Here is a 72,089-nt window from a genome sequence, read left to right as displayed (position 1 = left end):
CATTTTGCTTGCTTATGAGATTTTGGAGGTGTTTAAGAGGAAACAGAATGGAATAAAGGGTAATTTTGCTCTTAAGCTTGATATGAGTAAGGCATATGATAAGATGGAATGAGATTTTTTGAGAAAGATGCTCTTGAAGATGGGTTTTGTGAAAAATGGGTTGATTTTATTTATCATTGTATGAGTTCAATAACCGATTCTGTGATTATCAATGGAGAAGCAGGTTAAAGTTTTTTACCTGGTAGGGGGCTTCGTTTAGGGGACGCACTTAGTCTATATTTTTTTCTTGATATGTAGTGAAGGTTTATCCTTGTTGATACACATGGCAAGCTAGAGTTGATTAATAAAGGGTGCAAGAATTGGTAGAGGGGGACCAATAATTTCTCATCTTCTATTTGCTGACGATTTTATTCTCTTCGAGGGGCTTCCATGAGGGAAGCAATGATTCTTAAATAGATTCTTGAAGAGTATGTGAGGGTGTCAGGTCAATGTGTAAATTATGAAAAATCTGCTCTTTATTTTAGTTCAAATGTGAGGGATGATTTTCGACTTAGGATATCAAGGTGCTTGGGGATTCATATTTCAACTGATTCTGATAGATATTTGGGCTTACTGAATGAGGTGGCACATTAATAATTGGTGTGTGAAATCGTTGTCCCAAGGGGGTAAAGAAATTTTTAGAAAAGTGTTCTACAAGTAATTCCCACTTTTACGATGTCTTTTTTTTTTAATTTCCAAGCTCGTTATGTCAGGAATTAGAGCATATCATTTTGCGCTTTTGGTGGCAAAAATTTGGGGGAAAACGAGGTATTCATTAGTGTGCATGGTCTATGTTGTGCTCATCGAATGACCGTAGTGGGATGTGTTTCCGTGATCTTGGGCAATTTAATTTGCTCTTTTGGCCAAGCAGGGTTGGCGTTTAATTAACGAATAAAGTTCGTTATTGGAACGATCGCTTAAAGGTAGATATTACCTGAATTTAGATTTTTTGAAATCTAGCTTAGGAGCTTACTCATCTTATACCTGGAAAAGTAAATGGTCTGCAAAGAGTCTGTTGTTGGAGGGGCTGGGCTGGCAAGTGGGTACGGGAACAGATATTGACATATGGGAGGATAGATGGATTCTTGGCCTGCCTACACGAAAAATTTAGGGTGAAAATGAGAATGTGTCTTATAAAGCAGTCTCTGATTTGATTGTACATTAGGATCAAAGGTGGGATGCAGAAAAAATTACCAGTAGTTTTTATCATGACGTGGCAAATAGGATTCAATGTATTCCTCTAGCTTTAAACCCGTAGTCGGATATGGTGGTTGGCAGGTTGATCCCTCAGGTGAGTTTATCGTTCGAAGTGGTTACAAATTATTACAAGGAAATAGGGATTTAAATAAAAATACAGTGGAATGTTACAATCTTTTTTACAAGAAGCTATGGAAATTGGAATTTCCTGAAAAGGTTAAAATCATAGTCTAACATATTTTCAAGAACCTAATATCTAATTTACACAATCTGTATAACAGTCGTTTGGTGGGATCTGTTGTTTGCCCAAAGTGCGCAAGGGGGTGCAGAATCTAGAACATGGATTTCGAGATTGTCCTTTTGTTGTTGTTGTCTGGGACTTGTTGAACATTAAATAAAATAATGAGGAATGAAGGAAAATGTAATACCCTTAACTCGTATCCATTGCTGAAATAGAGTTACGGAGTATTATCGAAATTTACAGAACAATTACACATAATTCTTGTCATTTATTATTTATAATCAAGACTAATCATGTTGTCCCTTAAATGAACTCTCGAGGCCCAATTTAAGTATTATAAGCAAGTCGGGACTAAATCGAGAATTTAGAAAATTTTTCGCAAAATTTAAAACTTTTCCTAGGTATAGAGGTCACACGCTCGTGTGGCCAAAGGATACGCCCGCGTGGTCCCATGACATGCCCGTGCTTCAGGCCGTATTTTACCCGATGTAACTCCCTGACTTAGGTCACACGGTCTAGATCAACCACATGCCCGTGTGCTAGACCGTGTTGCCAATTTATTTTCTTAAAGTTAAGTCCAATTTTCACACGGCAAAGTCACACACCAGTGTGCTATGCCATGTGCCCCACACGGTTGAGACACACGCCCATGTCTCTGACCGTGTGCTTAATTCTGAGCATTCTATTTCTAAATTTTAAGATGCAAGGGACACATGGCCAGACTACACGCCAATGTGCTTGGTCGTGTGTCGCACACGGCTGAGACACACTCCTATGTCTCTGCCCGTGTGGACGAGAATAGGTCATTTAAAGGATACTTTTCTCACTCTTTTCACAATCAACCTGCATACAACACTACATACAACACTCTCGTATACCAATATAAACCAATCAAGTAACTAATACAAATCAAAAATAAAGTTTTAGACCTAATATATCATCACACAACTCATTTGCATAAACTTACCACATTAACTCCATTCATTGATTATTATAAGCTATTACTAAGTACAGGCATACAAACATACATATATGTATATGTACTACTCTCAACCATATTACAAGTTTATTTCTTCTTAATTAAACCCTATAAATGCCATATAAACCTTAAGTTGCATAACAAAATCTACCGGAGTTATCTGGATAGTATGAACCGATGTATTGATTTGACCCTCCGAACTTCTTCAAAATCTACAAAGAATATTGAAAAATTAAAGTAAGCTTAATGAAGTTTAGTAAGTTCGTTGGCTTTAAACATAAATCTTACCAAACATACTATAACAATTCATTTAAGTAAATCATTCAATATACTATTCCTGCTAAACACAACTTCAATTAATGAATTCACTTATTTCAAATCGATATCAAAATAACTTTAAATCTTCAAACATTAATTTCATATATCACTTACCAACCTTGTTAAATCAGAGAACATCTTACGAATATGAGTACATCGTATACAGAAGCCTGAAGGCTGCACAAAAGCACATAAGTGCTAAACGGAAACCCGTAAGGGTTAAACTGAAACTCGAAAAAGTTAAACTGAAACTCGAAAGAGTTAAACGGAAACCCAATAAGGTTAAATTGAAACTCATACGAGTTTACTGAAGCTTATGTGAGCTAAACGGAAAGCAAACACAGAAGTTCGCAACAAATGCTGAACCTCGGTTTACTTGGGTAGTTTACCGTCAATTCTTTTTTTACACTGAACGAATATATTCAATCCTGCGTTCTGATCGCTTTGTACTTTCACTTTAATATACATAGTTTAACAATAATTTTATTTTCCAACAATAAATATAAATATCAATCGTCAATTAAATAAATAACATTAAAATTTAACTATATGAACTTACCTGGACTAATTTGTAAAATTCGTTGTAGCTCAGGAACTATTCGAATAATTTCTCCTTTCCTCGATTTTCTTTGGAATCTTAATCTATAATATAAAATTATTAATTCATTAGCACATATATTTCAGCCTCATTCCACTTCACAATTTATACCTTTTAATTTTTAAAATTGCACATTACCCCAAAATTTTATAGTTTTTACACTTTAGTCGCTAATCAATTAACCAATCAATTGAACTAATTTTTCTCAATTAACAATTTATTCCATCATTATAAACTACTACACAACCTTTGATATTCAAAATTTCAGCACCAAACCCTAATTCTTAACTTTTTCACAATTAGGTCCTAAAATCAATTTCTATCAAAATCACTTAATAAAATCATCATATAATAAAATTAGAGTTTCAAATACATGTTAATTCATCATAAAATTTTAGAACTTATCTATGGAAACTTTCAAAATCATTTATAGAATCAAAAACTAATAAATTCAATAGTTGGACCTAGTTGTAAAAGTATCAAAATCACAAAATTCACAAGAAATAATCAAAAATTGAACTTACTTGTAATAAAAATATGAAAAACCAGCTTAGAAAGTCTCTTTAATGGCTGTTTTAGCTGAGAATTTTGAAGAAATCTCTAGATTTTCATTTACATCCTTTTTAACTATTAAATTTTGTCATTTTTCAATTTTACCCCTTTTCACACTAGGTTTGTTATTTCTTATGCACACATGTCATCCAAGCCATTGCCTATGTATCTAACCGCCTATTTGGTCCTCCCTTAATTACTTCTTAAGTTATTTAATCCCTATTTCTTTAATTAGTAAGTTTTGCACCTTTTTCACTTTAGTTCTTTTTAATTAATTAACGATCAAAACGCTAAAATTTTTTAACGAAACTTTAATACTAATTCACTAACACTCTATAAATATTTATAAAAATATTTATGATTCGGTTTATAAATTCGAGGTCTCGATACCTCATTTTCAACCCAATTTATCTAATAAATTCTTTTAATTCACAAAATTTACTATTTTTAAAAATATTTCTAAAATCACATTTCACTCGTAAATATTAAATTTATTAAATTTCAAACTTACTCATCGAATTTAATAATCTCGAATCACTGTATTTGACACCATTGAAAATTAGGCTGTTACTTGAAAAATTTTCAAAATTAACTATTTGGACTGTTTTTTAACTTGTCGGAATATACCTGTAGGCAGATTGCATGTACGATTTGGATCCTTTAGTTAGAGCGGAACAAATGGGTGCATGACAGAGTGTTTGCCTCATCACAACATATTGTAAGTATGATTTCGTCCTATGTGGCTGAACTAAATAAAATCGTGAAGAAATTACCTGTTGTGAATGTGGGTTTTGAGATGTGGAGACCACCGGATGAACCTTTTGTCAGGATAAATTTTGACGTCGCGTTTCATGTCTTTTCTTCAAATTCCTATTCAGGGATAATCATTAAAGATGGTAGATCTAAAACTATCGCTGAAAAGGTAATTGTAAATGGAAATATAGTGTCGGTTTTTGCAGCTGAGGCCCTTGCATGCCTTCAAGCACTCAGCCTGGGGGTGGATCTCAGTTTCTAAAGGTGGTGGAAGGGGATTCTCTCTCTTTGATAAAGAAAGCGAACTCGAGTGGTGATGATAGATCGACCATCGGGGCTTATATTCAAGACATTAGAATTGTCAGACAAGGATTGAAAAAGTGTGAGATTGTTTATGCCCCCCATGAAGCGAATAGACCGGTTCATTTCCTAGCACAAGAGGGATTGCGAAGGGGAGAGGGTCTAAATCTAGAGTATGATTACCTGGTAGAGATGGTGGCTCTGAATTGTGGTGGGGATGGTGAAGATGATGCGGGTGGTGCGATGGCTTTTGGATAACCAAAGGCTTTTCCTCAAACTTTTTTGGTGAAGGGGATTTTTTGAGGGTGAGAAGTACGATTTTCGTGTGGAGATTAAATAAGATTTTGGTTTCCAATATCTTTTGAGAACCTGCCCTTGTTGTTGGAAGTCACCCATGGTCTACACGTGTATTTTACAAGTGGGAGTGGCGGGTTTTTTACTAAAAAAATATACAAAAAATAAAAAAATTCGAAAATAATACAGTAAAAAAAGTAAATACGAAAATGGTATAGTCGGGTGGTCACGCCACTCGACAAAGCAAGACCTACGACAAATAGTACCAAAACAAGAAAAAAAACTCGAAAAAAAAGCTGAAAAACGAAAAAAAATAAAATATTGGACATGTGGGTGCGAGGCGGCACAGTGTTGCCTCTGGCGAGCGGCACCAGCTAGTGTGGGTCCCACAAAGGCACCTAAGCACTATAAAACCAAGCGTAACCAAAGAACCCTAGGAGCAAGATTCAGACAAAGGAGAAGAAAATAAAAGGAAAGAAAGGAGAAGAGAAGGAAGAAAAGAAGGAGAAGAAAAAAGAAGGTATAATTTTTTTAAATAATAAATTTTATATTGTTAATGTGCTTTTCTGGTATTATTATTGTTGATTTTATTATTTTTGTTGTCGATTATGAATATTGTTATTATTGTTAGTAAAAACCATAATTATTGTTAGTTATTATTATTGTTAAAAAACCTAAAAAAGCCTATTTATGTAATGTAAAGAATATATTATTTTCTTATATGTGTTTTAGGTAGATTTTTACCCATATTATATAAAAATAAAAAAATAGCGAAATAAGTTGTTTGAAAGATTAAGTACCATTTTGGCACTTTTGGCACTTAATCTTTCAAACAACCTATTTTAGTATTTTATTTTATTTTTATATTATTAGGTAAACAACTCGTTTTAGGTTGATTTTAAATGATTAAATGTAAAGATAAATGTTATTTATGTATAAAATGAGAACCGAAAAACTATGAGCTTATGAATGACAAAATTGCATATTGAGTAATTAAATTTTTTATTTAAGTAGTTTATTTGGTGTTCGAAATTATTTTGAGAAAGTTTATTTATTTTTTATCAGATTGAGCATTGAAGATGGATAATCAGTTTTTCGTATGCGTTTATTTCGATGGAATTATCTTGACAACAACCGTTGGATGTATATTTGAATGTCGGCAACAAATAGCAATGAGATTTAATAGATATGTCTCGTTGGATGATATGAAGGGAAGAATTAATGTAAAAATTGTCAGACGTTGTGGGAGAAGGATCTCGAAACTTTTCTCCAAGTTTCCAGTTTCGACAGATCCAATCAAATTCACTGAAATGGAACTTGTAGACAACGAAGACGTGGAGACAATGATCGCTCTTTACTGTGGGAATGGGAGTGATAAAAATGCACCGATTCACTTATTTGCTGAGTTAGCCGGTATGGAGGAAAATGAAAATCTCACTGCATATGGTGAAGAACATAGAGCTCAAGAACCGTGCATGGTGGCTCCAATATCGTACGTTGATAGTGAATCGACTATAGGTGGGATTGATATCGATCTTAATGTTACACCCGATATGGATGTGGTTGGTGATGATGGTTACGATAGTAGTGATCCTTGTTATTAAGAAGTCGATAGTGATAGTGATCCCGATGTGGACGATGTCCCCGATGATATTGATGATGAAGACGTGAATGACGATAAAAACATTAACTCGTCTTCGGTCGGGAACCAGATGCGACGTGTTGTGATTCACAATATTCCTGGGCCACACATGTCGCTCATAGACCCCGACGCAGCGCATGTAGCCGAGTTTTCAAAGTACCCTGAAATACTTCCTACTCACCGACTGGCCGTAAATTCTGATCCTGAGGAGTTATTTGTCGGCCAGAGATTCGAAAGTAAAGAAGAGTGCGTATTTGCTATTAAGCGGTATAGCATGAATATATCAATAGATTATAAAGTTGCACTGTCGAAACCGACATTATATATTGGGGAGTGTTGGAAGTCGGGGGAAGGCTGCAATTGGCGGGTACGAGCTGCATTTATTCAAAATTCGCAGATGTGGGAGATACGCAAATTTGTTGGGCCTCACACATGCACATCAACACGTATGACAGAAGATCATCGAAAACTTGATTCTAAAACTATCTGTACGTGTATCATACCAATGGTGAAGGACATGCCGACCATTAAAGTTTGATCGATTGTTGAAATACAAGCACGATTTCGATGTCGAGTGTCATATCGAAAGGCATGGATAGCAAAACAGATGGCAATGGAGCAATTGTATGGGGATTTCGATGCGTCGTATAACGAGCTACAGGGATGGATAACCGCTATACGGAGTATGCGTGCGAGGACCGTTATTGAGTTACTGATACCGACCTTATTACGGCCGGATGACCAACTACGCTTGGGAAAACGAATTTTCCATCGATATTTTGGACGTTTGATCCATGTGTGCGCGCATTTCCCCACCGCAAGCCATTTGTGCAAGTGGATGGGACTCGCTATATGGAAAATATACACGATCTTACTTATTGCGGTTGCTCAAGACGGCAATAGAAACGCGTTCTCGATAGCATTTGCCATTGTAAATAAAGAGAACATGGAATCGTGGAATTCTTCCTTACCAACTGCGGAGGTATGTTATTAGCAACGATAATATTTGTATTATCTCCGATAGAGGAAAGGATTAATTGCCGCCATTAGACGTTCCGTTGTACCATGGAGATCCGTTCTTGCATCCGTCACATCGCAGCCTAACTTCATTAGAGATTATAAAATGCAGATGGAAAAGACAATTTGTGAAAATAGGTAAACGATTGCCTTATCCTTTCAATATAAGTTTTAGGCAATCTCAGTAACTTATCTATTCTTAATACATATACAGCGTACGAGCTAGAGCCACACATTTTTCGCCAAATGATGACTCGACTTGAGAGTGACATAAAGGGTCAAACAAATACATCTTTCTGACAGTGGTTGGGTACTATGGAGCTGTGGCAATGGGCTCAAAGTTTTGACGAGGGCTTTTGTTATGGTCAAATGACCACAAACTTAGTTGAGGGGGTCAACGCTGTATTGTTGAAAACACGACACCTTCCGATTTCAACAGTCTTCTTGGCTACATTCTACAGGTTGGCTACCTTGATGCCAAGAATGGGTCAGCAACAAGTTAACCAGATTGAGGCGGGACACATATTTGTCGAAGATATTAGGGATGCAATGGTTGCAAACCGTCGGATGGCGAGGTCGATGAATGTAGAAATATATTCACGACGCCTTGAAACGTTTCGAGTTACGGAGACCATTGGTCGTCGACCCGGTCTACCACCTAGGTCCTACAGAGTTGATCTCCGGTATAGACAATGCGATTGTAGGAGATTCCAAACACTTCATTACCCGTGTGCGCATGTCGTTGCAGCGTGTGCTAAAGTGAACCTTAATGTTGAACAATTTGTCGAAGATGTGTACACACTCAATCGCACGTTACGTGTATGGGAAAATGAATTCCTGTCTGCGCCTGACTGCCTACATGGAAAGTGCCTCCGATAACTTTCGAACTTGTCCCAGACAGAGGGCTACGCAGGAATCCAAGAGGTCGTCCGCAATCAACTAGAATCAATAATGAAATGGACATTAGGGAGAAATCCGACCAGCACGCGTTGTGGATTATGCAGTTAGCTGGTCATAATCGGAGGAAATGCCCAGCAATGAAACTATCATGTCGGACAATCGTCACGATCGGTAGGAATTGAACTTATGTTGTAATGTATTTATTTTATATGAAAAAATTATATTGTAAATATTCCTCTATTTGTTAAAAATCTATCAAGCTATTTTTGGAGTTGCGATTCTTAATTTATTTATATCCGAGCTACGAACTCCAAATTAAGATCCGTTAATTTTTCTAGAAACTAAGCTAACATATCTTTTACCATAAAATTTTTAGAATTTTTATTTAGCCAATTAGTACAATTTATTCTTTAAAGTTACCCTTGCTTTGCTGTTCCATAGCTCCGACCCTTATTAACTAAAAACAAATTATATTATAGTACAGGATTTGGATAATGATATTTATCATAATATCATTTACAACTAATCATGAACTCACCATTTCATGGATCCCATGGTCAATTACACAATAAAACTTAATATAATCATCATTTAATTCTCATGAAGCACACATAACCAAACATTTTTACCAATTACCTACACTCAATCAACAAATTGACATATTCAAACAAGGTACTAGTTGAGTTTACATTTACTCAACTTGCATATATAACCAAACCGAAGAAACCCCTAAAATTGATGGTTCGATGGTGTGGTCCTAGGGGTATATTTCTGCGGAGGTCGACGTTCACGTTGTGGGTGATCGCGACGACCAACATCCTCTTCAATCGCAGGTGAGGGTTTCTGATACATAGAAGAAAAATCATATGGCTCGAATGGTATCGATGAACTTGAGCCGGGAGGAGTGCCATGCTGCGGTGGATACAACCCAGTAGGAGTGGAGTCTGCAGTGGATACGGTAGGGGCGATCTATAATGCGGTGGATATGGGCTGGGAGAGGTGCTATGCTGCGATGTGTACGACCCAAACATATCAAATCTGTAATGGTATCCGCCCCCCGATGAGCCCGAGAAATTGTCATTGCCCGTAAAATCCGGATGATAAGAGGTATCAGCCGAAAGTGAATGCGATGACGAGCCCAGGAAATAGTCATTACCTGCCAAATCCGGATGATAAGAAGTATCAGTCGAATGTGAATGCGATCGCTCGGACTCGGCCTCCGTTGCATACCTGCTCGCTCTAGGTCATGCTCGGCATCCGGTCAGGATCGGGCTCTATATCGGCCACTGGCTCGTATGCCCCAGATCGCTGCACGTGCGGGGGGACTATAGTCGACTGCCCACCAAGTAAATATGGCTTCCCCATACTAAAGTACCATTGTATGTACTCTAACGATGGGCGCAAATCGGAAGACATATCCATCTGAGGTCTTCGAGCCATCCGACTCTCCCACACCGCAATATATCTCTGGTGCGTAACCCCCCAATGCTGTCCATGTCTCCCTCTCTTGTTATTACCGTGAACCTCCTCCCCCACCTGCATTGGCGGATCCGGATGTCTTGGATGCAACCAAACCGTCAGTAGTACTCGATCTCCGTGGTACCACTCGACTACATTGAAACTAATAATTGGTGCGTTTGTGCACCACAACCGTGAATCAACGTGGCGCACGAGGTATAATAACCGCAATTTCGGTCTACGGTATGGCATCCATATAAACCGCACGATTAATACCATGATTAAAATTTAACACGGTTGGAGTAAGATATAAAAAGCAATTACATGTCACGAATATTTGAATAGCTTACCCTTCCCGGCATGTTGTTCAATCATCGACGATATATCGGACGAAGGTACGACCTCCGATACCCGGATAAATACTCCATCTACGAAAACAATTTTCAAGTAAATATAGTTTCATTAGAATAGTATTATTATAAAGAAATTGCCAATTACTAACAAGTTAAATTTTATCACCGTTAACTAGCGGATATACGTATGGTTGGTGACTAACCGATGCCAAGAATGGCATCGATAAAGAGCCCATGATTGCAACAATATAAGGCATCCGCCCATGTTCATGACATTAGGCTTTGTCGTCCGGCAAAGCTCACGATACAACATTGCGAATCTGCGAACCCCAACTATAGGAGCGAACACTACGCAGATCAGTTAACAGAGGTAAATACTGGATATGAACCTTGTTGTTGTTCGAATTGGGCATCAATACACCCCCTATGATATGCATAATGTACGCTCGAGCTGCGCACACCAACTGTTCTTCGGTGGCATTATCTGATAAATGTTGAAAATTGGCTTTAGCCATGTAAATTTCAACTCAAAAAAGTAGACTCAGCATCGCCGGGCGAGGATCCTAGTAGGCTGTAACAAAGTGCAGCCGGCTCATCTATCGCACTTACGCCCGTGACGGCATCCCCGTCGATTGGGAGCCCAAACTGCAATGCAACATCCTCCAGAGTAACTGTGCACTCCCCACACGGTAAATGAAAAGTGTGGGTCTCGGCATCGCCAACGCCGACCAATGCGGATATTAAATCGTACCGCAAATCGAACGTCCGGGTCAATGCTGCTAATCCGAATCCAACTAGCTCTAAGTACGGCATCAGTCGTGCATCCGGGGAATATCCTACACCATTCACCTTGCCCCTTAATATGCGGTACGAGTCCTGACAGTGTTAAATTACAAAAAATAGTTATAATAACATAATTTATTTTCTTAAATTACGTAAATTTTTTTTAATGAAACCCTTGCGTAACAAATAACAATATATTACCGTATTATTAATCGTGTCACATATGTGAGAAAGTTTCTTATTGATCAATGAAACCATTGCGATGCTGCAATTTCAAAATAAATTTCGGTTATTAATTTTATTGTTTGATAGATTTTAAATATTTATTAGAATAACTTAATAAAAAATAGCAAACAATTTTTCTACAACATTTTCTTTTGCTATACTACATTAAAAATTAAATATATCCAATTTAAATACAAATATTATTATTATTTTAAAATGATAATAAGTAAAATATTTTCAGATATTATTTTTATATTATTTTAGCAAAAATGTTTTAAATGTATTATGTAAGTATTTTTTATATTAATTTAATAAATAACACCGATTTTGACACTTTTTCGTATTTTTTTCTCGTAATGAACCGAAAGTTACGGTATCGGAAATTGAGTCTTGAGTCTTGTTTCCATGAAATTTATTCATGAATATTTATTAGAAATATTTATGAATTATAGTTGAATGGTTATTTAGTGTTTAATTAAGTGAAGTAGCTTGAATTTAGTTTAAAGGATTAAATTGCATAAGGAATAAAAGTTTAATTATAGATTAAAGAAGTAAAAGGGACTAATCTAGCAATTAGACCCTAAGTGCCATGTGTGTGAATGTATGATATAACATGTGTAATAGTTGGTATATATGTGTAATAGCTATAAGATATTTTATGTTATAGCTATTACACATGTTAATTTATATTTTTATAGGTTAATAATAATATAATATAGTATAATGAATAAATAATAATGAGTAAAGAAACATAGAAAGAGTTACAGAGAGCAAACGTGAGAAAGAAAGAAGGAAAGAAAGAGAGAAAAGAAAAGGAAATTTGAGGATTAAGGCCCTAAAGTTTAATTGGTAAGTTGTTTTAGCTCATTTTCTTATGATTTTTATGTTTATGGATGCCTAATTCAAAGTTCTACATGTATGAGGTTAAAATGAAGAAAAATAGAAAATTTTTAGATATTGATTTAGTTGAATAAATTGAGGTTTTATGGGTTAAATTGATAGGAATTGAAGTTAGAAGTGAAAATTGAGTGATTTATTAAAAGAATTCTAAGTTAGGTTTAAATAGGGATTAAGTTGAATAGAGCTCAAAATTTATGTTTTATAATGAATTTTATGAGTTAGAAATTGTTAATGAGTTGATTAAAAGAGAATATGAAGCTTAAGTTAAAGAAAAAGATTAGTAATGGAAAAAGGACGAAATTGGAATTTTTGTAAAAGTTTGATAGAAAGTGAAAATGTGTTTTATGAATTAGTATATTGATGAATTTTAATTGTATGATTGTTAGTAGCAAACGTAGCACGGATACGTCATCAAAGAAGGAAAAGAGAAAGTGAACGAAGATATCGATTAAATTCGATAAATAGTGGTTTGTATTTCTATAAACCGAGCTTAATCGTTATTGCTATATTTGATATTTATATTGTATGAAAATGTGAATGAGGTAAGTATTTTTACCATATTGAAATGAATGTGATTTTGAATACCCTATTAACATTAGTCGGGCTAGTCGGATATAGTTGACATGTCATAGGAATTGGAAGTATTGGGATATTCCGACATTGAGTCGATGAGACACTATGTGTCGACTCTTGTTAAAGTTCGGATTTGTTCGATGAAGTACTTTGTGTACTATAATGTTAAAGTTCGGATTTATTCCAATGAAGCCCTATGTGCTTATCCCGGAGTGTGGGTTGGATCCGTGTATCCGTCGATGTCCGAGTTATGTTAATAAGGGTAAATAAAGTAAAGGTTATTAAAGTCTTGATTGATATTGAATAATAGCAATAATGTGTTTGAATTACCATGTTTTAAAGTTGATTAAGCTATTGTTTATAGAAATACCACTGAGAGTATTCTCAGCGACGGTTTGTTTCCGTGCGCGAGGCTAGGTACTGAAAGTATAAGGACTCAAAGATACAAGCCGATCCCCAAACTCAAATTGGTGAAGTTTCTATCTTTTGGAAAATGGCATTGTACCTAGGATGTCTTTTGGTTATATTGAAAGTATCTAAGTTGTTAAATGATATTTTGGTATGTTTTGTAAATGTTACCAAAACCTTAAGAATGGTATGTTTTGATATGTTAGTGAAGAGTAATAAGAGGAATTGTTGGTAAATGTTGTAGAAAGAAGAAATGAAGATGTTATAAACTTAGTTATCAACATTTTATACTAAAACAGATTTGGACAGTAACAGTAGTCCAACTTTGAAAATATACCAAAAATAGTATAAAGTGAATTAGATGATGAATAAAATATGTAATTGAAGCTTAATGAATCTATTTTTATATGGAAGAAACAAAATTGGTAAAAGAGTTGTATTTTATGAGATATTTACGTTTTTGTGAAACAGGGTTAGAACAATTTCTGGATTCCCTATTCTGACTTTAGAAATTCACCATAAATTGTGTATTAAGAATTAGGACTCAAACTTTATTTGTATGGATTCCTTATTGAGTCTATTTTTAATTGAAACAAATGGAATGGTCATTGGATTTCTGTACAGGAAGAAATTTGATTCGTAGTGCACAAGGGTCAGAGTAGCTGAACCCTGAAACAGGGAGACTTCTTATAATAAACTGTACTAATTGGCCTGACCAAAATTCTAGAAAACAATTAGTAAGTAGATATATGAGTCTAGTTTCAGGAAAATTTACGAATTGGATTTCGAGTTTCGTAACTCGAGATATGATTTTTTAGCGACTGTGACGCAGATGGATAGTTTACTACGAAAACTGTTTAAGTGCTAAGATAAGTTTTGTAATGTCTCCTGCTTGACTCCGGCAACGGTCTCGGGTAGGGGGGACGTTACATTTTCGTATCTTTTTTTTAAATATATTACTTTCGTATTATTTAATTTTAAAACCCTTATTTTAGTACATAATGTTTTAAATATATTATTTAAGTGTTTTAAATATTATTTTAATAAATAACCCCGATTTTAGCACTTTATTCATATTTTTTCGTATATTATTTTTTAAAATATATTATTTTCCTATTTTATTTTTTATATTATTTTAGAAAAATGTTTTAAATGTATTATGTAAGTATTTTTTATATTAATTTAATAAATAACACTGATTTTGACACTTTTTCGTATTTTTTTTCGTATCTTTTTTAAATATATTACTTTCAGATTATTTAATTTTAAAACCCTTATTTTAGTACATAATGTTTTAAATATATTATTTAAGTGTTTTAAATATTTTTTAATAAATAACCCTGATTTTAGCACTTTATTCATATTTTTTCGTATATTATTTTTAAAATATATTATTTTCCTATTTTATTTTTTATATTATTTTAGCAAAAATGTTTCAAATGTATTATGTATATTATGTAAGTGTTTTTATACTAATTTAATAAATAACCTTGATTTTGACACTTTTTTCGTATTTTTTGTATCTTATTTTTAAAATATATTATTTTCGTATTTTATTTCTTCATATTATTTTAGTACATAATGTTTCAAATGTATTATTTCAATATTTTTATATTTTTCAATAAATATCCCTGATTTTAGCACTTTATTCGTATTTTTTCAGTATATTATTTTTAAAATATATTATTTTCTTATTTTATTTTTATATTATTTTAGCAAAAAAAATTCAAATGTATTAATTAACTGTTTTTTATATTAAGGGTTTTTACTAAATAACCCTGATTTTGATACTTTCTTCGTAATTTTTTATTTTCAGTATATTATTTTTAATATATATTATTTTCGTATTTTATTTCTTTATATTATTTTAGTACATAATGCTTCAAATGTATTATTTAAGTATTATTTATATTTTTTAATAAATAACCCTAATTTTAGCACTTTATTAGTATTTTTTCAGTATATTATTTTTAAAATATATTATTTTGGTATTTTATTTTACCATAAAATCATTCAAATGTATTATTTAAGTTTTTTATATTAATTTAATAAGTAACTGACTTTGGCACCTTGTTCATATTTTTTTATTTTCAGATTTTATTTTTTAATTATACTATTTTCATATTTTATTTTTTATATTATTTTAACAAAAACTCGTCACCACCACTTTCCCCAATAAAGTTTTTTTCAGATTTTATTTCTTCTCGTATTTTTTCATTAATATATTTTTAATTTTTAAATTTTTACTATTTCTTGTAAAAAGTTTAAAACCCGATCACATAAAAATAAAAAATAAAAAATTTCTATAATAAATCAAATAAATTAAAAAATCTTTTAAACAACCTAAAACACACACTTAACAAATAAATTACATAAAATAATAACAAAAATATTCTTTACACATAAATGCTTAATACTTCAATGAAAATATAAAATAAATACGAACATACCTTAATATCTCTTCTTAACCAAATAACACCTTAGAAAAAATAAAATAAAATTATATCGATTTAAATCTAAAACGTTATTAAACTAAACGTTATTAAACTAACATTAATTACTCAAATTTATAAAAAAAATTACCTTTTTCTTTCCTTCTTTTTCCTTCTCTCTTCTTCTTCTCCTTCTCTTTTTTTTTTTCTTTTTTCTTCTCTCAGCCGCAGGCCTCATTCTCCTCCTCTCCTTTTTCTTTCTTCTTCTTCTCTTCTTCCCTTCTTCCCTTCTTCCCTTCTTCTCTCTTTTTCTTCTTCTTCTTTGCCGAAAATGAAGCTTGGGGACCATATATTATGGTCCCCCAAATAAAATAACAAAACCCCTCTGCATGAGGGGTCAAATTGGCACCAAAAGCAGACACCGGCGCCGCCTCTGCCAGAGGCAACACTGGTGCCGCCTCTGGCACCAACATGTCCCCTTTTTTTTTTTTTTTTCGTTTTTTGTTTTGGTTTGTTTGTCGGTGGTGCACTTTGTCAGATTAGCGTGACCACCTGACATACCATTTTCGTAATTACATTTTTTATGTATTATTTTGAATTTTTTATTTTTTATATTTTTTAGTAAAAACCCTGAGAGTGGCTCTTCTAACTAGGCTGGAATTTGTTTGCTTTGTTTGTTTCTCATTTCTTTTATTTTTTATTTTATTTTATTTATTTTGATAGGTTTGGGTGTTTCTATACTTGTTTTTAACTTATTTTGTTTAATAAATTCTCGGTCGGATTTTATTCAAAAAGAAAGAATATATATATAATATTTGTTAAATTAAAATATTTTAATTATAAATTCAAAAAGAATGTATTTATTAAATTAAAATATTTAAAAAATTAATTTTAATTATAAATTAATAAATATATGTATGACTCAAATTTAGATTTAATATGACATATTTTGTGTAATAAATTTAAAAATATATTGCTATGTTTTATCATATTTTATGCAGAGAGCTTAATAAAAATAATTGATTATATATTAATAAAAATATCAATATTTTCATTTATATTAAGTATTTTAACATAAAATATATATAAATATTAAAATATTTTTATTGTTGTATCCTACCATATCCGTCTCCTTATTTTTTTAAAATTATTGTGTTACTACATCTGCATCTATCATATCCGTATTGTGTGTCTATATCTATGCTTTATAGGCTGACATCAACATGCACCATAAAAAAAAAAAGTCATTTTTATATAAAATTTTGTATCTGAATTATTTTTCGTAAATAAATAATTTATTTGGTTAAGTTTTGAAAAAAAACATAAAAAGCCTTTTTTTTTTTTTTTTATTGGAGTGGAAGAGGATCAGATTGGGGGTTCCACCAATGAATGTTATCTCTGTATCTCCCCTTTGAAGTTGCTTCCTTTTTCATGTCTTCTTCAATCGCACCCTCTTTATTCTTTGCTCATTCAGGGTCTAATCAAGCACTAGGCTTTCATCTTTGCTCTATACCTTTCCTGTACTCTCAATCTTCTCCATGTCTTAAGTCTTAACCAAAACATGTTTAGTTTCCGAGTTGTGGTGCTTATCTTGGGATGCCTTTGGTTAACTGAAGCTGAGAGAGGTACCCTAAACCCAGGTGATAAGCTCAGTTCCAATTCATCTGATAATCTTGTATGGCTTCTTCAGACAAGAGTACCATCAGACTTGGGATGACAAAAGCTATGGATATTATTTGGCTATGTGGTACGCCCAAGGCACGTTGACGTCAAACAACCATTCCATTTGGTTGGCTAATCGAGACAATCTCATCGCAGACGACTCGGGAGTTCTTGTCCTAGATGATACTGGACTGAAAATTACACGCACCGGTGGGAATCCTATCCAAGTTTTCTCACTTCAATCTACCTCTATCACCATCAACACTTCCGATATGAAGGTGGTCTTACAAGATTCGGGAAATCTTGTTTTGCAAGGTACAAATGAGGAAAATAGGGAAAACGTAGTATTGTGGCAAAGCTTTGACCATCCAACTGATAGTTTTCTACCTGTGATGAAATTGGGGGTTAGCCATGGGAGAAACTTCTCACTTACTTCTTGGTTCAGTGATTCAATCCCTGCGTCTAGGTCGTTTACAATGGAATGGGATCCTGCACGAAATCGATTAGTAGTTCGGCTTAGAGAGAGGATTTTGTGGACAAATGGTGAAGATTTTGAAAATATTGGCCCTTCGGATCCATTTAATATGAATTATGATTTCACTAATGTTTCTAATCCAAATTGGAAGTACGTTTATTATACTCTTGTAATTTAGTCAATACACTCTTGAAGAGCGAAGGAAAAACTGTAGGTTAGTGTTGCAGGACGATCGGGATTTACAACTTAGAGATATCTATACAATCAATTTACAAATCTGTGATAGTAATACCACAAAGAATGGTTGCGAGAGATGGGAAGGACCAAAGTGCCGAAAGAAAGGTGATAAGTATGAATTAAGAACCATATGATATACACATAAAGATTCTTTAAATGACACACTATATGGAAACACCAATCTTTCCTTGAACGATTGTAAGGACATATGTTGGAAAGACTGCAAATGTTTGGGAGTTGAAGCGGAGAAGGACCTTGGTTGTCGATTTATTTTAGGGCATTATGAAGAAGGTGTGTTGGATGGACTTTCATTTCAACTTATAATTCGCAACTGTCCAAGTTTAATATCGCATGCTGATGTTCCAATCTTTGAACTTGTTTTGATTCGGTAGTATAGTATAAAGACAATCAAATTCATGAATACCTCTCCTGTTGTGTACATTGCTTGCAGAGTCGAAAACTTGGATATGGATTTTAATCTCTCTAGCAATCGCTCTAATGATCATAGTACTGCTTTCCACTCTGTTTTATTTGAGAAGGCGAAGGCAAATTAGAAAGGAAGGTACTAAAATGGAGGGGAATCTCAAATTCTTAATCAATTGATGTTTCAGTAGTATTCTTTTTTTTTAATGTATAATTCAACTTTGCTTTGAACAGAAGAGTACCTACTTGACTTAATGACTTCAGAAGATGCAAGTGACGTATCAGAACTTCAAACTGGAAACAATGGTCGTAATCTAATCATATATACAGCAGGTTTAATCATGTCTGCTAAAAATGGCTTCTCACCAGATAATTTGCTTGGAAAAGGTGGCTTTGGAGGTGTTTGCCAACCGCCCCATAAGTGAATTAGTGATAATGATTTCATCAATCTGCCTCTAACACTTGAAAACATGTTAAATCATTAGGGAACATTGGGTGATGGACAAGAAGTTGCAATAAAGAGATTATCAAGCGGATCAAGCCAAGGGCTAGTGGAGTTCAAAAATGAGCTTATACTTATAGCCAAACCGCAACACACAAACCTTGGCTCTTAGGCTTTTGCGTTCAAGGAGAAGAGAAAATGCTTGTCTATGACTACATGCCTAATAAAAGCTTGGACACTTTTATCTTTGGTCGGTAGTACCAACTCTTTAGTTATTTCTTCAACTGTCGATGCTAATTTCTATGTTTACATTGTCTTTTTTTTTTTTTTTTTCCTTTCTAACAGATGACTCCAAAATGAAGCTATTGAAGGGATAACTCGAGGGCTACTTTATCTTCATAAATACTCGAGATTGAGAATAATTCACAGAGATCTGAAGTTGAGTAACATATTGCTTGATGAAAACATGAACCCCAAGATATCAGATTTTGGGTTGGCCAAGATAGACATAACGAATGCAGCTGGATCAAATACGAAACAGGTTGTCGGCAGATAGTAAGTACACACTTCCTGTTTCCATGTCTTGTCTAATGAAAGAATATGGTTATTAACTGTACTGTTGATGAATTCATGCAATAGTTACATGTCTCCTGAATATGCAATGGAAGGCATATTCTCTGAAAAATCTGATGATTACAGTTTCAGAGTTATGGTTTTGGAAGTTGTCAGTGGTCAGAAAAATAGCAACCATTTTGAGTTTGATCGTCCACTTAACCTGGTTGGATACGTAAGTTCATATCATTTTCTTGCAGTAGTTAGCATAGACTAAGCTTTACCGATATAAAACAAACACCATTTTTTTTTTAACCCCATGATTGATGTCTGCAGGCATAGGAACTATGGAAACATGGTGGAGCATTACAATTAATGGATCCGGCTTTAAGTGATTCATGTTTTAAACGATACCAAGTTTTAAGATGCATTACATTGAGTCTGCTATGCGTGGAAGATAATCCATTGGATAGGACAACGATGTCTGATGTTATCTCTGTGCTAATTGGAAAGATGCAATTGGCATTGCCAAAACAGCCTGCAATAAGGATTGTAGAAACATATATAGAGAGCAAAGAGGTGGAAATTTACTCATTGAACGGCCTAACCATGTCTACCATGGATGCAAGATGACCAAAAGACTTGTACTCATGTTAATTTTTATGTTTTCCAGCCAAGATTATTTTTTTTTATATTACACCAGTGTAAAAATTAAAGTAGACTTATATATTTTCATAACTATTTATATAATTAATCCGGTCTATTTATATTGATCATACATATAAAATTTAATGTAAATTTAACTATTTATTTTATATAAAATATTAATATGTTTAATAGACTACATGCACATAACATATAATTGCTTATTGACAATTCTTTCTTTTATGGTTATAGGTAGGGGAATAAATTTACGACGTCGTATTGCTTTTTGTACTTTGTTTTCTAAAAAAGTTTAGATTTTTCTTTATCGACCTAATTGATTATTCTAAAAATGGTTTGCAGCCATCTGATGAGCATCAAGACAGGACCACTTGTTCAAACTTTTGAAAGTAATATCCTCAGCTGGACGACTTTTTTTTCCTGATGAAATCCTTTTCTGTAAGACTTATGATTGGTTAAACGAGCAGTGGTGGTGCCTTTTCTGAAAGTACATCTGTTACATGTGCGGCAACTAAAGCAAAGGTGAACGCTGTTTTAGGACAAATTCCCTAAACTGCTCGGCTCATGAATTCCTTTCTCAGTTTCCCCAAACCCTAAGTTTCTGCTCACACTTTCCTCATATTTCAGGTGATCAGGTCAGTCTTCCCTAAACGTTCTTAATATTCCTGTTAGGGTTTATTTTCCCAGTATATACATGTATACTTATCTGCTGTTTTTCCCTTGAATGAAAGAAAATGGGAAACTTTCTGGGTGTTCTTCTTACATCTGGAAACCCTTGCGATGCTAAAGAATAAATTTTGATAGAAAAAGATGAAGGTCTCGATTTTAGATTTTATGATGTGGGTCAACTTCTGTTTATCAAAATAATGACCTGTTAGTGATTTTTGATGTTTTCGTATCTTCTTGGCTAGCATAGTAATTGGTTCAGCTTTGAATATTCCATGCTTCCCCTTTTGTTTTGCTACAATTTAGGGTTAGTAACTGCAAAATAATAGATTAGGTTGTGTTCCTTTGGTTTTCAATTCAATTTTAGAATTACACTTCAACAGCTTTGTTCATTTGACATTCATGAAAATCTTTTGTTTTTGTTTATCAAGCTTTGAAGATTCCTTAACTTTCCCTTTGTTTTGCTACAATTTTAGTAATAGTACCTGCTGAATAATAGATCAGATTGTATGATTTTTGGTTTTCGATTCTATTCTAGAATTACACTTTAAGAGTTATTGCGAATGAACTTGTCTCAATCTGCATAGTTCTGGAATTTGATTGAGAGTTTGATTTTGATATTAGAATGGCTTCAAGTGATAATGGGAATCTGAAAGAGCAAATTGAAGAATCCAATGATACTAAAACAACAGGGCAAATTTCTCTTCACGTTTCATCGTCACAAAAGATGCTTCTAAACAGTGAAAACCCTCAAAGAAAGCCATTTATGAACTTTATGTCTCCACCAAGTAGATTCAAGTTTCTCAACTTTAGCTCTGCATCTGCTAGTTTCAAGCGTTTAGCCGAAGAAAGAGATGAGGTTTCTCGGTTGGTGGCTTCTTCAAGTGGTCATAGGATACGAGAACGTCTGACTGGGGTTTTTGCTAAAAAGATTGATTGGGTTTCTCTCATGAAAATGTGTAAGGAATGGATTAGGGACCCTATGAATATGGCCCTTTTTGCATGGATCCTGGCTGTTGCTATCTCGGGTGCTATTCTGTTCCTTGTCATGACTGGAATGTTGAATAAAGCGCTCCCTAAGAAGTCCCAGAGAGATGCCTGGTTCGAAGTCAACAATCAAATTCTCAATGCTCTGTTTACTCTCATGTGTTTGTACCATCACCCTAAGCGTTTTTACCATCTTGTACTTCTTTGTAGATGGAAACCAGAAGATGTTTCCCGACTCAGAAAGGTATACTGTAAGAATGGGACCTATAAGCCCCATGAGTGGGCACATATGATGTTGGTTGTTGTGCTACTTCATATCAACTGTTTTGCTCAGTATGCTCTTTGTGGTCTGAACTGGGGATACAAGAGATCTGAGCGACCTCCTATTGGTGTTGGGATATGTATGTCATTTGCAATAGGTGCACCAGCATTGGCTGGTCTTTACACCATTGTTAGCCCTCTTGGGAAGGATTATGTTTCTGAAGAGGACGAGGAAGCACAGGGGGGAATTGATGCTGGTGAAATTAGATCAGAGCATTCAAGACGAAAATCATTCGAGAGGAGATATTCATTTGCATCCGGCGAGGGAGAAAGAATTGTTGAAAGCAGACCGCTCTGGAGTGGAGGGATACTAGACATCTGGGATGACATTTCTCTAGCATATCTTTCTGTTTTTTGTACCTGTTGTGTGTTTGGGTGGAACATGGAGAGGCTCGGTTTCGGGAACATGTATGTACATATTGCTACTTTTCTCCTGTTTTGTATGGCTCCATTCTGGATTTTCAATTTGGCTGCTGTGAATATCGATAATGAGACTGTCAGAGAGGCTCTTGGTTTTACCGGAATTGTTCTTTGTCTGTTTGGTTTATTATATGGTGGCTTCTGGAGGATTCAAATGAGGAAGAGATTTAATTTGCCAGCTTACAAGTTTTGTTTCGGACATCCAGCAGTAGGTGATTGCACGCTATGGCTATGCTGTTGTTGGTGTGCCCTTGCTCAGGAAGCACGCACCGGGAATTCTTATGATATTGTAGAAGATAAGTTCTTAAGAAAGCAAACAAACAATGGTAACGAGGTGCGAATGTCACCTTTACCTCGTGAACAAGGGATTGTACGATTTAGTTCTGACCCTAGTTCTTTGCTCGGGTATGGTTCTAGCCCAACCACGAGATTTACAACCAATTCTCCAAGTCCCAGAATGATTTCAAAGGAATATTATAGCCCTGACCGACAGCTTTCTACAGTGAAAGAAGAGTTTTCCATAGCAGTTAAAGATGAAACTATGATTCCACCTAGTCCGTCATCGATGACACAGAGAGAAGAAACATAATCGTGGAAATTGACCAATGAATTGAAATACATTATATAAATTTCACATTTTCTCATACTTCCTCATTTCTTTTCCATTTTTGGGGTGAATATGTAAGTAAATTTTGGACTACAATGATGTTGTGGAGATATCTTTTTCTTAGCAGCATTAGTTTTCAAATGATACTGCAAATTTAGTTTATGAGTGTAAATTGTAACTTTGATTCCTATCCTTGGCATTAGCTTTACGAAGCAATCTAAAGCTCAAGGGCATTTTCCAAACTCTTTGAAACTTCGTATTGTTGCATGTACCTTTTTTTTTTTTTGGTCGAAACCAAGGTATCAACTGTCGGCTGCTGTGACTAATCCTTTCGCCACGATTGCTTTCCAAAGAGATAAATAGTTGATTATGAAATGTGCTTCATTCCCACGAGGGGGGACTATCACATCACACCTTGTGGTATGGTTCCATGTACCTTATTCTTCTGTTTTGCCCTTCTTTTTTTACTCATCCTCACTATCAACCTTTTTAGTTATGTTATTTGGACTCAGCTGGATACAGGTATGTTCCTATTAAGCATGTTCGATTTCTTTTCATATATTTAGAGGATCGTAATTTCATACATGTTTAGATATAGCTTATTAGTTTGTAAAGTTTTCCCCTAATTAAGTTCCGAAAGAAACTCTAAGTCTCAAAATCTCGAGAAACGTTTGATGATCCTTTCTCATCTTCAAGCCAATAATGTGCAGGAGACATTCATTGTAAAATCTAACATAGAGCTTGTATCATTGTTCAAAATACTAACAAATTTTATTTTATAGCAATATTTAATAAAAATATTTTTTCTTGCAAGTCTAGTGTCAACAAAAGCAATGGTGGTTCTTTCACAACAAAAGCAATTTAAAAAAAAAAAAAAGCATTGATGATGATGGCTTTAATCATTAATCAGATATGTAGGTGACAATGTTTCACATCAAAATTATAATGTGCATTACACGTATGAAATTAAATAATTTAGTAGAGAAAGATGATGACTTTGTGGAGGTAATGGAGGGTGACAATAGCCACTTTTAGTCTTCTGTTAATTAAGGTAGGTGGTGTTGCCATTTGGCTACTTATTACAACAGTTAAATAGCGCAGGTCATTATCATGGCCAGCCATATACAAGCTGTCTGGTTATTGTTGGTGTTTCATCATTGCTGCGGACGTTAATTGTTAGTGAATATAAACGATAAAATGAAAAAACCCGCATTATAGTTACTATGGTGAGTGCTACGAGATATGCCATGCCATTGCGAGTAGGGATGACAATGGACCGCTATCTGTCTAACTTTATCCCATGCCCTTCACCATTGATAAACCCTTAACCAACTTGGCTGACTATTGATCATTTATATAATTGATTCCTTTAAAAAAAAATCATATTTTATTTTTCTATCTTTCTTTTCACAGTTCAATCACAATGATTGACTGGGTGGAATGGAATCTTCTCTTTTAATTTAATAAAATTTTATATATTTTTAAAATTTTCATATTGAATTTATATATTTTTGAATTTTTATAGTTCATATAATGTTTTTATAAATCTTATTTCATATAATTTAAAATTTTTATATTTTTTATATATTTATTGAATTTTATATATGATTAGATATTATTCATATTTTGGAAATTTGAATTTTTAAGGAACACTACATGACGTGTTCTTATTGGTTGGGTGTCCCATTTTCTTTTTAAATAATTAACTTTTGGACAAAAACAATACAAAATGATAATTCGAGGACCAAAAATTAGGTATTAGGTATCAAATTGAGAAAACATATATAATTCAAGGCTAAATCATAACATAAGCCTTTTAAGAATAATTATTATAAAATCCTTTAAATTGTTTTAATTCAAAATGAGTCCAAAAAACTCAAGGGAAAAAAAATAATAGTATTATTCACTCATAATTAAGAGCTCTCTTCATATTTAAATAATATCTTTCAATTTCTTTTTATATTATATTATTTTTGTGTATATATAAAATTTATATTAACTTATTTATTTAAAAATATTTTATATATTGCAGACTTTATTTATTTAAAAATATTTTATATATTGCAGACTGAGTCTTAAATTAGTTAATATCAATATTATTGCAATAAAAAAATATGTAGATTTTAAGCGTATTTATTTTTTTTATTTAAAAGTGGAAAAGGTTTATTGAAAATATACCAATGGGTTGGCGGAGGAAATGGGTGGTTGGCAAGATAGGCTGCTCAACATTATATCACCGTAGTTTGAAGTGTATTTAATTTTCTATTTCAGTAATTAGTCGGCTGAGTTGAGAAAATTGGTATAGCTACTTAAAAAAGAGATAAGTGGCTATGAATCATTAATGGTTAGAAAATGGTGCAACTTATCAAGTGGGAATAAAAGAGGATAAATGTATCATTAATAGTATGCTTATCAATATGTGGAATCAACTATTAACTAAGATATAATTGATTAGTGTCTAATCTAGTAGCACCTCATTGCTTGCTCCAGGTGCACGTTATTTTGTTGTGTTTATCTCTTTTTTTTTTCTTTTTTTTTTCAATTTTTATGCATTAAAATGAAAGAGAATATGACAATGCTGATCATCAAAATAATAAGGAAGAATCGTGAAAAGTTAACATAAGGAATGAAGTGTATAAATCGTCTTCTAAGAATCGTCATGTTGGTTGCTTTCTCACGGAAAATGTAGTCCATTTCCAATCTATGCAAAATACATTAGCTATCATATGGCATTTTATTTGGGAGTAACAATATCAAATATGGGTGAGAAGAGATTTATGTTTAAGTTTTATTATGAAGTTGACATTAGTAGGGTGGTTGAAGATGATATCAATTTTTTTTTTTATGAGTTTTTGAGTTAAAGTGCACAATTTATCGAAAGGCCTAATGTCGAAGGCATTGATAATTCATTTCAAAAATTCTTAAATGATTGAATTTTTTAATCTTAATTTCTCAAATAGATGAATCATATTATTTATCGAGTCGAGATTTATGTTGGATTGAAAATTAATTAGATCATATAATTATAAAATATATCTATTTTCTTTTGAGTTTTGACATAAATTAAAAATCAATAAATAAATTTATACATTATAGATTATATTATTGATATATTGATAGGTTAACCTCACACATTTATTTTTTATTAATTATAAAAAATTAGTTTTAACATTGTTAGTTAGTATCATATTTAAAATAAAATCGTTTATATAAAATTATATATTTTAATTAAAACTTGGATTTTATTATTTTTAATTTATGCAATTATATTAAATGATTTTATATATTTATAATTTTATTAATTAATAATATATTATGTTATTTTTAAGTACAACTTTTAAAAGATATGATCAAACTAAATAATTTCACATAAATATACAATCATATTTAATCTAATATTAATTTAGTAATATGATTATTGTTACTTTCAAACATATAATAGATAGATTTTAAATAATATAAAAAAATCTTTAAATAAGGGTGAATAAAATTGACTTGATTCAAAAATTCAATAAAAATTTAAATTTTGAATTAAATAGTTCAAGATAATCGAGTTATTCAATCAAGTTGAATAAAAAATAAAAATTTCGATTTAACTTGAATATGAATCACATAATTCGAGATATCCAAAAATCCGAATAAGAAAAGACAAAACTACGTTGTTTTGATAAATGTTTACCTTTTTAAAATTAAAAGTTAACACCATTAAGTTAAAAGATAAAACTACGTTATTTTAATAAATGTTTACCTATTAAGTCAAATGACAAAACTATTATATTGTTTATATAGTTAAATAATCTTGTACTTTGTCTCTTGATTAAATAATCGGTCCATATAAATGCAACATTAAGTATAAATAATAGGAGTCGTTAACTCGACTTGACTCGAAATTTTTTTACTTAATTTAAAAAAAATTAAATTAAATTTAATTATTAAAATAAAATTCGTCAACTTAATTAACTTAAAAATTTTTATTCGATCTGATTGAATGTTGAATCCTAACTTTAAATGCAGATATCATTTTCAACCCATTAATTTATTGCAAGCATTGATGTAGCGATTACCAAAAGTGAAATCCACATGTACGCCAATTTCATGGTTTTCTGACTAACTCTTACATGATGATGTGGTTAAAGATATTTACAGAGTTCACCAATTGGGTGTTCCAGAAAAACGTCACACAACTTGCAAAATTAGGGTCGCTGTCATTTTAATTTCGGCCTTCCGAAGCATTGCCGCCTTCCAGTGATAGGTTGATAGGGAAGCAGTGCCTGCATTTTACGAGTTTGTCCAACCCTATTGTGATTGTAGCAAGGGTCACACAATTGGACAAGTTGTGCGAGGGGTTTCATCTTTGACCCCAAAACTATTAAATTAATCGAATACGAACAAAAATTTGTTTCGTTCATGAACAAACTCATTTAAGACTTCTAAAGAATCTCTTAATTGTTCCAAAGTAATTAAAAGAGATTCTTTATTTAGAGAGAATTCAGTTTAGATATAAGATACCTATTCAGAAGTTTTCACAATTCAATCATATATGATGGAATCATCAAATATTTGACCTTTTCGAACTCTGTCTGTAATTCACTATAGTTTCAGGAAACAAAAAGAAGATGTATACGAATGAGATATCCAATAATAAGAAGGAAACGGATTAAAGATGTAATGATATGAGTGATGACTTATTATTTTGATGAATCATTTCTCGTTTATTATTCCATTATTTTATAATTATTATTTATGTGCTTATTTTATGTATTTATTTATTTATAATACAATTATTAAACTTTACGTTTAAACTATTTTTACATCTAATAAAAAGAAATAATGTTTATGAATAAATGAATATACATAAAATTAAAAAATAAATGGTTTAAACTGGGTTGATATACCAAAGAGAAGAGGAAGGTTTGTCCCCAAAGCAGGAGTAGCAAGTATAATAATCTAGCAATGGCCCATTTTTATTCTCCATTTGCTGTTTATTGTAGGAGACAAGCTGCGTTTGTCTTTATCTTACCTAATGTTGATTCCTACACATTACTTTTCAAATGTAGCATTCACTTGGAATAACCCATTCTAAATTAACCATGCTTCCTTCCAATTTAAGAGGAAAACTGAAAATTTTAAGTATTTTTTATAAAAATGTTAAAATATTAGTTTTCAAATAAATTGTTTTATAAAAATATAATTGAAATTTTTGTTAGAATCAATTTTTTCATTTACTTTCTTTTGATTTAATCCTTTAAAATTATATTTTTTATCGTAAAAATTACAATTTAATTTCGACTCTAAAAATATCATTTGACTTCGCTCATGCTTTCTTTGTCTTTATTAATTTTAACTATCCAAATAAAATATACTTATATAATTTATTTTATTTCTTTATTTTATATTTTATATTTTTTTATAATCACTCACCCATATTTATTGTTTTGGATGTTTCTTAAGGGTAATTTACTAAAAAACACCTATTTTTAAAATTATTTACGAAAATGAGCTAATTTTTTTATTATTTACCTGAAAGGTCTGAATTCTCCGAAAGCGAGTCCACGTCAGAGTGAAATCAGGGGATGTGTCAGCAAAACTGTGCACCCCCTACCCGTATCCGTCGCTGAAATAGAGTACGAGGCATTACCGAGGAGTACGAAACACTTACAGATAATTTAAATATATTTTCATAACAACTTGTCTCGATTTCATACTATTTCATATTTAAGCTTTATTCACCAAAGTATTTGAAATATCATCTTTATGCAAATAGCACACATGAGGTACATAATTCTATAATTATGAATGAACACATTTATCAAACATATTCCACATTCATATATCAATGTCTCATGTCTCCATATATCAATAACCATCATTTTTCTTATTTTTCAGATAATTATGTGTAACCATTCATAAGCATGCAATTCATTGTTTCTTCCTGTCAATCACAATTTCAAATGACAAATTTATGTGAATGAGCTCAATCTCATTAGGTGTTTAAATTCTGTCACTTTGATTCACATACTCATAATTTACTAACATATCCTGTCAAACACAATCTCTGAATAATGAAATCACATAATTGTGCTCAATAATAATAATGATAACATTACTTACATTTCTTTTTCCACACATTACATTTACGACTTACCAACTTGTCCATTCAAGGAACGGCTTACGGATTTGAATACATCGTGATCTGAAGGCCGAAGTCTAGCTGAAGCACATAAGTGTTAAACGGAAGCCCGAAGGCTAACTGAAGCTCATCAGAGCTGAACTGAAACCCCAAAAGGGTTAATTGAAACTCATATGAGTTAACAAAAGCTCGTAAGAGCTAAACGGAAAGCAAACATGAGAATTCGCAACAAATGCTGAATCTCGGTTTACTTGGGTAATTTACCGTCAATTCATATTTTTCACTGAAAGATCGTACTCATTTCCTGCGTTCCGTTCCTCTGAAATACTCAGTTCAATTTCATAACTTTTGTATATAATTTACTTATTTTCAACAATTAACATACATAAATATTAATCACAATTCATAAAATAATATTGAAATTTAATAATATTAACAAATAGCCACTAAAATTTAGTTATATAAACTCACAAGTTTGATTTTTGTATTATAGCGATAATCATAATTTCATAATAAATGTTCCAAATAAAACATTATATCATTTCTAATTCAACATTTATCGATTATAATCGGGCATGTGATCAATTTATACACAAGTCATTCATATATACATGTTTATTTTCCTCCTCCTCCTCTCCATCCACATCCTTAGTATAAATAACACACTTGTAAGTAATATTATCCATAATTTTCACTATTTACTTATGTGAATATTTAAGCTATCCATCTGTGTCATAGTCACTAATTTATTTTTATCTTGAGCTATAGAACTCCAAATTAAGATCCGCTAATTTTCCCTGAAACTAGACTCACGTATCTTCTTACCATAAAATTTTCATAATTTTTAGTTTAACCAATAAGTACAGTTTATTCTTTAAATTCACCTCTGTTCTACTATCTGACAGTTTCGACCCTTCTTCACTGAAAATTAATTATCTCCTCGTACAGGAATTGAATGATATTCCCGTTTGTTTCTCTTGAAAATAGACTCATTCAGAATTCTAAAAATATAAAATTAAGCCCCTAATTATTTTATTAAATTTTTTATGATTTTTCAAAGTCAAAACAGGGCACCCGAATTCATTCTGACCTTGTCTTACAAAATTTATTATATCTCATGATTTACAATTCCATTGCTTACACCATTTCTTCTATGAGAAACTAAACAATAAGCTTTAATTCCATATTTTGTTCATCTTCTAATTCGATTTATACAATTTATAGTGATTTTTCAAAGTTAGCTTCCTGCCGCTGTCCAAAATTGCTTTAGTGCAATATGTTTATTACCATTTTTCTCCTAAGCTTTTAATAAATAATAATTTCGTCCCTACTCAATTAGCCTCTCAATTGAGCTGGTTTTTCTTAATTACCACTTTATTCTATCACTTTAAATTACTTTATAACCTTTGGGAATCAGAATTTCAGTACTAGACTTTAATTCCAAACATTTTCACAATTAGGTCCTAAAAATCAATTTCTATTGAAATTACCTAATAAAATCATCTCATAAACAAAGTAAAGCTTCAATTTCATGCTATTTCATCATAAACTTACAGCACTCAACCATGATGACTTTCAATTTCATCCATGAAATCAAAAACTAATGAATTTAATAGTAGGACCTAGTTGTAAAAGTCTAAAAAACACAAAAATTATAAGAAAAAGGCAAGGATGAACTCACTTGGTGCAAAAATTATGGAATACCAGCTTATAGAACCCCTCCTATGGCGTTTTGGCTGATGAGAATGAAGAAAAAATGAAGAGAATTCTAGATATTCGAATTTGGTCCTATTTTTATTTAGCTAAGTTTGGTAATTTTCCAATTTTGCCCTTCTTTCACCCTTTTCCTGATTTTTTCTCAGCTATTGACACCCAAAATATCTCTTTTGGGCTTATTTGCACTTTAGGTCCTTCCTCATTTGATAATTGAGCTATTTAATCCTTTTAGCAACTTTTACACCTTTTTCAATTTAGTCCTTTTTATTTAGTTAACCGCTCAAACGTCAAAATTTTCTGACGAAATTTTAATACTACCTCACTAAAACTCAATAAGTATTTCTAAAAATATTTATCGCTCGGTTTATGAAGTTGAGGCCTCGATACCTCATTCTCGACCTAATTTACCTAATTAATTCTTTTAAATCACCAAATTCACTAATTCAAAAATACTTCTATATTCACATTTGACTCATAGGTATTGATTTATTAAATTTTTGACTCACTCGTCAGATTTAGTGATCTCAAATCTCTATTTTTGACACCACTGAAAATTAGGCTGTTACAAAAACGCGTCCCTGGGGAGCATTTTGTCCACGTCAGCACAAAGCGCTTCCCTGGACAAAACGCTCCCCCAGGGACACGTTTTGCCCCGCTCCAGCTGTAAAAAAAAAAAACTATAAAAGGCTCCTCTTTCATTTTTTCACACAAAAGTCCTCTAATAATTTTCTCTAAATTCCCTCCAAATTCTCTCAAATTTCTCTCATATTTTCTCAAAGCTCTCTTAAATTTTTGCAAAAAAATTCTGTTTAAAATTTTTTGAATTAGTTTTTTTAAAATTAAAAAATATTCAATCATGTTAACAATGACCGGAGAATTAATTCGTCTCGATAATAAACACATCTCCGTCAATCAAATGACAATGGTAAGTGATAATTTTAATTAATTTTTCAATATTATTTAATGTTTTTTCATTTATGCAATTTTAATTGATTTTGATTTTATAAATTTTTATAATAGTCTATAGATCGGGTGTAGTAATATTATATCCGTAATATGTCTGGTCCTCCATTGCCTTTGATAGAGAATTACCTGCGGGATGTAGGTTTTTGGCACGTGGCCACGATAGGTCGGGGGTGCAAGTTAGACCTGAAACTAATTAGTGCGTTGATAGAGAGGCGGAGACCCGAGATACACACTTTTCATCTTCCATGCGGAGAGTGTACTATCACTTTGGAAGATATGCAATTGTAATTGAGATTGTTGATAGATGGGTACGCTGTCACCGGGTCCGCTTAATCTGCTGATTGAGAAGCCGTATGCTACGAGCTTTTGGGTTCTACTCCGGATAATATTAGCGGAGGTCGGATTAAGATGAGTTGGTTACGAGACACATTTCTAGAGCCAGATAATGATTCGACTGAACTAGAAAGAATACGATATGCTTGGGCATACATTCTTGAGATGATTGGAGGTTATCTGATATCGGACTTGTCACAAAACCGCATACATCTGAGATGGTTGCTGAAACTCGTTGATTTTAGAGCAATTGGTGAGTTTAGTTGGGGGTCTGCCGTGTTAGCAACATTGTATCTGGAAATGTGCGGGGCAACCCGACCAAATAAAGCCAAAATCGGAGGTTGCCTATCACTACTGCAATCATGGGTACGGTTTCGCTTTCCATTTTTACGTCATCGAGTGAAACACCCATATACATTCCCACTGATAACGAGGTAAATTTTATATTAGATTTTACAATTATTACATAGATTTATAATATAATTGTATACTGAAAATTTATTTAATTAGGTGGAACCACTCGACGAGTTATGTTGGAATACCCACCTCTCTTGAAGATATACGGCTTCTATTAGACCAACGGTCGGAAACACAAGTAAGAATTAAATAAAATATATATACATAATAAAATAGTCGTTTCGTATTTAGTATTTAGTATTATTTATATAACTAATATTTTTATCATGTTCATATAGTTTCAATGGGCACCATACGAGGATCCAGCAATTCGGGCAATAATTCTGGATGAATTTTTTCAAAATCTGAACATTTGGCATGTGAAGGTCCCATCAGTCAATTATGCTATCGTGGAGATGCACCAATCAGGTAAAGTATTGCGGCAATTTAAATTCTGACAATAAAATTTCGTAGAACCTGAGGTGCTCGATAATGAGCACAAAGTTGACTTAGGGCTATTGACTACGGATTGGCCGAGATACTGGTTAGAATATATCGAATTATGAGAAAATCGGTATGATTATATACCTACTCGGGAACCGATCATCGTTCCTGAGTTAGCGTGCGTGCCGAAATACATACCATGGTTTAGAATCCATGACAAGCCATATTTACTATCGGAAGAAAAGAGGCGACGGTAAATTGGTGTTCAAAGGGAACGACGGGGCCCTTTAAATCCAAGAAGAAGGGATGACAATGCAGTCCTATCAACAGCGCCCACACAATCACTGAGCCCATCAATAGCGCCCACACAGTCACCGGGCCCAACACTTCAACCGACGACACTCATATCACAACCTTTTCAGATTATGCCTGGTGCGTATCCTAGCCCTTACATATATCTTGACCCTTATATATTTCCTTTTCCTAGTCCTATGGCAGGTTAGAATGTATGGCCCAATTCATCTCTGTTCTCGATTACTCCGAGTTAAACGCCGATCAATAGTCTATCATCGTATGAGTGATCGTACGAGGCGCCATCGTGGAGCCATTCTTTTTACCAATCCCTATCATCGTATGTGATTCAAACACCTTCGCCAGTGATGCAAACACCTTTGCATTCATTATTCTATCAAGATGGGTCATCTTCCCAACACCCACAACCAGATCCCCTGCCAGAGGAACCATAATCCCCACTGGAAGCTAAACCAATGAGGAATCCAGTGAGTAACCGATGATGACCCCCATGTGGCACTGATTCTGATCGGCACCAATATTGATTTTTTTAATATATTTGTACAAAGTTTTTTTATATTGTTTCATTTAATAAAATAAAAGTTTTTTTAATATTTTAATTGTAATTTACTTTTTATAATTTTAATAAAATAAATGTTCTTTTAAATAAGGTAATATTTTTAATATTTTTTATATTTTTAATAAAATATAAATAATGCAACATAATTTTATTACAACAACTATCAGCTATTCCGATTTGGACATGATCGAGTTGTATGGCCTGGCTTCCTACACCATCTGCACAACTTCTGTTGGTTCATTATTTCTCGGATATCCATATTGTTACATATTCTAGTCGAGTAAGGTCGACCATTTAGTTTGCAATGCAATTCTCTATCTGGTAATAGCTTAAAGAGAGCAAACGACACAGACGGCCACTTAAGTTCATTCGAGACCGGTGGGAATACGTGTCTCCATGCGTTGTACATGTATTCTATTTTGTACACTTCATCGACATAGCTCATGGGATACAGACGGAGATTCTAATAAGCTGCAATTACATGAGCACATGGATAACGTAGTACGTCAAACGTCCCACAGTCGCAGGTCCTATTTCTCAAGTGTACACGATATTGTTCACCAATAATACCTTGGTTCAGTCTGTTAAACTTCGTCACATGAAACCATAGGTTGTCGCAATCATGACATACTGTGTGCATGGTGTTGGTCCGTGCCTTCGCCTTGTTAATTTCTTGCAATACATTTGCGCACTATACATGGCCTCCCTGCATTTGGCCTTTATAACTCGCAGGTCGCTTTGGAAATAGTGCCGCTAAAAGAAAATATTTCTTTCACACAACCGATATTATTGGCAAATGACCGTTCCTTTTAGAACAGAATTTATGCATTCAGCCAGGTTTGAGGTCATATGACCATATCGTAAGCCGTCGTCGTATAATTGTGTCCACTGTTCGATAGGTATGTTACAGAAGTAGTCTGCACCTTCTTTGTTAACTGAACGCAAAACCGCCAACATATCATGAAAATGGTCCTTACTTATCTCATACCCTGCCAATATAAGTTGATAGCGAAAATTACATACTACTTTTCCATTCAAAATAACTTGAATATTACAAGCGAAATTATATTAATAGAGATTAAATACCTATGTTGGTCACTTGTTGTCGTTTAGTTGTAGATCGATACTACCTGTAGTAGTTAGACGCAACGTGCCTTAAGTTATATCGATGTGTGTGCAATGCCATTGACTTTCCTATCGCTCAATAGCGGCCAGTATTCTAATGCCCCGATCCGATATAACGCAGATATCAGGTTGGGGGCAAACATGCCTCCTTAACCTAGAAAGAAAGAAATCCCAGTCATCAGCTGACTCTCCCGGTGTTATTGCAAATGCAATTGGAAGGATTCTCCCACTGTCATCCTCTGCCACAGCTAGCTATAGCCGATGGGTATATCTACCATACATAAAGGTGCCGTCAATTTGTACCAATAGCTTACAGTATAGAAATACGTTCCGGCATTGCTTAAAGCTCTAAAACAGATGATTGAACATTTGGTATCCACGGAGCAATCGATAGTTATAGTACGCAGGTGTCGTTTCAAAGCCTGTTATGCAACTTGGGACATATCTCTTCAGCACCTGACACCACTGCCACACTTCATTATATGAAGTGTTCCACTTACCATGCATCTTTTCTAACGCCTTCTACTTAGCTATCCAAACCTTATGGTAAGAGGGCGTGTACTTCAATTGGCTACGAATATTGGCAATTAAGACCAACACTGAAGTCTTGGAATCCGCCTTCACCGTCGGTAGTATTAAGCTAGCTAACATATCTGAATCCATCTTGGGATGATTTTGTGAAACATCTATCAACGAAGTACGTTAAATAATGCAACATTACGTAATAACAGTATTATTCAAAAACCCTAAACATCTAGTGATACTGTAGCGCCAACATATGTATGTGGACCTTTAAACTTTTTTATCTCCCATAAGCCTGTCATTTTCCTCAACGAGGCCATGATTTTCCATGAACATGTACCGTCTTGCACTGTGCACTTGGCCTCAAACTTATCAGATTTTGATTTAACCACATTATAGTTAACCTCGTTCATGATGCTATGTTGTTTCAATGCATCAAAAAAGCTATCATTATTAGAAAACTCCCTACCAATTTCCAATACAACCGGATCTAATGACGAACTTGTACGGTCACGCCTTCTGTGTGGTAGATCTGGAAACTCTAACGTATCATCTTGAGATAGATCAACATTATGCATGTGAGCTGGAGGTGAGTACGCTCTGAATCACGAATCTTCTTTTTCTTCATCTAAACCCCTTTCAACATCTTCAGGTATGGTTGGAATAGGTTCCGGTTTAGAAAATAATGCAACTTCTGCACCATCGAAGCCTAGCTCTTGAGGTGGCTCCACATCGGACTCATCATCCGACCCACCATCATCTGCAACGAACAAGGTCCCCTCGCTAATGGATGTCGTAGAGAGTACATCATCCCTTCTTATGGACGTTTCATAATGTCCCTAATCAGATGTGGATTGCCAACCACTAGAAGTTGATGTTATTCCCTAGTATGTATTTCTAGTATTAAACATCGACCCACCGAGGTGCATATCCCACCCACCAACGGAATGTCATGCAGAGGTTGTGTATCCCATACTGCTACCAAACACAGGAGCTTCCGTGTTTTGCCACGCACTAACGGAGTGCTGGGCATAGGTCGTGTATTCCTCTCGAACAACAGTAGATGTTGAAGTCGCAAATGCATTATTTGGTGATGAAAATTGTACATATAACTCAAGATAGGGTGATCCACTAACAATATGAGTCTGCACCATTACCTCCAAGCTACGAGGACCTTTAATGTCAAATGAGTCATATCTCACTGGATCAACCGAAGCACAAAATCGATACTTAATACACAAAATCGATACTTAATAGACAAAACTTTCATTGGCATCGTTCTGAAGATTTTACGCCTAATTCTTTTACGGAGTTTTGTCAAATCTATGTTCTGGTTAAAAACCAGTCGCGCTGTGCTCTCCTATAAAAAAACAATGTCGTTCTCCGTGTCACGGACCTCACTATCATAGTAAATAATAGTACTAATACGTTCACTAATCTTCAGTTTTTATTCTACTTTAGCCTCAATTTCTCTTGCTGTAACTTATGCAACCTGAGAATGAAATTTGACTTATTTATAGTCTAAGGTCAAATAAGAACTACCGTAGCAAAAGAGCGTCCACGTGGGAGCTTTTTTCAGTAATTTTGCTGACAGTACATTCTGTTTGAAGCATTTTGGATACTATTTATTCAGAAACTTCTTCTCAAAATTATTTTTTCAGATATTACTGTAGCAAAAGAGCGTCCACGTTGCTTTTTTCACTAATTTTGCTGACAGTGCATCCTACTTGAAGCGTTTTGGACACTATTTTTCAAAAATGTCTTCTCAAAATTATTTTTTAAATACTACTATAGCAAAAGAGCGTTCACGTGGGAGCTTTTTTCAGTAATTTTGCTGACAGTGCATCCTACTTGAAGCGTTTTGGACACTATTTGTTCAGAAACGTCTTCTCAAAATTATTTTTTCAGATACTACTGTAGCAAAAGAGCATCCATGTGAGAGCTTTTTTCAGTAATTTTGCTGACAGTGCATCCTACTTGAAGTGTTTTGGACACTATTTGTTCAGAAACGTCTTCTCAAAATTATTTTTCAATACTACTGTAGCAAAAGAGCGTTCACGTGGAAGCTTTTTTCAGTAATTTTGCTAACAGTGCATCCTAATTTAATTAATTAACCTAAAAACCCTAAACCTTAATTTAATTGATTTTTTTAAATTAATAATTAATTTAATTAATTAACCCTAAAGCCTAATTTAATTAACCCTAAAATCATAAACACGATAAAAACCTAAACCCGAAAACTCTAAACCCTAATTTAATTAATTAACCTTAAAAATTGTAAACTCTAATTTAATTATTTTTTTAAAATTAATAGTTAATTCAATTAATTAACCCTAAGTCCTAATTTAATTAACCCTAAAACCCTAAACACAATAAAGTCCTAAACTTTTAAAACCCTAACCCTAAACCCTAAAACCTTAAATTAAGCATAAAAAACCCTAACCCTAAAAAAAGAGCAAAACGCTCCCCTAGGGATGCGTTTTTCTGACACATCCCCTGACTTTGCGCTGACGTGGACACACTTTCGAAGAATTCAGACCTTTCCGGTAAATAATAAAAAAATTGACACGTTTCCGTAAATAATTTTAGAAATGAGCATTTTTTAGTAAATTACCCGTTTCTTAAATCTTTTATACTTTTATTTCTTTTTCTCTCTCCATTTTTATAAGAATTAAAGAATTGTATGTCGGATAGCTTAAAGGTTGTTAAAGCACTGCAGGCTAATCACTTGGAAAGCTCGCTATCAACCTTGTTAAGAAAAATTCATTTGAGCTTACAAGATGTCGACCAATAGTGTTTGATATAGTACTTGAGGAGTTCTTTGATGAGTTTAAGTTTGATAAAGTAGTTGGCTATAATTATTTAGCATAAGTGGTTAACGTATTTTCTTTACACAAAAAAGAAAAAAAAAAAAAGCATTGCGTGTATGTGCAATTTTTTATATCAATTTAAATCACATAGTATTAGCCCAGAACATGAAATTACACTGCCTTTAACTAATATACAACCAAATTAGTAAAGCCATCTGAATTATTTTAGAATTAGTATCGATACACCATTAAATTTTGCTCGTGGAGTACAAATGATACGAAGTGTATAGAATATTTTTGTTTTATTTTATATAATATTATAAATATAAAAGATTAATTGTATTAGACATTCTGAACGTATTATCTCAATTTTAAATCAAATTTAGACTTTAAAACATTATAATTAAATACTCAAAGCATAAGTATAATGTCGATCAAGTACTTATACTAGACTAGTCATCAGCTTGGACATAAAATTCCAACTTGGATATGAAGCGGAATCAAATTTTGAACAAGCGTGTACTTACATGCATAGATAATTTTGTATCTAATATGTTAAAAAAAAAACATAATAACTAAAATTTAGAAGAGTTATTATTTTTTTCTTAATATGCCAAATTCAATTTCTCTAGGCAAAAGAGTTTAGAATTTGATTTTCGTGTTTTAAATTTTATCAACATATTCAAACTGAAATTTAATGTCCAAACATATGGTTATGCTAATAAAAGGACTTAATTAACATAATAACTCAGGTCCAGCGACCGGACTGAGTGAAGGGTGTTACAAAGACGCTTTCATTTTAATCACCCAACCGTTATATATTTAATGAAGGTTAATTGTACACACCAAAACATGTTTACACTTTCATTTGGTCACCTCCAAAATATCTTTTTTAAAATATTGATTGGGATAAAAAAAACCAAGGATTAAAGTGAAAAAAAGGGTAAAACTAGAATAATATAGAAAAGTTGTCAAATTGTACTTGTTTATCTCATTGTTGAGAATTCTAATTTTATTAAATATTAAAATTTTAAATTTCAAAACATTAAAATAAATTAAACAAGTTATTGAAATTTTTTCTCACTTAATAATTTCAATTGATTTGTTTGTATAATATTGAAATTGATTAATTTAATCCCGTCTAAAATTTTATTTTATATTTTCAAATTATTATTAACAAAATTAACTCAAATAATTCATATTTAACAATTGCTTACAAAACTTAAATTTCTTTGATTATATAATTTTGAATCTTCCATGCTAAACTAAAAGCAAAGGAAAAAAATCCTGTTTGTTTTTTGTTTGGGTAAAGAAATGATAAAAATTATGGGTTTTGTTTGGCATGGAAGATAAAATTAATTAATTAAATTAATTGCAAGAATTTTCATTGCTTTTAGCTTAGCATAGAAGATTTAAGATCATATAATAATAAAAAGTCATGTTTTATAGACAATTATTAAAGATGAGTTATGTGAGTTGATTTTAATTTGTAAATGTAAAAATAAAATTTAGAATTTTATAAGGAAATTACATTAATTAAATTAATTAATTTCAATATTATAGTAACAAATTAACTAATAGTACTAAGGGATAAAATTATTCAATAATTTATTTAATTGATTTTGATGTTTTGAAATTTAAAATTTCAATATTAAAGAGAAAAAAAAGAAATTTAGAACTTTAGCAAGAGGGTAAATAAGTAAAATTTGATAAATTTTAATGCATTATTTTAGATTCTACTATTTTCACTTTTATCCTTAATTATTTTACCCGATCAATACTTAAAGAATATATTTTTTTGTGACCAAAATGAAAGCGATCCAAAAGTTAGGTGACTAAAATGAAAATTCCTTAAAAGTTGAGTGATAAAATTGAAAGGATTTCCAAAATGAAAACTATCTAAAAAGTTGAGTAACTAAATAGAGAATTTACCCTTTTTTTTTTTTAAACAGTCTGTTACCATTTACACTTATTAAACTCTTTTTAATAATAAAAAAATTAAATTAATGGATTAATTTGATTGAATCACATATACTTTCCCCTCCAATAAAAACCTTTTTAGCAAATTCAAAGTAAAATGAACTTAATTAGGCAATTTAAGAGGGGTCAACAAAAGTTGGCTTGACCACGTTTCCTGCCCGCTCACCTGACCAGCTGGGCTTTATCCCCACCTAGCCGCATAGGAAGAAAACTTGAATTGATCGTTGGGCCCCACTCAACCGTATTACCACTCTGGTCCTGCCACGTGTACCAATACTTCCACATAATCCTAGCTTTGGAGTAGATTATAAGACAAGAAACGAGTGTAGAGAATCAAAGCCAAGTTGGGGAGTTCCTTTTTCTTTTTCTTTTTTTCTATATAAACCCTCCATACATCCTCATAACAGATCCTCACCAGTTGTTTCTGGTATTTTCTCAAACATTCTTCAATCTTTTCATCTCTCCTCAGACCCGATCGATCTATCTTCTTGCTCCGTTCCCTCTTTCAAGAACTGGCTAACACACAGGAACCACTTGTGGAGGAAACTAACAAGAACCAAGAGGTGGTTCTTGCCCTCTATGAGGCCTTAAACACTCGAGACGTCGAAACTGTTCACAAAATCCTTGCCCCTGACCTTGAATGGTGGTTCCACGGTCCCCCGACTCACCAGTTTTTGATGCGCCTGCTCACCGGTGCTTCATCCTACGATTCTTTCCGTTTCGAGGTTGATCCCCTTTCGGTTACCACCTTTGGGCCCACCGTCATCGTCGAAGGCTGCGATCACAGCCGTTCAATCTCTTGGGTTCACGCTTGGACCGTAACCGATGGGATAATTACCCAAGTGAGGGAATACTTGAACACTTCTCTCACCGTTACTCGCCTTGGAAACTCTACCCAATCTCCACCGTCCGACTACAATCCTCCATCATCATCATCATCATCGACGGGTGAGATTACCTCGGTGCATTGCCCTTCCGTCTGGGAGAGCAGCTTTTCCAACAGGGTTGGAAAATCCGTGCCGGGTCTTGTCCTGGCAATTTAGTCATTTCACTATCATATATCTCTCTGATCAGGTGCAGCCGTGAGTAGGAATAAAATAAAATAAAAGGAGTACTTTCGTGTCAGATCCGTATTGGTCTTCTACTTGCGGATGCACTAAAAAACAGTGTCGCTTAAGGAGAGAGAGAGAGATCAAAAATGTGAATTTGGTTAGGACCCTGTTTGGTAGGGTCATATTATTATCTGTTTCTACATAGGTTTGCTTTGGTGTCTGTTTCATTTGGTATTGTGTTACTTTGCCAATGTATGTGCCACTGTGTTTGGTGAGTCGTCTGTCCTTTTGTCCAATAAGACTTCGCTATTTTAAAAAAGGAATTCGTGTTGGTTTTCTTATTAATACATTTCATGTGTCTTTATCATTTAATTAGACCTCATTGTAATTAATTAGGATATTTCTTAGCTAGGAACCATCCTTTTGGTCTACTTGTTAGCAAAAGTATTGACGTGAAACACTCGACATTAATAGGACTTGAAATTATCTACTACTAATTGATATGATAATTGCTATGCTATGGGATGATGATAAGGGACCATTGATATCAACACTACATCTTACATCAATGTGGAATTTCTTTTACTTTTTTGGTCTTCCATAATTATTTTAAATCTCTTAAGCATAAGTATTTTATCTATAAGTTTAAGTTGAGAATTTTTTTATTTTTTTATTTTTTAAGAAAAAACTTAATAAATTCAACTCCTCCCATTAATCGGTTGTTAACTATAAAGCTCAAATGGCTCAACACTAACACTACAAATATCTCTCGTGCATCATCCTCACGTGAATTTAGTAAGCTAATTTAGTTTGTGAAAGTTATATACTTAATTTATTAATTTTAGTAAGTAACATACAAAAATAATAATATATATGATAATATATTTCTCGCATTGAACTTTAGAAATAGTAGAAATTAATAAATTTAACAATTATTATTTTGTGAGAATTAAAATTTTAGAATTTGAGAAGTTAAAAGATTAAAATGACCAAATTAAAGAACATGGACTAAATCAATAATGCTCACAAAATACAAGGACTAATAGCACAATTTAACCATATAATAATATTTATATTATATTTGTATTGTTTTTTTTAAGGTAAATTACACCTAAGTCACTATTAGTAATTTTACATTTTGTTCATTCAACTTATTACTTGAATTATTCAAAATTTTTATTTAAATTATTAGGTTTATTTGCAACAGTTGCACCAATCAAAAAATTTCCTTCTCTTACTCTTCTATAATTTAAATTTTTTTCATGAAATAGTTTTGAACGTCATGAATTTTCAAACCAAAATCCAAATAACCTAATGACTTGACCATATGATCGACTTGGATCTAAATAATATTATTCTACTCGTCTATGGGTATTGATTCACCATATTAATTGTCAAATCATCACTTGAAGGTCACTAACTAAACTTTAAAAAAAAAACTTTAATAACCCAATAACGTAAGTGAAAATATTCAAATAGTTCAATAATCATTTTACAATTTTTTTAAATTGAGTAACAAATACATAAAACCTATTTACTATAAACTATTGACCTTGGGCATGGTTTATCTTGTTTTTTATATCATAAATTTTTTTAATTATTATTGTATAATTAATTAAGATTATTTAAAAATAGTGAAGCAAATTATTAAAATCATTGCATTCTCCCGAGGAAACAGGGAATCTGCAGGTAAGGGAATAATTGGTACTTGATCGTCTTGCATTTGTTAATCATGTGATATAGGTAAAGACACGTGCACGATGATACGGGATCTTTCTACAGCTCATCATTTCTAACTATACAGGCATGCTTTGATGGATATGTACTTGAGATATTCTTCAACTGTCTGATTCTTTTTGGCCATATCTTGAACCGTCCGACTTTGTCATCTTATTTTTGGACTATTTTCCAAATCATTACGAAAATGAGTGGCCCTGATTTTGGCTTGATTCCCAGAATCTTTTTTTTTTCTAATTTTAATTAATTATTTATGTATAATATGTCTCATCAAATTAGCTATTTTTATTTATTTACTTATAATAAGTAAACTTTTAATACATTATCAGAATTTAACTAATATTTATTCGAATATTCTTGTCTTCTTCAGAAAAAACCTATTTTATGCAGCCATTTCTCTTATCCATCCACTAGACTTAATATATTTATCAATTAATTAAATAATATTTTATTTAAATCTAAAATTTACAAATCAATGTGTTGTTTTTCCTTGCATTGTATAAAATAAATAAATTAAATTTATTGTCTTCAAGAAAAAGTTCATACATATCCAAAATCATATGATAAATAAAATGTACCAATTTGAAAATTACAAAGTGATTAAATTAATATTACTAGATTTATTTGATACAATTAAAAGTATAAAATAGATATCAGATAAGCTCAGTGACGGCTATCTAATTAAGAACTTGACTTGCTAATATATATATATATATATATATATATATATATATTATGAATAATATTCAAATGTGATTATGAAATTAATCACATTAATTATTACAGATTGTGTTATTCGAATTTTATTATTTGTTAAAGAAATTAATACAATAAAAAAAAAGAGATAGATGGGGACGAGAGTCTTGAGTCCGTATAAAATTATACTTCTACTATTTGACTTTAATTAGAGCATGAATTTTTAATCCTTAAATAGATGTAGTCAAAACTCTTGCTTTATCATTCATTTTTCAACATTAATGAATTTCTTTTCCTTTACCCCTAATTTTTTTCTCGAAAGGATTTACATGTAAAATCCATATGTTCTTATCTTTATTTTCTTATTATTTTGTGATCGTTCTACTATCATTATAAACTTTAATTATAACACCAATATATTTTCCTTTTCACCACCGAGAAATATTTCAGACTCACAATTTTTGTTTAATTTATTCAAATTTTAATTTAAATATAAACTATTTTTTGATATATTTCGATGATTTTTTAAAATTTTACTAGCAAAATTATTTATTTATTCAGTTTCTTTAGATAAATTTTGAGAATACCTTAGATTTTATTATTTTTGAAGAAAAAAAGGTGTTGATTTAATGTTATTTTCAATTGATGGCTAAGGTTCAAAATATGATAGCCACAACTTGTGAACTTGCATATTCTTGACCTTTTTATGGCCTTATATGTTGTATTTGATTGAAAGAGAGGAAAATGAGAAAAAATTCACATGTTTTTATAATATATTATCAAATAATATATATGACTAATATTTGATGTACTAATGGTATATAATTTTGAGATCTTAAGATTTTAAGGTCATAGTTCGAGTTTCACTTTATATAAATGTGCAGGTTTTCTTTTAGATTTATTCTAATTAATTAGAATTGAGATATGGCGTGTTAGATAAACCATTAAAATTTTTATTTTATTAAAAATAAATTTTTAATATTTAATTTTAAATGTATTTATTAACCATAATAATTTTTCACTTCATTTAGAATTTTTTTTTAAAAGATGTTGAATAGAATGAGTAGATAATTATCACTTAATATTAAAAAGATTATCTCTTTACTTTTTTAATAAATGAAATATTTAAATTATTATATTTAATTATATTAATAAATTTTCAAATATGATAATTATATCCATTACTTAATTTTTACAAATAGTATTATAATATAAATTATTTACTTAATCTTTCTTACAAAGAGGGAATTTTGCGGGGGTTTTTTAAAATTGACTCAAAAGTTTTTATTAATTAAGAAAATAATTCACTTTCAAAATCATGTATGTAAATGACTTGTTTTGAACAGTAAATTTTAGTGCATAGATTGCTATTAGCGTAATGATGAAGTGTGATTATATAAAACGTTCAGGGACCTGATGAAGCAATTATCTTTTTAGATTGGATGAAAAAAAGGGTAAGGCCTTGACTGCTAGCGAAACCCAATCCTTTTAAACTTTTAGTCTATTTGCATATTAGGTCAGTCCCCTTTTGAAATTAAATTTAAATAGTTCTTAAAAATATGAGAATAACAAAATAAAACCTTTTCAATTTTTAAAACAATAAACTTGAAAATATATAAATTATTATTTAAATTACCCAAATATATCCTAAACAATTTTTCTCAAGTTTTAAATAAGAATTTTTACTTGAGGAAAATTATTGAGGATATATTTGGGTAATTTAAATAGTAATTTTATATAGTTTTAAGTTTATTATTTTTAAAAATGAAAAGGATTTATTTTGTTATTCTTATATTTTTAAGGACTATTAAATTTAATTTCAAAAGCGGACTAACTTAACATGCAAACAGATCAAAAGTTTAACATCCCTTTTTTTCATCCAATCTAAAAGGGTAATTATTTCATCAGGTCCCTAAACGTTTCATATAATCACACTTCAGTCTAATGCCATCAATGGCAACAACGACATCCAAAAAAATTAATTTTTTTTTAAAACCAGCCAATGGTTGGCTCATTATGAAGAGTGGTGCCGCCAATGACAACAACGGCACTAAGGTTTACTGTTCAAAATTGGTCCAATTAAGTACATAATTTTGAAAGTGGGTTATATTCTTAATTAATAAATTTTTTTGGGTCAAACTTTTTAAAAAAAAAACTAATTTTGTTTTCACTTAATTAAACTTTGGTCATATTTAGAGTATATGAATTGGAGAAGTTAATTTATTTATTTTATTGATTGTTGTATATCATATTTTGCGGTTAATGAAATAGTGCAAATTTCTTAATTAGTTATTGTTTCATATGTAGACGTAAAATGATTCAACATATCTAGGGTTTGATTATTTTTCAAGTTATAAACATATAATCTTATCATGTCATTATCTTATAAGACAAGTTGAAGGCAAAGACACGAAAAATATGTAAGAATTAAATAAATTATTAGCTTTAAGTCCAATAAGAAGTCCATACGTATTGATTGAGTGTTTGAATTATTAAACCATGAATTATGAAGGAATGGAGGAGAGCTTTTGATTCTCTTTTTTCAACTTGAATTTTTTTTTAAATAGAAAGTCATCACTTTTGAATCTTCCAGCCTTAAATTTAGCTCCATGTTTTGAAGAGTTCAATAATAATTACGTCTCAAAAATAGATTTAGATAAAATATTACACATTGTAGAGTATTTTTCTATCTTTCTCAAGTAGTGGTATCTGTATATTTATATGATATGTAAAAAAATTACGTAAAAAATTTAATTGATGCTTTGGTTACACTAGTAAAGGCAAATGTTTATTATTATACATAGTGTTTTGAGTTCAAAACTTATTCTGGTCAATTTTTTATTGATATATTATATATAAAAAGATACAAACGTCCTCATAAAAAAATATAACTTAATTCAAATATGAGAGTCTAATTTAATAATTTTACAACTGAATTGGTACTCAATCAGTGGTGAAACTAGGGGGGCTGGCAAAGGCCCCGACCCCCCTAAAATGAAAATTTTTTCATATGGCCCCTTTAAAATTTTTAAAATCTTAAATTAATAAAGGTAAAATTACACTTTGACCCTCTAAAAATATAAAAATTTGATTTAATCCTTTAAAAATTATAAAGATATAGTCTATTAAAATGGTGGAATTGCATTTTTTCTATCATAAGAATTATAAATTAATTTCGGCCCCCCTAAAAAAGTTTCTGGTTTCGCCCCTGTACTCAGTTGACGCGTGACACCAACTCAATAAAAGACTTAATATAAGTATAAAGAGATATAGATATAGATAATATTATAATAATGTAAATATTAGAAAATATGTAAAATTGGCTATTTTTAAAATTTTAATAAAAATAACATATGTTTTTGTAAAAAATTTCAAAAAAAATATGGATGGGCTTAAAATGTAACAGTCCGGTTTAGACCCTAGTCGGAATAGTGGTTTCGAGACCACATATCCGAGTTAGAAAAATATTTTAATATTATTTTATATGATTAAAATATATGAATTTATGTCTGTGAAAGTTTCGTATGAAAATTTAATTGTTTGTGTGCTTAATTTGATAAAAGGACCAAATCGCATAAAAAAGTAAAAGTTGCTTGCTATATGTTAAAAGTGCCTATTTGATTTGGCTTTATACATGAGAGGTCCTTATGTGGTAATTATTCCATATACATGGTTATTGGACATATATGTCCTTATTACAAATGATTTTTATATGTATTAATAAAGGGCAAATTTGGTATTTTATTAATAAATATAAGTTAAATAAAACAAAGCTTAAAATAAGCTCATTTTCATGCTCATCAACCGAAAATTACAAATGAAAGAAAAGAAAAAGTCTTGCTAGGGTTCAGCAATATTAAGCTTTGATTTAGGTACGTTTTTGTTTCGGTTTTTGATAATTTTTACGTTTTTGCAATCACTGCTTCGTATATTATCGAACCCATACCTCAATTTTTGATTTTGTTAATGATTTTGAAATGTGCCATGGATGAATTCATGAGCTTTGTGATGTTATATGTTGAAATATGAAAGCTTGATGTTGGGTTTACATGTTTTGTCTTTGGATTTTTGATAAATTTAAGTAATTTGAACTAAATTGTGAAATTGAGTTTTTGAGGGACTAAAATGTGAAATAAGTGAAACATATGGGCTTATTTGAATACTATGAGAATTCGGCCTAACACGGATATATGTAAATTTGTGTCTTTTGTGATTTTGTGAAATAGGGACTAAATTGTCAAAATGTGAAAATGTGAGGGCTAGTTTACAAAATGCCCTAAATATGTGTTTATGGATTTTTTTTTGAATAAATTTGTGATTGAATAAGTTAAATTTTAATTTATATAGATCAAGAGTTAAAGAAAACGTAATTAGATCGGGAAAAATCGAAAGTTGTCAAGTAACCGATTCCATCCGAATCCGTACGAGGTAAGTCGATATACAAATAAGCTTGTTTTAAATTGCATTATTATTATTCATTTGATATTGAATTGTGATGAATGAATGTCTGAGCTAAATTTATGTTATCCGAGAAAGTATCGACAAGGTTCCGACGTCTGAAAAGCCTCGTATGAACCTTAGGAATAGTTAGGATACATATGTCATGACATAGGATCTGATATATGTTTTCGTGTAAGACCACATCTGGGATGTTGGAATCGACTTTTGTTTTACGTGTAAGACCATGTCTGGGACATCAGCATCGTATCTGATTTCGTGTAAGACCCTGTCTGGGACAGTGACATTGACGTTTGATTGCATGTAAGACCACGTCTGGGATGTTGACATTGTATATACTTTCTGAGTTCTCCGCGTATCCTTACGTTTCCAAATGGTTCAAACGGGCATTCTGAAAAATGAATGACTTGTGAAATACATATTTGATTCAAGTACGTTTGAAATGAGTATCATATTTAATAGTGAAAGGTAAGTATGTATTCTTTAATGAACAAAAGATGATATGTGGTAAAAGTATGAGAAATTATGCTATATGTGTCATGGAAATTGGAAGATATGGAATGTATGTGAATATAGAAGTTGTAATAGTTTATGACTTGAAGTATATGTAATTTTGATAATGAATTAATGTTTAATGTGTTAAGTTTTTTTTGTATACGGCTTACTAAGCTTTTATAAGTTTACTCTGTGTGTCTTTTAACTGTATTACAGATATCGTAGCTACTGGAAGCTCAGGGATCATTATGGTTCATCACTGCACTATCGAACTTCATTTTGGTACATTTTGGAAATGTAAATATTGGAGTATGGCATGTATAGGCTAGAGGTGTAACAGCCCGTTTTTTTAGGGTTGATCGGAACAGTGGTTTCGGGGCCACCAAATTCGAACGAGTAGGTTGGTAAATATTATATTTAATATTTACGAGTTAATTGTGATTTTAAAAATGTTTTTGATATTGTGATTTTTGTTTTATAAGCGATTTATTAAGTTCAAGTGGTATGACCCTAAGGTCAAGTGGGTTTAGAAAATGAGGTATCGGAACCTTGTTTCTATAAATCGAGTCGTAAATATTTTTATAAATATTTACGTAGTGGCAATAAGATGGTATTAAAGTTTCGTTGAAAAATTTTATCGTTTCGATAGTTAATTAAACAAAAAGGACTAAATTGTGTAAAGTGCAAAAGTTGTGTTCTATAACCTAAAGGTATTAAATAGATATAGAACTTAAAAGTAGAAGTCCTTATTTGGTAATTAACCTATTAAAGAGATAGTGGGATATGATGGCTTGGCATTTGGTGTAATAAATAAAGTGTATAAAGGTTAATATTGTAAATTGGTTAAAAATAATAATAAAATGAATATAATAAAAGAATCAAGGTGTCATCTTTTTCATTCTCTTTTACCAGCTGAATATGAAGGCTTGAGAAGCCATGGAAGAAGCTTCCAACTTTCAAATAATGCATGGTAGGCATTTCTAGTCCGCTTTTAATTATTTTTATATTTTCGGGATCGTTGTTGCTTAATCTATCTAATGAGGGGACTATTTTGCAAAACCATTGAATAGTTTGATATTTTCCATTGATGAGTATAATAGGGCTTTGAAGTTTAATGGAAGAATATGAGTCCTTGTTGATAGTTAAACACTTTTTGTTAAGTGAATTTTGTTGAAGTTGACAATTAAGGGCTAAATTGATAAATGTGAAAACTTTGTGGTTAAAATGTCAAATAAATGAAATGTGTGGGCTTCTAGAGACACTAGTGATATTCTTCTATAGTAGAATTTTACTCAATTTCATGAATTTGCATTTTTATGATGTAGGGACTAAATTGTAAAGAAGTTGAAATATTAGGGGTAAAATTATAATTTTTCCATAAAGTGAATTATGGACTGTTTTGATACCATGAACATTTGGCTAAGCTTAATTATGGTTAAAAATGTTAATTTGCATGTTTTGAGCTCAGGGACTAAAATGAATAAAAGTAAAACTTTAGGGGTAATTTTGTAAAAATGATAAAAATGACCAAATTGTATGAAATGAGGTGTTTTAATGTCTAAATTAATATACTGAATGAAATTATTAATTTAGATCAAGATCGGGTGGAAAATCGAGAAAATGAGAAAATTACCAAAATGCCCCTGAACTTTGGTATCTCTACAATTTAGCCAGGTAAGTTCGTATGCAATAAGCATTGTTAAATTGATGTTTCTAATGCTTTAATATTGTATAAATTGTATATCGTGAATATTTTAATGTCCGGCGACATATCGACAAAATGTGGCACTTAGTGTGCGGGGCAATCAAATATGGTACTCAGTGTACAAAATATTGAGAATGGCACTTAGTGTGCGAGATATTGGGAATGACACTTAGTGTGCAAAATATCGAATGATTCAAAGGAAATTATAAATTGTGATTGAATGATTAAATAGAGCAAATTGAGCAGTATACATGCTATATTATATGAATTGTTTATGAGATGACTTTATAATGGTGATATTTGGGCTTTGAGCCTAGCATGCTTTAAGTCGGTGAATAATATTATCGGGTTTAAAACCTAGCAGGGCTAAATGCGGTGATTTGATAAAAGTCTAAGACTATGAGACCTTGTGTTAAATCGGCAATTGAATTTGTTCAATGCATTAAGTTGGCGGTATGTGATATATTCTTATGCATGTTAGATCGATTGGAATTGAATCATGAATGTGAAATGAGAAGCATAGGTGAAAATGCCTATGTCATATATGTGAGTAAGGGCAAAACCATCGTAAATTATCGATAAGGGTGGACTATGTGCGGAATCATCTTATAATTGCTAATTTGAACAGTTGTGTGCGAATCATTGAGCATGATGTATTGTATTGAGATTATGCTTTAGTGAAATTATAGATATATGATGAAATTGATTGGTGATATACATGTTTAAATAATGTGAATGCAAAGAATGTGTGAAAGAGTAAATTTGTAATAAATCTGCTTGGGATAGCAGCAGTAATGTGGTTTTGGAAAATCACCATAAATTGTTGGAGTTGAGTTAGAAGCTGAATAAATTATGTAATTAAAGCTTAATGAGTCTAGTTTCTTATAAAAGAAACCTGTAAGCAAAAGAATTGCTGATAATGAGATATTTGAAGTGGCGTGGGATAGAGTCAAATGACTTCGGGGTCCCCTATTCTTTTTTAGAAAATCATTATAATTTGTACAAAAATGGTTATAAGATTTAATTTTGGTGCTTATACTCTTTAATGAGTCTAGTTTCAAATGAAATCAAATAGAACATATTTTGAATTCTGTACAATGAGAAATTTGATTCGTAGTGAAGAGTGGTCAGATTAGTCAAACAGTGAAATAGGGGAAACTTTCAGAAAAATCTGGTATTGATTGCCCAAACCTAAAATTCTGAAAATTTTACAGATGGAAGATATATGAGTCTATTTTCAGGGAAAATTAACGGAAATTGATTTGGAGTTTTGTAGCTCCAGTTATAAATAATTTAGTGACTATTGCTCAGGAAGACAACTTGTAGTGAATTTGTGATTACGTTGTAAACATTGATAAAACTTGTTAATGAGTTGCTTATTGTTTTCTTATGAACTTACTAAGCGTAAAGCTTACTCCCCTTTTCTTTCCCATATTCCCTAGGGTTGCCAGGTTAGCTCGGGTTGGAGGCCGTCAGAGATATTATCACATTGTCAAGTCTACGCTATCGGCGTAAGTAAATCTTAGTGTTTCGAGTCTATGGCATGTATAGGGTTGTAAAGTTGAGTAAGTAAATGATACAAGACTAAGATATTGGTAAATATTTAATAATGCCTCATGAATATTTTAGGCCTTGTAAGCCTGATTAAAGGATAATATACGTGTGTATGAAAAGTTTAAAATTGATCAAAAATTTTTACGATCTGATTTTATATAAATGGATGAGTTTAAATCTGGTAGCACCTCGAACCCTATTTCGGCGAGGGATACGGGCGAAGGGTGTTACAAGAGGTGCTTTGAATATGTTTTGAAATATGTATATATCTCGCCATGTGATTTGGCTTGATTATAGATATGTTTATGAGTGATTTTGGTATAAGTTATATGATGAAGTTATGTTTATGACATGTTCTTGTTTGGCCAAAATAAATGGTCAATCTGGTAAGTATTTGGTAGGTACATAGTATGAGATTGAGTGGTATGTATTAAGGTTTAATAACCATATGTTTTGAGATGTTTTTGTCTTATGTTTTGGCATAAAATAGTAATGTTATTAAGCATGGAATTGGTTGGCAATGATATAACATGAATGGTTAAAGTTTTGATTGTGAATTAGATGTGAATTGGTTAAGAAATGTTGTGATTTTGGTTGCTTGTAGGTTTGATTTAAATGGGTGGAAAATTGGCTTTTCTAATGGCTTATTTTTGTCCACACGAGCATAAACACGGGCGTGTGCCTCAGCAGTGTGCAACACACGGCCATGTTGTACTGCCGTGTGTCCCTTGAGGTACCCTACAATTGTAAGTCAGGCTTGAGCACGGCCAAGACACACGGGCGTGTCTTGTAGCCGTGTGAGTAAGTCAGTATATATGCCCTGCTTTGACACGGCCTAGACACACGGGCGTATCTATTGCCGTGTGAGACACACAGCCTGTTCACACGGGCGTGTGACCTGTATTACTTTGAGAAATGTTTAAGTTTTGGAAAAAATTTTGTATGAGCTCGGTTTAATCCCGACCCTTTTCTGATGTATGTTTAAGGTCTCGATGACCTAAATAAGGGACATTATGTTGATGTGTGATCTTTGATGCTATGATGTTTGCGAAATGAATGTTAAATGTTCCTATTTGTCCGGTAATGCCTTTAACCCTAGTCTGGCGACAGATACGGATTAGGGGTGTTACATAAAACATATTTGGATTATACATTTGCAAATATAAGTAGACTTGAGTATAATTTAAAATCCCAAATTTTAGATCACGTTGAGTTTGAAAAAGCATAAAACATATTCATATATTGTATAAATTCTACTCATACCCAACTTATCCTGACCTTTAAACATCTCTAATTTTGAAACTGGGTCAATATATTTTCTTGACTTTCTTGCCAGAATTTTTATGATGGTTGGATTAGATTTTGGGTGAATCATGGGATTAATGTAAGTAAAAGTATTATGGAGGTCCCAATATTAATAGTTAAATTACATTTTGACACTTTGCTAAAAGAATAAATAAATTAGTCCTTGTACATTAGATTAAAGAGCACATTGGTCATTTCTAGTAAAATTTCCATCTATCTCTATTGTTAAAAACTAATATTGCTGACAGAATAATCAAATAATTACGTGTGGTGCCATGTGTCCCTCATTTTGATATACAATAACCAATTTTTAACAGTAAAAATGGATGAAAATTTTACTAGAAAGGACCAATTTGCTCTTTAATCTAATATATAAAAATTAATTTATTTATTTTAAGCGGATGAAGCAATACGCAATCAAGTTCTTAAAATAAAAATCTTCTTAATACTTTAACCATCATTTCCGTTAGGCATGAGGAGTTGTAGAGCGAAAGCAGGCAACGACGGAGCCAAGTAGAGGGCCAGGGAGGCCATGGCCCCACTAAAGTTTAAATTTTTTTTTCAATTTAGTCCTTTGTAAATATACTATGGTCCTCCCAAAAATATAAGTAGGCTATCCAAGGTTTAAGATTTTTGTAATTTCTCCTTTTTATATATATATCATAGTCCTCCTAAAAATATAAGTAAACTCCTCCCAAAAATATTTTTTACACATCTAATTTTAACTTAACCCCTTAAGATTAACATCCTGGTTCCGTTGCTGGACGTAGTTCCAGTTTTCACTCTAATATTGGACCCTTCTTTTGTGCTGGAGTGTGTTTGACTTTCCAGATTTTTTTTTTTTTAAGGATCTAAACTCATACGCTAAAAGGGAATGGCAATAGCTTTCGTGACCATGGCAACAACTAGTGGTGTGATAATGGTGGTGGGTATAATCACAATATTTCGTCTGAGTTTTATGGTTTTAATTGTTCCTTTGAAGTCTGTTTATATTTTATTCTTAGTTTATTACTTATTATTAATAATATGAGCATTATCGTTTATTTTTTATTATGAAATAATAAAATAAAGAAAAGAGAAAAAAATTCTATTTTAATTCATGCTGTTGGAGCCTTGGAGATTAAAGGATAACTAATTTTTCTATGTATATTAAATATAATATTTTGTATATGATACATATGTGAGACTTCTACAGCTAAGGTTATGATAACTCTTATATATGTGTGTGATATTATATAAATAGATTCTATGTCGTGCAACATATATAATTATTATTATTTTAAAATACTACCACACGTGTATTTATTTGAAAATTATAAATTTAAAATATAAATATGTGTTAAAAATAATATTTAATAAATAATAAAATATATGATTTGAAATTAAATAATTATTACTCATGACATATGTACGATATTAAAATAAAAAATATATTAAATTATGATAAAACAAAATTTAAAAATAAATATATCACATAAACAATACTAAAATACTACACTTATTAAACAATGAAACATATGGTTTGGAACTAAATGATTATAATAACACATGAAGTATATACGATTTTAAATAAAAATTAGATTAAATTATGAGTAAAACGAAATTTAAACACATAAATACATCGAGATAAGCAATATTAAATGCATTACAATTAATTATCATAATTTTTCATCCATTGTGAGTTAAGGTCGAGTTGACTCATAACATATGTTGGTAATGCAAAATGAATAATCCCACATAGGTTGAGAAAAAATTGTTAAGAGGGTTTAAATATAGCATTGTCTTTTACCTTTATAGAGTAATTGGGGCTAAATGTTAGAGGTGTGCATGGCTTGGATTTGGGCCAAGCCTAACTAAAAATTTAGGCTTATTTGCTAGGCTTGGCCTGGTTCAAAATATGGGCTTAAAATTTTGCCTAAGCTCGGCCCGAATAAAAATGTTAAAACTCGAGCCCGGCCCGGCCCGGCTATATTAATTTTTATATTATTTTTATATAATTTTAAAATATATATAACCCTTCAAAAATACTAAAAACATCAAAATAAATATTTTTCAATAAATTAAAAATAAATTTTAAAATATATGTATACTTAAATAACAATAAAATAGATGCAATTTAACAAGCAAATGCATCTAAAATAATAACAAAATTAGCAAATTTCTTTAAAATAATAAAAAAATTAACAATAAAATAAGTTTTATACAATATCTAAACAATAAGAACAAAATAGTAGCAAAATAGGGAGAAAATAAGAAAAAAAATAATATTAAAAAAATAAATTTTTTTTGGTCATTTAGTGAATTCAGGTCGGGCCGGGTCCGAGCCAAAAATGCCTTACTCGAGGCCCGGCCCGTTTTTAAAACGGACCTTATTTTTTTGTCCAAACTCATTTTTCAGGCCTAAATTTTTGCCCAAACCCTTCCACATTTCGGGCGGGCCTACGGGCCGGGCCATGCACACCTCTACTAAAGGCCAACACACATGTGTTGTTACCTTGCTTGGTGTTTTTATAAAATCCTTTGACTATTACAGAAAATTCTTTAATTGTTGCAGATTGTTGCACTTTTTGTGGAAAGTAACACTTCGTGTTTTACCATTTTGCCCCTTCAGAAAATAATATAAATAGTGTAGCGACGTAAAAAAAAATTTGGTTTGGGGTAGCTAATTGTGGCAATTTATTGAGAACTTTAAAAGCTGAAGTTTGATTTTTTGAAACATAAACCTAAAAAACGAAATAAAGATGGGAGTCGCCACCGATCCTTTTTATAGGTATGATCGGACACCTAATAAATTTATTTTTTTAAATGAAGACCGAGTTTAGGTCTCACGTTAAAATCGAGAGAAAAGTAGGGTTCGGAGTCGATTCTGCGAGGAAGGTATGAGCACCCTCGTGACGCCCAAAATTGGTATCTTTTAAACATGTGTTGTCTTAATTTTCAAAAATACTAGTTCATTTTAAATTCCAATCGTGATCCAATTTAAAAGACGAGAACTTTCAATTTTGATTTTTGAGAAGGATATACTGTTTTAACACGAGCCGACAAATTCCATCCAACATAGCGATGAAATTTACGACTTAACGTTAAATCGGTGTATTGCCTCGACTAGTAATTAAAACATGAAAACTATTCATGAAATAAGAATTTGAAATAAATCAAATATGCAAACAATGACATTTTCAAATGAAAATATTAACATAATACTAGAGCAAGAGCAAAACAATAATAATATTTAAAAAGAAATAAAACCAAACATAAACAAATATAAAGTACATTTAGTAATAATAATATAAGGTAATATATACATAAGATAATATGCAAAAATATAATATATGACATATATACATGATGTATGAAAATATAATGCCTAATAGACATATATATGCAATATTACTAAATATATACGTACTAGATACAAATACACATAGTATAATTCAACATATACAATAATATTAGGAATACTATGGACAAGGAAAATACATTTATACTAATAATAGTAAAAGATATATATACACCAAATAATAATATAATAAGTAGCAATAGGAAAATAATAAATACAAAATCAATAATGCAACATACACAAATAATACAAATAAAAAGGTATATACATACGGATTATAAAATAAATGTATTAAAATTAATAATAAATACAATATGGGTAAAAATAAATATATACATGATATATACATAATGTGGTACTAAGAATATATATATATATATATATATATATATAAATAATAGTATTAGAAATCATATAGTATATATAACTGATAATATTAAAATATATACATAATATTATATATGAATTATTCATATAATATATATTAAAAAATTGACTATTAATACGTACTAAAAATATATACGGGGTAAGTGGCATACACTAATAAATATAATAATAATAACCATGTAATACAATACCAAAAGGTAAATATAATAAAATGATATTAAAATAAAGGTATTAAAAACAGTAATAGACATATGTATACACCTAACAAGGATATATAATTATAATAATAATAATAATAATAATATTGAAACACAAAAGCCATTATAATAAAAATATTAAAATAAAGTAATAGAAACATTACTACATATATATATATACATACATGAAGATATACACTAATGTATTTCAATAACAATAATAATAATAATAATAATAATAATAATAATAATAATAATAATAATAATAATAATAATAATATTGAAATGCAAAAAATGTAATATTTAATAAAGAAACAAAAACAAATAAAAAAGGACTAAAATTGAACAAATAACAAAGTTTTGGGGCAAATGTGAAAAGAAATAAAGAGAAAAGGGCTTATTAGAGCGCGCACAAAACAAAGGGGGACCGAAACAGCAATTATTCCCTTCCATTAAAACGCAGCACATTAGCGGGGACTAAATCGAAAAGTGCGAAAAATTATGGGGCCAAATTGAAAATAGAAAAAAATACTTAATTGCAAAACCTTGAAAAAGCGGAAGGACCGCGCGCATAAATAACCCATTCAAACAAAACAGGCGGATCCTCCTGGTGGGTCGGGTTGGATGGGTCGGGTATGGCCAAAACGACGTCGTTTTGGGGCTTAAGTGTAGCCCCCAAAACGACGTCGTTTTAGAGTGCTATATAAGGCCTAAAATAACCAAAAAAAATCATTTGGGGAGAGGAAAGGAAAAAGAAGAGAGAGGAAGAGAGAAGGAGAGAGAAGGAGGGGAATCGGCGGGCCGTCACCGGACGACCATCGAGGCTCATGCAAGACCAAGGTGTCCGACCATCGCGTGGGTAAAAAAAAAAATTTTGTATATTTTTTGTATATTTTTTGTATATTTTTTTGTATATTTTTTTGTATATATTTTTATGTTTTAATATATATAGGTTAAAAACTTAAAACCGAATTTAAAATAGAAAGAAAAGAAATCACCTTAGGTTTTTAAGCTTTCAATCCTTTGATCTTGGTATTTTTATGCTTGAATGCTATTTCGTATTTAAATGATTGAATCACTATATTAAATCTGAGATTGAATGTTTCACTTTCTTGTTTTTATGCTCATTTCTCCTTTGCAAAAATGAAAGAAAAAAAAGAAGAAGAGTCCCCCCCTATACCATCTTTTTCATTCGGCTTTTATAGCCTTATTTACAAATTATTTTTTTACTATTTTTACTATTGTTGCATGTTTGCTTCCTTCCTCTGTCTTTGTAGGTGCGGTGGGAGTGTGTGATGGTGCTGGTGGCAGACAGCATGGGAGAGTGGGAGTGGTGCTGGTGGCAGACAGCATGGAAGAGTGAGAAGAGGCAAGTGGGAGTCTAGGGTTTTGGGATTGGGCTTGGATGTTGGGCTAGGTTAATTTTAGGTTTTGGGTTTGAGGATGGGTTAAATGGTTTAATGGGCCTGGGTATTTTGTAAACGGGCCAAAATTGGCCTACAACAGCTGCCCCTCTTTGCTTATTGTCGTGTAACAGGAATAGAGCAAAGATACAAAGAAAGGCCAATTTTGCCCGGTCTCGCTAAGTTTTGACTTCTTTTGGTGATCTTCTCATCCAGGTAGTCTCTTTTTAGTTCCCCGTATCTTGTAGCTTTGGTTCAATCCATTGCATCTTCTGATATATGCTTTGTGGCTTCAATCCACTTTAATGTAACTTCAAGGATATAAGATTTGTAACTTCGATCTGCTTTACTGTGGCTTCAGAAATATAAGATTAACAGCTTCAATTTGCTCTTCTGTTGCTTTAGTCAGATAAGGCTTGTGGTTTTCTCTTCTGTAACTTTAGAAGGACATCATCTAATATCCTTGATCAGCTCTACTGCAACTTCAAGGAAACAAAATCTGGTGTCTTCAATCAGCCCCAATCTTATTCTTTACTCGATATGTGATCCTGAGCTCAACTCACTCAGTGTGTCCCGAAGCTCAACTCACTTCTCGCAATATGAGTCAATTTAAAACTAAAAATACCTCAGCGTGCCCCGAGGCTCAACTCACTTCTCGCAATATGAGTTGATTTTGAACAATAAAAATAAAAAGGCTTAACTCACCTTTCGCAATATGAGTCAATTTAAAACTAAAAATACCTCAGCGTGCCCCGAGGCTCAACTCACTTCTCGCAATATGAGTTGATTTTGAACAACAAAAATAAAAAGGCTTAACTCACCTCTCGCAATATGAGTCAATTTAAAACTAAAAATACCTCAGCGTGTCTTGAGGCTCAACTCACCTCTCGCAATATGAGTTGATTTTGACGAACAGAAATTGAAAAACAGAAATTGAAAATACCTCAGCGCGTGAGCTGAGGCTCAACTCACCTCTCGCAATATGAGTTAATTTTTTTTGATGAACAGAAATTAAAATTACCTCAACGTGTCCTGAGGCTCAACTCACCTCTCGCAATATGAGTTGATCTTGACGAATGAAATTGAAAAAGCGAATTGAAAATACCTCGTAGCGTGAGTGAGACTCAACTCACCTCTCGCAATATGAGTTGATTTTTTTGATGAATGAAATTAAAATTACCTCAACGTGTCACGAGGCTCAACTCACCTCTCGCAATATGAGTTAATTTTGACGAACAGAAATTGAAAAACAGAAATTGAAAATACCTCAGCGCGTGAGCTGAGACTCAACTCACCTCTCGCAATATAAGTTGATTTTTTTGATGAACAGAAATTAAAATTACCTCAATGTGTCCTGAGGTTCAACTCACCTCTCGCAATATGAGTTGATTTTGACGAACAGAAATTGAAAAACAGAAATTGAAAATACCTTAGCGCGTGAGCTAAGGCTCAACTCACTTCTCGCAATATGAGTTGATTCTTTGGTAGAATTCGGGTGTCTTTTCCTTTGATTCAGTGCGATTCTCATTCAAGATTTCTTACTCTGTTGGAGTACCTGTATATGCCATGTATGATGTTATCGTGATATGCACATGTTTGTCTTAAATGCTTTTATGCCTACATGATTATGCAGTGCTCCTTAAGCATGTTTGTCGTATGTCTATTTAGCCACGATTGTTGAGGATTTATGTTCATTGCTTTGATTCTCGACTTTCTCTTCATGCCTTATACCTGTCTTCAAGCTTCACGAGTAATCGACGTTTCTCAAATATCATTCTTACGCCTCGATTGAACTTTGTTCTTACTTTGAGACTCTTGTGCTTATCAAATTTTCATCCGTAATGTTTAACATTTCTTTTGTTTAGAGTATGTCATTTCACTATTTATCATGTAAATAAACACATAATGAGATGCATGAAAAGGTCAAGTAGGGACAAAATAATGTCTCATATTCATCGACTTCAAATGTGGCAAACAAAACAAGTTAACCAACGAGAGTAAAAATGTCAAAAGAAAAAAGGATCGTATTTAACAAATGCTCTAGATATTCAACACATGAACTCTTCCACGTTCCTCAATCAAGAATCTTTCAGTATGGCTTCTTGCGTGAAAATTTCGAGCTTTGAAGTGCTTCAAATCGTAGTCTCACTTTGTTTGACCCATTGTTCAAATGCCACGCTCTTGGGCCAGTTTACTTCATTAGGACGCCTCTCGGTTTTCATCCTAATCTTTTGTGTTAATCAAGACGCCTTTTTCGGTTTTCACCTTTTTTTTTTTTTAAGATGCCCTTTTTCGGGTTTTCATCTTGATTTTTTTAGGCATAATATTTCTTCACAGCATCTGAATTCACTGGATTCGGTAACTCTTTCCCATCCATTTCAGTGAGAATCAAAGCTCCACCCGAGAATGCCTTCTTTACGACGTATGGTCTCATGCAGTTTTACATCATAATCATTCAGAACTTCATAAAGCGCTGAAAACTGTTATCACGTACCCAAAACTTTTTGTACTTGTTCTATAATCAGAGTATAAACCACGTATCTCAATAAAAAAAAATAATAGAAACCACCATACCATGAAATCTGATAATTTCAGAAACCTATATTTCAGAAAATTATTAAGAAATTTATTCATACCTGAATAGAATTTGCAGACTTTACCATACCTTCGACGATTATTCAAATACCGTCTTTCTTTTTCAAAGATCGAGATAATTCCAATTCAAACCCATAGAAATTATATCCCACTTCCATTCTGATATCCTTTCTAGCTGTAACAGTTCTAAAGATATCTATATCTGATATAAACATTTATATAAATTTCAAAGTACTACTTTTCTTTCCCAGTCTTTAACACATCTTCCTCAAATCACTGTACATTTTATTTCTTCCAGAATGCATAGACATAGTATTGCTATAAATTTCATACAAATTCTTCTGTCTAAGCTCTGAATTCTTCAATACAGCTTCTATTTCTAAACAGCAAATAATCATCAAATTCAATCTAAAATTTTCAATCAAAATCATTTGTTCACACCCATTTAACCATTAATTCATTATCACATTTCTGAACTTTGTAGACCTGCTGTAGAGAAGTAAGTTTAACCTTTATTTCAATTAGAATTAAGCGATCATCAGATAATAACAATAGAGTGTTCATAACTCCATTTGCTTTTTTTTTTTTTCCTGGATGATATTCAATTATAAAATCATGATCCTTTAATACAAAGACAATAGCTATCACTTTCGAACCATGTATCAAATAATTCTTCTCATGTAGTTCTAACTTTCCAAAACATAAATCGTTAATTCATTTTTTTGCGTCAAACACTGCTATCCCTGTAAATCACAAGTTTCTTTACTGGATTTTAGGCTAAACCAGAACTAGTGCTTCAGTTTACTGAGTTTTCAACTGATTAAAACTTTACTGACATTTATCATATCATTCCAATGCCATATCTTTCTATGGTAACCATATATTCAAAAATCTTTTTCTAACTTTATGATAATAACCGACAAATCTCAGAAATTCTTTGATTTCAGATACATTTTTCAATATTATTTCAGGCACAAGATCTATAATAAATTCAGCTTCTTCAACCAACGATGAATTGGGTAACTCTTCCGAAACACATCAAAATTGCCATTGATTTAAAATTTGACTCGAGATACTTTAATATCCAATTCATAAGCAAAGTAAATACCACAACCCTTTTCTAGCACATACGTGTTGACATGTTCAATATCACAATAAACAATTAGTTCAATTTTCATCGTCCTAACCTTGCAGTATAATGCACTTTTGCTTACAATTCACCACCATATCATGTAGAATTAACCATTCCGTTCTTGAAATCACATCAAATAATAATAACATCAAATCAATTAGGAAACAGACCTAATATCATTATCAAGCAGTTCTTGTAATTTTATCAATCAATAAATCTTGATCCGAAAAATTTGATACTTCAACCAATAATTCGTCGAATGAATGCAAAAACTCTTCAATAAGTGCTAAATTCATGCAATCATACGAATAAATAAAACCAATATCAATTTAAAATAATCATATCGGTCTTATAAAAGAAGAAGGTACCTATAATGACATCCGTAGAGAAACATCTTCTTATATACAATTAACATATGCCCCGGCCGATATTCATTCTCCGATTTTATAGTGAAATCCTTTATCACACTTCGACTACCACTCGCATTTCTAGGTTACGAGTAATCTACCTCTAATAACTGTGGCATTTTGTCTTGAAATTTAAATAATATCTCTTTCAACTCTCTTCAATCAATCACTAAGATAATGATCAGAAGAATCATATCTAACTCATATTCCGCTCTTTATTCTACATTCTTCGACTTTATGTTTTCATTTAAACCATCTTCAAACTACTTGTACATTATGGTTTCTATTGGAATATACCCTCTGATATACTTATTCAATCAAACAAATTCCCTTCATACTCAGTTACAATCATATGACCCTGTTTAAGCTTCAAAAATTTCTTTGCATTTCTAATCAGGAAATCTCTGACTAACATATATTTCTTTCAGAACTCATTTTAGAAAATTCCAAATAACCCTTTCATAGTTACAGCATAAATCAATATTTTCCACCTTTGGTAAATTGAATCTTTTAGTAGAAATATCATACCTTCCTATCATTTATTCGACGAACCAAGCAATTCATTTACAGCCTTGATAATATTCTCTTGCCAAATTTCAATTCTTTCAAGATCATTTTCAGCTGTAATTTTCAATTCTTCCACAAGATATGTACAAAATATTAACAATGATATGTTACCCATTCGGACAAACTCGTACCTTGAAGCACTTCTGGAACCGATTGAGAAACAGGAGGGGTATATATCATAACAAATACAATTTCTTCTATTCACTGAAGAACATCAGTTATAATTCTAAATAATTATGTATCATTTTTTTTTTATTATTTCATCAGTAATCATTCAGTAATTAATTACCCATTGAGTTTATACCCAGTGTTGTTGATTCAGTTTTCATCTAATTCACGAGACTATTCGTCTCCAGTATACATTTCATAATCAATACCATCGATATTTTCATCTAACATTTTCACTATAAAATAGTACCAAACAAATATATCAGCATCTGATCCCGACTCAATTTCGACTCAATTATGGCATGTACCTCTAGACTCAATTCCGAGCTCGATTTAGTCCGAGAATCGGCTAAACCTGAATAGCTCTGATACCAACAATTGTAACACCCCCTAACCCCAAACCGTCCCAGAAGAGAGTTATGGAGCATTACCAGAGTTTACAGAATAATTACACACAATTTCATTTACTTTCTTATGTTCATGTCAAAACTGTCTTCTTGAGTAACAGTCACTAAAATATTTATATCTAGAGTTACGAAACTCCAAATTAAGTTCCGTTAATTTTTCTTAAAACTAGACTCATATACCTTTCTACCATAAAATTTTCAGAATTTTTGGTTTAGCCAATTAGTACAGTTTATTCCTCAAAGTTACCCCTGATCTGCTATTTGACAGTTTCGACCTTTCTTTACTAAAATTTTATTATCTCATAGCACAGGACTTGGATGATGTTCCCGTTTATTTCTCTTGAAAATAGACTCATTAAAGATTCTAAGAAAATAAATTATAGCCTGTAATTATTTTTATACAATTTTTAATGATTTTCCCAATTCAGAATAGGGAATTCCAAAATCAATCTGACATGGTCTCACAAAAATTCAATTTCATACCAAATTAGTCAAATCCTATTTTATACCATAGCCAAATCTAAATTTGATTTATTTCATCCTTACATTTACAATTTCAAAATGACATACACATAAGACATCCTAGGTACATGCCATTACCAATAATTAACACACTTTACTTTAATGAATTGGGGATCGGACTGGGATGCTGATTCAACGTACTATCTTTACTTAACCTGCGCACGGAAACAAACCGTACGCTGAGTATGGTATACTCAGTGGTATTTCTATAATCCGAACACTTGGTAATATAGCAATTAAACTTAAAATCACAATGATAAATATAACCATTCATTTATTTATTTTATAGATAAGTTTCATTTACTTACCATAAAAATTCTATACAAGCCATATAATAAACACAACAACATATTTGCTCAATTCTTTTCATTTGCTTACTGTATAAATTCTTTCAATATATTCACAATTCACTTGTATTCACACTTTACTTCTTAACAATATACCATTTTAATTCATTCTAACATCAATCATCATCCATTTGAACTTCACTCATTTCATGAACCTTTTAGTTCATGTTTTCAATCTCATATCTCAATTTCAATTCTCAATTCAATTTCTCATTTCATTCCAATAGTTCAATCAATCAAATTCACTCGATTTATCTTTTCACTTATTTACCCTATTAACAAACCCGGACTTTGACGGATACAGATTCAACCCAAACACACCAAGACGGCACATTGTGCCTAAAACGGTACATAGTACTGATTAATATCGACACATAAAGTGCCTAAAAGCGACACACGAGGTGCACGATACGACACACGAGGTGCTTGAAATACGACACATAAAGTGCCTAATCAAGAAAAGCCGACAAATCCGTACACTTTCGATTCTATGGCATGCCAATTATATCCGACTTAGCCCGACTAGTTAATAGGGTATTTCATTCACTTTCTCAATTTAATAATTCTTTCATCAATATCTCATTCAGATAATTACATATATTTATCCATTTTCACAATTCATACAATTTCATTCAATTTAACAATATATTTCAATTATTTACATTAATTCATAATTCAGTACAATTCAATTCATTTTCAATATCAAATATTCAAATTTCTACATAAATCATATATATTATATAATTCAATCAATATAAATTCAATTAAAATAATTTCAATCAATATAAATTCAATAAAACAGATATTCATAAATCAATTCAATATAAATTTATCACACACTAAATCAATTCATTTCAATTATAAAGACACAATACATATAATTCCCATCTTAACTATTTATCATAATATTTATCCAAAATTCAATTATCATAATTGCATAATATCTCATTCACACACACACACACACACACACACACACACACACACACACACACACACACATATATATATATATATATATATATATATATATATTTAAATTCATCACATACCAAATTAATCCATTTCCATTATAAACACAATAATTCTCACTTCAACATTTATTAAATGCATTGAATAAAAAAAATATAACAATTAATAACTAAGTTCAGATTATAGAAATACAAACCGTATTTTCTCGAGCTAACTTCCTTTGTCTTTGCCATTTTTTTTTTTGCTTAGCCGAGGTTTCCCGAGACAACATTAGCAAATTAACTTGGAACCTTTAAAACCTTATTTTTCCCTTTTTCTTTTCTTCCTTTCTCCCTTCTCTGTTTCGTCCCCTGCTATTCTGTTTCTTTCCTCCTTTTATTCTTTTTGTTTATTTCTTTTGTTTCTTTTATATATATATATAATGACAATAATAACTATAATAAAAATCTATTTAATAACAAATATTTATTTAACACTTGTACCAATCATTTTTATACACTTGTTTTTCTTCTTTTTTTATATATATATACATATATATTTAATAATTTAATAATATACATAATTCAAGAAAAATCTTGATTTTTCTTCCATTCACCGCCTCATTTCATGGGTATGGCTTAATTGCCATTTTGATCCTTTTATTTTCTATTACTTTAGAACTAAACTTTCACATTATATTCAATTTAATCTTTTATCCAATTATCCCTAATTAAGCTAAATTTACTTAATTAAACTTTAATTAATCACTTACTTAACTTCATAAATATTTTTACTTTTTTTAATAAATATTTTCTAATCTATTTTTAGAAACGATGACCAAAATAAACTTTTCTAAAACCTTAAAGTTCGGTCATTACACTCTTTGTCAATGACATTTATCGACATTCGAAAACCCTTTCAATTAACTTGACATGTTTCGTGGATCATCTCGTCCGTGGTACATCATTCCATCAGATGTAAATGTTTTTGACAAAGGAGGGTACTCTATTGGTTCCCATTCTGGTTCTCGACCCAAAGTTCTTGCAACTCTTCTCTCTTGATCCTTCTTCCACTGTCTTCTTCTTTAACGCATGACAGGCTGGAACCCCAAACTGTATCGGGCCTTGTGGTGCACTGGCTTTAAAGCCCTAACTATTCCTTGCAGATGTCTACCTAAACCTCTTCTCGCACGAGCTCCCCTTCCTACGGTCAACTTGACACCCATTCTGGTATTTCTCGATAGTTTTGGCATCGGAATTCTGTTTCCTTCAGCGATGAAAGTGGCATTGACGAATTCAAGGGATCGAAAGGAACATTCCACTGCGTTCTTGCTTACTTCCAGGTATGGCGCATCAGTAGAGATAGATGCGACAATGTCTTCTTCGCCCTCGACTGTGACCAAACAGCCATCAATGATAAATTTTACCTTTTGATGGAGGGATGATGGGACTGCTCCAGCAGAATGGATCCAAGGTCTTCCCAAAAGGCAGTTATAAAAGGGTGTAATGTCAATGACTTGGAACTCGACATCATAAATGTAAGGGCCCACTTCCAAAGGGATTTCGATCTTTCCCATGACTTCGCGCCTCGTCCCGTCGAATGCCCTTACCGTGGAATGACAGGGCCTTAAGTAGGACAAATCCATCGGTATTCTGGAAAGCGTGGCCAATGGCATAACATTTAATGCTGACCCATTATCGATGAGTACTTTTGGTATTATATATCCCTTGCAACGAGTCGTGATATGCAGTACTTTCACCAAGCCTCTACCATTTGGCGGTATCTCATCATCACTAAAAGAGATGAAATTGTCCGCATTCAGATTGTTTACCCACCTATCAAGCTTTTTGACAGATATATTGTTAGTTACGTAAGCTTGATTTAACACCTTCAGCAAAGCGTTCCGGTGTGGCTCTGAATTTAAGAGCAGAGATAAAACTGAGATTCGCGCTGGCTGCTTGCTCAATTGTTCCACCACACTATACTCGCTGTGCTTAATAAATTTCAAGAATTCTCGAGCTTCTTCCTCATTCACAGGCTTTTTAGTTTCTTGCACGGGTGGAATTTCTCGCTCGACTTTGACTTCGTGCATCACTACTTTCCCTTTTTGCTTCAAGTCGCTACTTTTCTTTACCGGTTCAACTTCTTTAGAATAGCACCGTCCACTGCGGGTAAAATGACCTACTTCCCCAATGTCTTCAGTTGTGGCTTCAAGCTTTTCACCTTGAGTGTAACGATGTTGACATCGTACTTCCACTGATCTTGTTTTATTGTCCTTATAAGGAAAGGAGATGGTACTTCAATTATCATTTTGGTTTCACCGGCTCTTTCTTCACGTCATAATAGATTATTAACGGTCGGTCGGCGCTATATGGGAAACCTGATGATTGATTATCAGAGGCACATATTTCTCCACTATCGGCCTCTTTGGCTTTACAAAAAATCCCAATCTCCTTATTGTCCATCATACTTTGCAAGAAACTTCAATTCCTCGCAGATCGAATGTTATGCTCCCCAATACCATGGAGCTCGCAAAAACTGTGACCTTTTACATCTTTTCCTTTGGATACTCTGTTAAAACGATAGAGCAACCCTTTCTCACTCAGTATCTCCCAGATTCTCTGCAGAGGTGTTCTTACTTCAGAAACCCATCTTCTACTTTGTTGTTTATCCTCCTCTCCTACTGCGCTCACATTCCCTTTGGTGTGGTTTGGAAATGGATTCCCGGTCGTACTGCCAGTACCATCAAATCGCAAAATGCCCGCATCGATGAGCCCTTGAACTCTCCTTTTGAAAGCAAGACAGTTCTGAGTAGAATGCCCCTGGTTCCCCACATGGTATGCACAACTAGCGTTTGGATCGTACCATTTCGGGTATAGAGGTTTAAGGGGGGCCATATAATGGGGAGATATCAATTGTTTCTCCAAAAGTTTTTGGTACAATTCCCCATACGACACAGGGATGGGGGTAACTTGCGGTTTCTCGGGATTATGCCTTGCTGGTCTTGGTTCGTTTCTAGGTTGGCTTTGGGCGGGTATCGTGTTTTGTGGGAAAGTGGTGACGGGTCTTTTGGTTGTTCGTGGCATATACGGGGTAGGACGGATGTGGTGCTTGGTAGTAAGGGGCTTGAGGGGGATAATAGAAATTCAGGGTGGATAATTTGAGGTCGGGGTTGGTTAGGATACTGAATTGGGAATGTAACGACTCCAGTTCCCACCATGTGGGCTTCGCTCTTTCTTCCTTACGGGTGCTGCTTTTCTTGGGCCTTCTGATCCTTCCATTCTACCGCTCTTGACGGTATTCTCTATAAGTTCACCGGATATTACGATATCCAAAAAATCCTTCGTAGCACTTCCCACCAGCTTGTCATAGAATGGTGCTTTCAGAGTATTGATGAAAAGGACTGTTATCTCGGTCTTAGTCGTTGGAGGCTCCACTTGGGCGAGATATCTCTCCATCTTTGCGCATCTTGTCTAAAAGATTCATTGGTTTCTTCTCCATCATTTGCAAGGTCATACGATGCGGCACCATATCCGATACATGCTTGTCTTGCTCAAAAATCTCGACGCCAAGTCCTTCCAGGATCGAATCTTTTCTCTATTAAGTTGATTGTACCACCGAAGAGCTGACCCTGTTAGACTATCTTGAAAGCAATGTATGAGTAGTTTATCCTTGTTCACATAACCTGTCATTTTTTGGCAAAACATGATCAGATGCGCCTTTGGACATCTCGTGCCATTGAATTTTTCGAAATCAGACACCTTGAACTTCGGAGGCAGAACTAGATCAGGCACCAAACTGAGCTCTTTGGCACTTAGTGCAGAGAAGGCTTCAGTACCCTCTATTACTTTGAGTCTTTCCTCTAAGCTCCTATACTTCTCTTGAGCCTCATGATCGTCCGTTCTCAACCTGGCTATTTCCGCTGGATCGTCCAAATTTGGAACAATTGGATTGGCAGGATTAGCCCCAGAATTTGATATGAATATTCCTTGCCCTAAATGAGTATGTGGCTGTAACACCCCAAACCCGTGACCGTCACCGGATTTGAACACGTGGTGTTACCGGGCTTACTTCCCTTATTTCTCTCTTTGTAAAATCTGATTGCTGTTCTAGGCAGGCTAGCTAACTGCATCACTGTCGCCTTAAAAATCATATCTCGAGTTTCAAAACTCAGAAACTGATTCCGTAAATTTTCCCTGAATTTAGACTCATATATCTATCCATGGATTTATTTCTAGAATTTTTGGTCGGGCCAATTGGTACAGTTTATTAGTTAAAGTCACCAATGTTACAGGAGTTGACTACACTGACCTTCGCGCGTTAAAACTTGAATATCTCTCTGTACAGAGCTTTAATACTGGTTCCGTTTGTTTCTAATGAAACTAGACTCAAAATGGAATCTGCACATATAAGGAATGACTTCTAATTCTTTCTTGATAATTTATAGTAAATTTTCAAAGTCACAACAGGGGACCCAGAAACCGTTCTGGCCCTGTCTCACGAGAACTTTAATATCTCTCAGTATACTGATCATATGGTCGTTTCGTTACATCCATATTAAACTAGATTCATCAAGGTTCAATTGCATAATTTATTCCCTATTTAATTCTACTTCTACTATTTTTAGTGATTTTTCAATCTCACCTCACTGCTGCTGTCCGCAACAGTTACTGCAGTAGACTATGCCAATTTCATGAATCTTTCCTTGGCCTTAATCATCCATCATACATGACACAAATTATGGCCACCTTATCAAAATTAAAGTTTCTAAGACTCGTGGCTATAGGTTCTAGCATCCCACTCGACGACCACATAGGCCATTTTCACATGGCTTAAAGTTTACAACCCACAGTTCAACAAAATATAATAGCCTTCTTCAAATCTTTTGCACATAGCAACCTCATCAGCCACACACTCCCGAGCATACCGACTAAGTCTTACGAACTCATGTTCGTATTCAGATACTGTCATACGGCCTTGCTTGAGCTCCAAAAATTCCTTACGTTTCTGATCGATGAACCGTTGACTAATATATTTCTTCCGAAATTCCGTTTGAAAGAAATCCCAAGTAACTTGTTCCTTTGGGACTATGGAAATCAAGGTCCTCCACCAATAGTAGGCTGAGTCTCGTAACAAAGATATAGCACACTTAAGACATTCATCGGGTGTGCATGACAGTTCATCAAACACTCTAATGGTGTTATCAAGCCAGAATTCGGCCCTTTCGGCATCATCGGTAACTATGGCCTTAAACTCCTCGGCCCCACGCTTCCTAATCAAGTCCACAGGTGGTTTACTCAGCCTCACAGGATCGATGGCGATGGCATCACGGGCTCTTGGGGTGGATTATTTAAATTCGGGAATGGTTGGACAGCCGGATTAGTTCGGGCATACTGCGCGACCCACTCATTCATCATGGTGAAGAAGGCTTGTTTCGCCCCTTCATTTTGATTATTCGCGGATGACTGAGGCTCAACAGGCGGTGTCCCTTGCGCAGGAGCAGCTGCTACACTTTCAACGTCATCCGCCAAGGGTCTCTCTATCCCGGGTTCCATCGCTAATCAAAACAAAAATTTCAACCGTCAGAAGTCATCACATTATTAAGCACTAACAATTTGGCATGTATAGCTAGACTCACACGCTCTATGGTAGTCCTAGAACCGACTAAACCATAGCTCTGATACCAATAAAATTGTAACACCCCAAACCCGTGACCGTCACCGGATTTGAACACGTGGTGTTACCGGGCTTACTTCCCTTATTTCTCTCTTTGTAAAATCTGATTGCTGTTCTAGGCAGGCTAGCTAACTGCGTCACTGTCGCCTTAAAAATCATATCTCGAGTTTCAAAACTCGGAAACTGATTCCGTAAATTTTCCCTGAATTTAGACTCATATATATATCCATGAATTTATTTCTAGAATTTTTGGTTCGGCCAATTGGTACAGTTTATTA

The 72,089-nt window shown here is 32.5% G+C and overlaps 4 protein-coding genes and 2 long non-coding RNA genes across 8 annotated transcripts; 5 read left to right on the top strand and 1 right to left on the bottom strand.

Annotated features, from left to right (window-relative positions):
• The first annotated feature begins 17,269 nt into the window (after positions 1-17,269).
• LOC108486511 (G-type lectin S-receptor-like serine/threonine-protein kinase CES101) lies at positions 17,270-18,307 on the top strand. Its single transcript, XM_017790601.2, has one exon. The coding sequence runs from the start codon at positions 17,705-17,707 to the stop codon at positions 18,275-18,277; it is 573 nt and encodes a 190-aa protein (XP_017646090.1). The 5' UTR covers positions 17,270-17,704; the 3' UTR covers positions 18,278-18,307.
• Positions 18,308-18,834: 527 nt separating this feature from the next.
• Positions 18,835-20,386, top strand: LOC128293761 (G-type lectin S-receptor-like serine/threonine-protein kinase CES101). The gene is made up of 5 exons (XM_053029268.1): positions 18,835-18,898; positions 18,994-19,180; positions 19,631-19,756; positions 19,841-19,988; positions 20,096-20,386. The coding sequence occupies exons 1-5, from the start codon at positions 18,835-18,837 to the stop codon at positions 20,384-20,386; spliced, it is 816 nt and encodes a 271-aa protein (XP_052885228.1).
• On the top strand, positions 19,244-23,659 carry LOC108486512 (uncharacterized). 3 transcript variants are annotated; one of them, XM_053029764.1, is made up of 5 exons: positions 19,244-19,451; positions 19,547-19,756; positions 19,901-19,988; positions 20,090-21,051; positions 21,707-23,659. In XM_053029764.1, the coding sequence occupies exon 5, from the start codon at positions 21,708-21,710 to the stop codon at positions 23,397-23,399; it is 1,692 nt and encodes a 563-aa protein (XP_052885724.1). In that variant the 5' UTR covers positions 19,244-19,451; positions 19,547-19,756; positions 19,901-19,988; positions 20,090-21,051; position 21,707; the 3' UTR covers positions 23,400-23,659. The 3 variants fall into 3 exon arrangements, with proteins under 3 accessions (XP_052885724.1, XP_052885723.1, XP_017646089.1); XM_053029763.1 differs by having other exon boundaries at positions 19,841-19,988; XM_017790600.2 differs by lacking the exons at positions 19,244-19,451; positions 19,547-19,756; positions 19,901-19,988 and having other exon boundaries at positions 20,655-21,043.
• Positions 23,660-41,086: 17,427 nt separating this feature from the next.
• On the top strand, positions 41,087-42,290 carry LOC108484291 (wound-induced protein 1). The gene has a single exon (XM_017788025.2). The coding sequence runs from the start codon at positions 41,388-41,390 to the stop codon at positions 41,751-41,753; it is 366 nt and encodes a 121-aa protein (XP_017643514.1). The 5' UTR covers positions 41,087-41,387; the 3' UTR covers positions 41,754-42,290.
• Positions 42,291-50,784: 8,494 nt separating this feature from the next.
• Positions 50,785-52,463, top strand: LOC128293901 (uncharacterized). Its single transcript, XR_008284026.1, has 2 exons — positions 50,785-50,822; positions 52,296-52,463. It is a non-coding gene; the product is annotated as an uncharacterized LOC128293901 (long non-coding RNA).
• Positions 52,464-64,790: 12,327 nt separating this feature from the next.
• Positions 64,791-66,544, bottom strand: LOC128293706 (uncharacterized). Its single transcript, XR_008283883.1, has 2 exons — positions 66,353-66,544; positions 64,791-64,992 (listed from the first exon to the last, which is right to left on the bottom strand). It is a non-coding gene; the product is annotated as an uncharacterized LOC128293706 (long non-coding RNA).
• Between the last annotated feature and the right edge of the window lie 5,545 nt (positions 66,545-72,089).

The sequence above is a fragment of the Gossypium arboreum genome, chromosome 6 (assembly GCF_025698485.1).
Source record: "Gossypium arboreum isolate Shixiya-1 chromosome 6, ASM2569848v2, whole genome shotgun sequence".
Classification (NCBI taxonomy): domain Eukaryota; kingdom Viridiplantae; phylum Streptophyta; class Magnoliopsida; order Malvales; family Malvaceae; genus Gossypium; species Gossypium arboreum.
This window is presented reverse-complemented; position numbering and strand designations above follow the sequence as displayed.

Bases quoted from the DNA above. Each gene is read 5' to 3' on its own strand.
- LOC108486511 (XM_017790601.2), top strand. From the start codon at position 17,705: ATGTGGTACGCCCAAGGCACGTTGACGTCAAACAACCATTCCATTTGG.
- LOC108484291 (XM_017788025.2), top strand. From the start codon at position 41,388: ATGCGCCTGCTCACCGGTGCTTCATCCTACGATTCTTTCCGTTTCGAG.
- LOC128293761 (XM_053029268.1), top strand. From the start codon at position 18,835: ATGATCATAGTACTGCTTTCCACTCTGTTTTATTTGAGAAGGCGAAGG. The intron at 18,899-18,993 runs GTACTAAAATGG...TGCTTTGAACAG, and splicing joins AAGGCAAATTAGAAAGGAAG to AAGAGTACCTACTTGACTTA. The intron at 19,989-20,095 runs GTAAGTTCATAT...CTGCAGGCATAG, and splicing joins CACTTAACCTGGTTGGATAC to GAACTATGGAAACATGGTGG.
- LOC108486512 (XM_053029764.1), top strand. From the start codon at position 21,708: ATGGCTTCAAGTGATAATGGGAATCTGAAAGAGCAAATTGAAGAATCC.